The 70,166-nt window shown below is 41.7% G+C and overlaps 8 protein-coding genes across 12 annotated transcripts in view; 1 reads left to right on the top strand and 7 right to left on the bottom strand.

Annotated features, from left to right (window-relative positions):
- LOC308120681 (E3 ubiquitin-protein ligase TRIM21-like) overlaps positions 1 to 2,106 on the bottom strand; it is a 4,505-nt gene extending 2,399 nt beyond the window's left edge. Inside the window, exon 1 of the mRNA XM_080481440.1 lies at positions 1,994 to 2,106. The gene's annotated coding sequence lies outside the window, so the exon portion shown is untranslated. The remainder of the gene's footprint in view (positions 1 to 1,993) is intronic.
- An 8,434-nt stretch (positions 2,107 to 10,540) lies between these two features.
- LOC308120834 (E3 ubiquitin-protein ligase TRIM21-like) lies at positions 10,541 to 13,962 on the bottom strand. Its single transcript, XM_080481689.1, has 2 exons — positions 13,875 to 13,962; positions 10,541 to 12,814 (listed from the first exon to the last, which is right to left on the bottom strand). Exon 2 carries the CDS (start codon positions 12,803 to 12,805, stop codon positions 11,156 to 11,158), a length of 1,650 nt encoding a protein of 549 aa, XP_080337815.1. The 5' UTR covers positions 12,806 to 12,814; positions 13,875 to 13,962; the 3' UTR covers positions 10,541 to 11,155.
- Positions 13,963 to 15,776: 1,814 nt separating this feature from the next.
- LOC308120835 (E3 ubiquitin-protein ligase TRIM21-like) lies at positions 15,777 to 23,792 on the bottom strand. 2 transcript variants are annotated; one of them, XM_080481691.1, is made up of 4 exons: positions 22,576 to 23,792; positions 21,199 to 21,331; positions 19,203 to 19,220; positions 15,777 to 18,051 (listed from the first exon to the last, which is right to left on the bottom strand). In XM_080481691.1, exon 4 carries the CDS (start codon positions 18,040 to 18,042, stop codon positions 16,396 to 16,398), a length of 1,647 nt encoding a protein of 548 aa, XP_080337817.1. In that variant the 5' UTR covers positions 18,043 to 18,051; positions 19,203 to 19,220; positions 21,199 to 21,331; positions 22,576 to 23,792; the 3' UTR covers positions 15,777 to 16,395. The 2 variants fall into 2 exon arrangements, with proteins under 2 accessions (XP_080337817.1, XP_080337816.1); XM_080481690.1 differs by lacking the exons at positions 21,199 to 21,331; positions 22,576 to 23,792 and having other exon boundaries at positions 19,203 to 19,580.
- Positions 23,793 to 25,737: 1,945 nt separating this feature from the next.
- LOC308120766 (E3 ubiquitin-protein ligase TRIM21-like) lies at positions 25,738 to 36,704 on the bottom strand. Of its 3 annotated transcripts, none has more exons than XM_080481572.1 (2): positions 36,617 to 36,704; positions 25,738 to 28,025 (listed from the first exon to the last, which is right to left on the bottom strand). In XM_080481572.1, exon 2 carries the CDS (start codon positions 28,014 to 28,016, stop codon positions 26,367 to 26,369), a length of 1,650 nt encoding a protein of 549 aa, XP_080337698.1. In that variant the 5' UTR covers positions 28,017 to 28,025; positions 36,617 to 36,704; the 3' UTR covers positions 25,738 to 26,366. The 3 variants fall into 3 exon arrangements, with proteins under 3 accessions (XP_080337698.1, XP_080337699.1, XP_080337697.1); XM_080481573.1 differs by having other exon boundaries at positions 25,738 to 28,016; positions 36,617 to 36,681; XM_080481571.1 differs by lacking the exon at positions 36,617 to 36,704 and adding an exon at positions 30,307 to 30,422.
- On the bottom strand, positions 31,098 to 43,897 carry LOC308120767 (E3 ubiquitin-protein ligase TRIM21-like). The gene is made up of 3 exons (XM_080481574.1): positions 43,775 to 43,897; positions 33,403 to 35,589; positions 31,098 to 32,442 (listed from the first exon to the last, which is right to left on the bottom strand). The coding sequence occupies exon 2, from the start codon at positions 35,578 to 35,580 to the stop codon at positions 33,934 to 33,936; it is 1,647 nt and encodes a 548-aa protein (XP_080337700.1). The 5' UTR covers positions 35,581 to 35,589; positions 43,775 to 43,897; the 3' UTR covers positions 31,098 to 32,442; positions 33,403 to 33,933.
- Positions 40,478 to 47,907, bottom strand: LOC308120478 (E3 ubiquitin-protein ligase TRIM39-like; the record flags this gene model as incomplete). The annotated part of the gene is made up of 4 exons (XM_080481094.1): positions 40,478 to 40,696; positions 40,895 to 41,091; positions 41,770 to 41,883; positions 46,314 to 47,907. The coding sequence occupies 4 exons, from the start codon at positions 47,905 to 47,907 to the stop codon at positions 40,478 to 40,480; spliced, it is 2,124 nt and encodes a 707-aa protein (XP_080337220.1).
- Positions 47,908 to 53,708: 5,801 nt separating this feature from the next.
- On the bottom strand, positions 53,709 to 58,304 carry ttl (tubulin tyrosine ligase). Of its 2 annotated transcripts, XM_080481732.1 has the most exons (9): positions 57,963 to 58,304; positions 57,568 to 57,678; positions 57,401 to 57,479; positions 57,062 to 57,294; positions 56,618 to 56,753; positions 55,613 to 55,882; positions 54,854 to 54,997; positions 53,989 to 54,177; positions 53,709 to 53,872 (listed from the first exon to the last, which is right to left on the bottom strand). In XM_080481732.1, the coding sequence occupies exons 1-9, from the start codon at positions 57,997 to 57,999 to the stop codon at positions 53,827 to 53,829; spliced, it is 1,245 nt and encodes a 414-aa protein (XP_080337858.1). In that variant the 5' UTR covers positions 58,000 to 58,304; the 3' UTR covers positions 53,709 to 53,826. The 2 variants fall into 2 exon arrangements, with proteins under 2 accessions (XP_080337858.1, XP_080337859.1); XM_080481733.1 differs by lacking the exon at positions 57,963 to 58,304 and having other exon boundaries at positions 53,851 to 54,177; positions 57,568 to 57,847.
- A 553-nt stretch (positions 58,305 to 58,857) lies between these two features.
- On the top strand, positions 58,858 to 61,906 carry fignl1 (fidgetin-like 1). Its single transcript, XM_080482269.1, has 2 exons — positions 58,858 to 59,067; positions 59,491 to 61,906. Exon 2 carries the CDS (start codon positions 59,498 to 59,500, stop codon positions 61,415 to 61,417), a length of 1,920 nt encoding a protein of 639 aa, XP_080338395.1. The 5' UTR covers positions 58,858 to 59,067; positions 59,491 to 59,497; the 3' UTR covers positions 61,418 to 61,906.
- Positions 61,907 to 70,166: the final 8,260 nt, after the last annotated feature.

Genomic DNA, 70,166 nt, shown 5'->3' with positions numbered 1-70,166 from the left:
CCACATTTTTCAAAGACAATGCTGTTAATCCTACTTGGCAGTGGCTCTGTCTTGCTTGTGTGACTAATTCTACAAACTGAAGCGAAGGAAGTCATTTTGTAACTTCATACTCAGTCTGCTGACGGCCTAAACTGTTAGAAAGGAAACTTTAATGTTGTCGTGTGCCACACACACAGCAGCCAACTAAACCTCTGATCACACCAAGAACAAGACCTGCAAAAGCAGAATAACCAGTTGTGTCATTCTGTTGTCCCGTCTGCAGGTTTGGAACAGCGCCCCCTCATGGCATCTCGTCCACAACTAATTTCTTTTCAGCATTACTGATTTGAAGAATTGAATTTCAAAGTATATTTAACACATTTGGAAGGACTATTAAGTATATTCGACACAAAAATATGGTAGTGTATTAAGGTTGACAATATCATGTATTTTTAGGGTCTTTGACATGACAAACAGGATTTGTTGGAGTTTAATGATAATCTTGATTTATGAGTGTAATGGCCTTCTTCTGAAGTAAAAAGAAAAATGTTGGTGGTGATCCCGATCAATATAATCATTACAATTGAAAATTTTCATTTCGCAATATATTGTCTTATCTTGTATTTTTTTCAAATTATGAAGTGAAATCACAGGATCACCAAAGTGCATACATTAATGAAGGCAGTTGATCTGGATGTGGAATATGTGTCATTTCCCTGTGTCCATGTCTTCCCTTGGCGGAGGTCAGAAATCTCTGGTAGCTCTTGTTTTATATCGAAAACTTGTTTGATTTTACAACAATCATATTCAGGGTGACCTTTAACCTTGATGAAACCAACGATCATGTGACATTTTATGTTTACCAGGCTGTAGAAACCAGATAGAATAAACTTTGTGGAAAGAATTTCTTAAATTCAATCTAATTTCTTTAACTGACACAAAAATATGGGAGTGTATTAAGGTGGACAATATCAAGTATTTTTACGGTCTTTGACATGACAAACAGGATTTGTTGGAGTTTAATAATCAGCTTGATTTATGAGTGTAATGGCCTTCTTCCTAAGGCCAAAGAAAAATAGGATCAAAGTCCATCCATTTTCTCCCGCTTATCCGTTTCCGGGTCGCGGGGGTGACAGTCACCCAGACACTGTCACCCAGATCACATTGCACCACTTAAGAACCTTTGCTGCGGGTGGTGAGCCCACAGGAAGAGGATCAATGTTTTTTTGTTTAAAATTATTTGCCCATATTTCCACAAAATAACTCAGATATGGAAGCATGAGGGAGTCTTATAATAGGTTGAGTGAATTTTGATCTAATAGTGATCGGATTTCACACATGATGCCAATATTTTCAGCTAATTTTGTGAAGATCTTCATGAAAATAAGTGTACAGGTGCATTTTGATCAAAGGAAGAACCATTAAATGTTGGTGGTGATCCCGATCAACGTAATCGTTCCAATTGAAAATTTTCATTTCGCAATATATTGTCTTATCTTGTGTTTTTTTCAAATTATGAAAAAAAATCACAGGATCACCAAAGTGCATAAATCAATAAAGGCAGTTGATCTGGATGTGGAATATGTGTCATTTCCCTGTGTCCATGTCTTCCCTTGGCGGAGGTCAGAAATCTCTGGTTGCTCTTGTTTTATATCTAAAACTTGTTTGATTTTACAACAATCATATTCAGGGTGTCCTTTAACCTTGATGAATGCAACGATCACGTGACACTTAATGTCTACCAGGCTGTAGAAACCAGATAGAATAAACTTTGTTGAAAGAATTTCTCAAATTCAATCTAATTTCTTTAACTGATCATCAACGACATCATCATTGTTCATTTACTGTATTTTGTACATCTTTGTTAAATCGTATTCACAGCTTAAATATAAGTTTTTGTCACACTCCCTGACAAGGACTTGAAAAGTAGACATGTCTGTACAAAGAGGACATTTGTTCACCTTCTTCATGCAGTTTTCTGAGAGTCAGTATAAAATTGATCAGCTGTACTCACCAGTGTTGGAGTCGGTGTCTGTGAAAGTACAGATGAACTCAGGTAACATTTCTTCTCACAGAAACACGGAGACGCGTCTGAACTGCAGTTTGACTTTAACTTTCACTTTCACTGCCTCAGTGTTACGTGTGTCCTCTTCTTCGTCCACCACCACTTTTACTGAAAGTCTAACTACAGTAAAACTAAAGTATACAGTTGGACAATAGCATATTTGAATATCAAATATCAGAAACTGTTTGAGACTAAATGTTCTCAATTTCAGGATTGGCAAGGTGAAGTTTCATTTTGGTGTGTGGTGTCATTTAAAAGTACAATGTTTTCACCTATTAATGTTATCAAGTATTTTTTTATGATACCTAGAGGTGAGATTGCAAGTGTACTGTTCAAGTACTATTGAAATGAAGCCTCAAAATCAGCATTGGCCTTAAGATAACCCGAGGTGGTTGTGATACTTACAAAACAATGTTCAGAGTGAGTATTTGTTCTGAAGACGCTGCACTAAAAGCAACAAAATAACACTTCACACTCTTTAGAAGTCTTCACCTGAAGGTACTCGCCTCTCAAAGCCAAGAGTTGCCTGAGCTCGTTGGGAATCTTCTCGTACTCTTGCTCTCGGTCAGCTTCCTGGTAGCTCACATCTGACACAGTTTTGAGGTCTTTGTTATTCTTGAGATAAAGACATGCGTCTTCATACTGCCTTTTCAGGTCCATCATTTGGAACTGGAGACTCTTGATTTGCTGCGACTTCTGGTAATTTTACACCTTCAGTGTTAAGAAGTCTTCTTCTGGGGAGCGAGGTGGGGCTTAAAAGGAGTAGGACGCGAGTTTGGAGGCTCCTGCCGATTTCGTTAAAAAATTGTAATTCCTTTGCGCTTATTGGTCACATAATCATTTTTATTCTGCTTTGGCACACCTTTTGTTTGGAGGTTCAACTCTGAAGTGAGTAAAATGACTGGGAGGAACTCGAAAACCCGCAATACTACTCAGACGCAGCTGCGGCCTGCTCAGCTCACTCCGACCACGTCCTCGCGGGACCCGCTGGTTCCTGCGGAGGTCGCCCCAAGCTCGCCTGACACTGAGGCACTCAAGCTTGAGTTGCTGGCTTCGCTGAGGAAAGATATTGCCGATATATTTAAAAAAGAGCTTAAGGATGCTCTCGGGGATGTTTTATCTAACATTCAACTCGACCTGCAGGCGGTGAAGACACAGCTGGCGAAAGACAGGGCTGATACCGATGCTGCCATCTCCGAGATCAAGGGGACGGTCGGCGGGATGGAGCAGGCACTCACTGAATGCTCCGATGACATCACCGAGATGAAGTCCACTATAAAGTCCCTCACAGCCAATGTCGCCAAGCTGGAGAATAAATGTGAGGACTTGGAGTCCAGATCACGGCGTAACAACGTCAGGATTGTAGGAGTACCGGAGGGTCCCGACACCAGCACCACCACTGTTGTAGCCGCCTTACTGAAGGAAGCGTTCGGTCTGGATAAGGAGCCGCTATTGGATCGTACCCACCGGACCCTCCAGCCGAAACCCAAGCCTGGTGATCGTCCGCGGGCCATTGTGTGCATGTTCCATTATCATGGTGACTGTGTGGACATTTTGCGCCACGCCAGAGAACTTCAGCGGATTAAAGCTGGAGACCTGACCATCTCCGTCTTCCCTGACCACACCGCTAGGATAGCTCGGGCTCGAGCTGCATTTAACGAGGTCAAACGTCAACTCCGGGGCATTGACGGTGCTCGGTATGGTCTTTTTCATCCAGCGCGACTCCGCATCACTTACAATGGTGTTGAGAAGGATTTCGTCTCAGCGGAGGAAGCCAGTGACTATGTTAAAAAAATTATTCCTGGGTGAGTTCTGGTAGCTGAACTACATTATGGGCTCACTTGCCTTAATAGTTTGTTTGAGCAGCATTTAATCTGTTTTTTTTTCTACTGCACTCACTAAATTAGTGTCATTCTTATTTAGTTTTATTTAATATATATATATATATATATATATATATATATACTGTTGTTAAATAAGAAGGTTATACTATTTTGTATCATGTTTCATTTGATGCTATTTGCATTTTTCTGAACATGACATGGCCTGTTCTCATGACTTTAAATTATATTATTTATTTACCTTTTTATTTTGTTTTTTTTGCCTGTGTGTGTTTGGGTTCTTTGCTGCTTACATATATGTGATGTGGGGAAATATATTTAAGTTTATCTTTGTTGTTTTCTCATATTATTCTCATTTGAATCTTTCCATAATTTATTATTTATATTATTATAATACTTAATTATTGTGCGCATATTGTTATACAGTTTTGAAGTCGGTGGGAGTTTCCCACCTTTAGCCTTTTTCTCTTTGTATTTTTTTTGTTAGCTCAGCTCAGTCTCTGGGTCGTTCCATATTTTTGTGGACGACTCTTGGATGTTGCAGGAAACACTGCTGTCCCCTTGGTTCTGTGGTTATATGGGGACTTTGGGTGTGTTTGTGTTTAGGGGTATACTGTGGGGAGGGCACCCCACCTTGGCTCTTCATGATTATTTACATTTTTGTTTTCATTTATTTAAATGGTCAACGGCAACATAGATCACAGCACTGTTGGGTCAGGCACCTCTCTTAGATTTTTCAGCTGGAATATCAAGGGTATGGGCAATCCTGTTAAGAGATCGAAGGTTTTTACACATTTGAAACGTTTACACTCAGATTTTGTATTTTTACAAGAGACCCATCTTCGCATTAAAGATCACCGTCGGCTACATTGCCCATGGGTAGGCCAGGTTTTTCATTCCAACTTTAACTCAAAAGCGAGAGGAGTCGCCATTTTAATTAACAAAAGAGTTTAGTTTTCATCCACTGACGTTATCGCTGATAGGAATGGCAGATACCTTATAGTTGCTGGAACCCTAATGGGGAAAAAGGTTTTGTTGGTGAATGTTTATGCCCCAAACTTTGATGATGTGGAATTTGCAAATAGATTGTTGAGTAATATCCCATTTATGAATACCCATATGCTGATACTTGGAGGAGATTTCAATTGTGTGTTTGACCCGACCTTGGATCGGTCAAATCCTCGCAATCGGAATCAATCTGCTATGTCTAAAGTGTTTTCTGATTTTGTAAAACAGAATGGTCTTGTTGATCCTTGGAGATCTCGTAATCCCTCTGGTAGGAAATTTTCTTTTTTCTCTCAGGCTCATCATTCATATTCTAGGATTGATTATTTTTTTATTGACAGTAGGCTTAATTCAAGTGTTAAATCCTCTGATTATTTAGGTATTGTTATATCCGACCATTCACCTTTATTATTAGATATTCAAATGTCTACCCATAAACGCAGCCTTCCACATTGGAGATTTAATTCTCTTCTCTTGTCTGATAAAGAATTTTGCAGTCGCATTTCAAATTCTATTGATGAGTTTTTGTCTTTTAACCGAAATGAATCAACTTCATATTCGTTGTTATGGGAGACACTCAAATGTTACCTGAGAGGCCAAATTATTTCTTACTCTGCTGTTTTGAACAAAAGGATTAATACTAGACTTAATGAACTCACATCAGCAATTAGTAACCTGGATTTAAGGTATTCTCTGAACCCTTCTCCTGAACTATTTAAGCAGCGTTTTGATTTGCAAGCAGAATTTGATCGAATTTCAACCACAGAGGCTGAACGTTTGTTGTTACGCAGTCGTAGCTCGTACTATGAACATGGCGACAAAGCCAGTCGTTTACTAGCTCACCAGTTGCAGCGACAGGCAGCCTCCCGTTTGATTCCGAGTATTAAGGACTCACATGGTAATACCATCACAGATTCCATGGAAATCAATGCTACTTGTAAATCGTTTTACGCTTCATTATATAAATCTGAATTCCCTAAAGACAAAACTAAAATGAACAAATTTCTGGTGAATCTTTTAAATCCTGTCATTGATACTCATATCACTGAGCAACTGGACTCTCCACTCTCCCTTGAGGAAATATTAAAAGCAATCAAAGCCATACAGTCATCCAAAGCCCCAGGCCCCGACGGGTTTCCTATTGAATTCTATAAAAAATTTATTGATAAACTTGCTCCACTTCTATTATCTGTATTTAATGAATCCTTTGATATTGGTTCATTACCACCAACCATGACACAAGCTACCATTGCTCTTCTTTTAAAGACTAGTAAGGATCCAACCTCCTGTGGCTCTTACAGACCTTTATCGCTGCTCAATGTAGACGTTAAGGTGTTGGCTAAAGTCATTGCATTCCGTTTAGAGAATGTGCTTCCTCACATAATATCTGAGGAGCAGAATGGTTTTTTTAAGGGACGTCAGTTGTTTTTCAATACACGTACACTTTTCAACATAATTTACTCAAAACATTCATCTGAATTTCCTGAATTGGTGATCTCTTTGGATGCTGAAAAGGCGTTTGATAGGGTTGAGTGGGAGTACTTGTTTGCAGTCTTGAAGAAATTTGGATTTGGGGATATATTTATTTCCTGGATTCGTCTCCTTTATTCATCTCCCAAAGCCTGTGTTCATACCAACGATGTCTATTCAGATTATTTTACTCTTGAACGTGGAAGTCGCCAAGGATGTCCTTTGTCTCCTTTGCTATTTGCCATCGCTATCGAGCCACTCTCTATTTCATTAAGATCTTCCCCATTGTTTAAAGGAATCATCCGTAATGGAATTGAGCATAAATTATCACTGTATGCGGATGATTTATTATTATATGTAACTGATCCCACGCTTTCAATCCCTGCTGTTTTGGATATTCTGGAGAACTTCAGCACCTTCTCAGGTTATAGATTGAATTTAAGTAAAAGTGAGTGCTTTCCCATTAATTCTACTGCATGTCTTCTTCAACAGTCGGACTTACCTTTTCAACTCAATCCTTCAGGGTTTAAATATCTGGGTATAAATGTGACCCGTTCACTATCTAGCCTTTTCTCAGCTAATTTCACTCCCCTCATCTCAAAGATCACATCTGATATTCAGAGATGGGGAAACCTCCCCCTCTCATTAATCGGCAAGATTAATGTGGTGAAGATGAATATTTTGCCGAAATTGTTATTTTTGTTTCAGTCAATTCCTCTTTTTCTGCCAATACATTTTTTTAATTCACTGGATAAGATAGTTAGTTCTTTTATTTGGGGTGGGAAACCACCTAGGGTTCGTAGAACTTTACTGCAGAGATGTAGACTAAGTGGAGGACTGGCACTACCTAATTTTCTGGCCTATTATTGGGCTTCTCATATCTATAAACTTTGCCACTGGTTAAAATCTCCCGGTCTCTCCTGGTGTAATTTGGAACTATCTTCCTGTAGGGGTTCTTCTATTCCCGCTTTAATTTATTCCTCGCTTCCTATAAAACCCTCTCTATACACTGATAACCAAGTGGTTCTTAATACATTAAAGATGTGGTATCAATTTAGGCGGCATTTTAAATTTATAGCTACATCTTCCTCTGGTCCACTAAAAAACAATCACTTATTTCCTCCTTCGCTTTCAGATCCGACATTTACAGTGTGGCATGATAAGGGTATTACACAGTTAAAACATTTGTATGTTGATGGGATTTTTGATAGTTTTGTCAATCAATCATCTCGCTACTCCCTACCTAATATTCATCTGTTTCGCTATTTTCAAGCCCGCAATTTTGTTTCTAAATGTTTTTCTGATTTCCCCTCTTTACCTCCGGATCACCAGTGGGAAACCATGCTTTCATTTGTTCCTAATCAAAGAGGAATTATTTCAAAGTTGTACAGTATTATTTTGGATTTGAACAACCATTCTACTGACAAACTTAAAGGTACATGGGAAAAAGAGTTAGGAATACAAATACAGGAGGAATCCTGGCAACAGGCAATAGAGAGGATACATCTTCCACCTCTTGTGCTCGGCTTGGACTTATCCAATTTAAGGTGCTACACAGGGTGCATTTCTCCAAGTCTAAAATATCTGAAATGTATTCAGAAGTGGAAGACAAGTGTGATAAATGCCATGGCTCTCCTTGTCACCTCAGTCACATGTTTTTTCTTTGTCCTGACCTAAGGGCTTTCTGGGCAGGTTATTTTTCTATTTTGTCTGCTGTGCTTGGGTTAAATCTCCAACCTTGTCCGCTGATTGCGGTGTTTGGGATTCCTGACCCTTCACTTACACTTAATTCAATGCAAAAAGGCATAATAGCTTTTACATCTTTACTGGCAAGACGTTCCTTATTGTTGCACTGGAAATCTGCTAAGTATCCTTCCGTCTCCCAGTGGCTCAAGGATGTTATGTTTTTTTTAAAGCTTGAAAAAATAAAATATACGTTGGGTGGGAGTACGGGGAAATTTTTCCAAAAATGGCAACCATTTATCTCCTATTTCACAGACTTACAAGTATTGCCCAGCTGATACCCAAACTGTATGTGCCTGTTATAGCTTTCCGTTATTGTGTAAATAGGTAAAATATTCAATAGGATGTGTGTTGTTGAGCCAAGGTGGGGGGGTGGGTGGGGGTGTTCATTGGTTGCACAGAAATCTGTAATCTAATATCATTTATTTGTTTTACTGTTTATATGACTGTTCGTGTGCACTCATGTTGTTGAAAAAGCAAAAAAAATCATTGAATTGTATTTTGTGATTAAAAATTGGTATTTTTCAATTAAAAAAAAAAAAAAATGCGGTCGCATTTTTCTCCCTCTCCGCTCCCTTATCTTCCCTGCTTGCTGCTGCTCTCTGTCCCGTGCTGTCTCTCGTCAAATCTAATAAGAGCCTCTCTCTCATCTCTATCCGAACCCAAACCGAACCATGGATTTGATCAGCTGGTCTCTGAATGCAATCGACAAAATCTTCTTCACTGGAAAAGCGGGCATAGGAGAGCCCACATGTCCTGCCGGAACTCATTTTGCCGGGTACACTCTCGACACCTGGTCGACGTGGAGGTTAGTGTGCCTGTCGATTTTTTTCCGTGGAGGACGTGGATGACGTCTACATATTTGGATTTATGATATTAGGTATGCTGCTGATTGGAGCGAGCAGCTACCTAACCTATCGCAAAGTTGACAAAATGCTGGCAGCTGCATTGGGAAGGATGTCAGTGATCACTGAAGGACTGAACAGGGCTCTGAACACTCAGACTCATACGATAAACGAACTCAGAAGCAGGCAGGATGCCACTTCTGGACGTTTGCATGAAATGGATTCCAACTTGGAGAAGCTGGGCGCCCTGAGGGGACGCTAAAATAAAGAAATGGCCACAGATTTGGATTTAAACTCGCTGGAGACCAGAGACTGTACCCAGGGTGCTACAAAACAAGACACCCTGACCTCAAAACATCTCTAATCTTCATTGGACTCCCATGACAACCAGAGGTTGTTTACATTCTCTCCTAGGATAAAGACGCAACAAAGGCTCTGCCCCCCACCTTGCCCTTATCTTCACACCCTTTCCCCCCGAGGAACTATCTCTGACCAGAACTTATCCGAGGTCGTCTCACATCATCAGAGGCCGGACTGACTGGAAGGAGGAATAACTCAGAACTGTCCCCGCCTCCGCTGCCGCCCCCCCCCCCCCCCCCCCCCCCCCCCCCCCCCCAAGCAGTTGAGGGGTCTCTTCGCGGTCGCGCCGGAAACTGGCTGCGTAGCAAATGGGAGGCTCATGATCGACTGGGGGTAACCTCTCTCCTGCAAACACCCTCCCTCCCACCCACCCCACCCGGTGGAATCCTATGTGCTCTGTCTTGTGACATGTATTAAGTTGTAATATGCTGGATGCTAAATGTGCTGAGGTGTTTTTTCTCCTCCCTCTCCCAATGTTGTCTTCTTCTTTCCATCTGTGCTTGATGTAATTTCGTTGGACTGAAAAGTAGAATGACAATAAAATGAATCTTGAATCTTGAATCTTGAAGTCACTTTCCATCTGAAAGTCATTTTTCAAAAATTGATGAAAAAAAAGAACCAGCAGGTGGCGGTAATGCAACATTATGGAAGAGGAAGCAGAAGAAGAAGGAAGTTAGGCCGCACTCAAATTAACGGTAACATTTATCACACTATTGACACGGTTTTGACTCCATTTAACGTCAATATTATTCTGTAAAAGACAGACGCCTCGAGGAGAATCACATCTCAGGTTGTGTTGTTTGCTGCAACTTTGTAACTGGAACCCGGAAACGACTTGTGTCTGTTGACGATCATTGAAGTATTGTAGTTCCTCTCTGTGACCAGTAGATTTCAGGATAACATCAACCATCAGGAGAGTGTTGAAGAGGTGAAGCTCCTCTTCTGGTTCAGTCGCAGCAAGAAGACAAGAACAACAAGAAGAAGGAGAGCAGCTGAACTTTGTACAGTTATGAGCTGCAGTCCACACAAACCTCTGAGTGTGTGAGTGAGCTCCACTCTACTGTGTTCATCTGGAGTTTCTCAGCTACAAATACTGGTGAGTACAAATACTTTAGTGTGAGACACAAGTACAAGAAGTACACAGGTAAAAGAGATGTGATGTCTGAGCTCAAGATAAAAAGGACCGTGCTGTTTGTTACCAAAACTCATTTAGAAAGACAGAATCTGAGTTGGGGTTTTTTCCCACTTCATTTTATTAAAGTTTATGTGAGACACAAATATTGCATTAATATATAAACAATTACAGATAATATCAAGCGGTTAATACATTTCCAACATTCAGCACGTTGTACAGGCTCAATCATCCTAAATGACCATGATTAGGACGTAGTTTGCACAGTTTTCTCTGTTTGGATCCTCTGTTGTACTTCTTCCACCAGATTGTGTTACATTTGATTGTAAAATCTCAACATTAAATTTCCCCTTTAAGAAACCTTGAAGCTGGAGAGAAAAACTAACAATGTGACTCTGCAGCTTGAAGACACACAGACTGAAAGATTCCTGCTCATGAAGCTCTAGAAACACATGAAAAAGATCCTGATGGAGCTTCAACCATGAAGGTGCTCTGCCATGAATCAGACAGAGGAAACAGGTTTATACCGACTCTGACTGCTCAGTGTTTCCTCTTCTCATCATATCTTTACTTGTGTTGTACAAACTGTCAGAACCTTTCTGTAGATACAAACTGCTGCTCAATGAAATCATAGAATTGTTCAACATTAATCAGTTAATCCGTCACTTTCTCACCACTTTATTCATTGTTGGTGACGTTTAATGATAAAAACTGATCAGACAGTTTGATTGACGGGACAGATGATCAGAGGTGCAGAGTTTTTACCACCATCATTAAGATGTGGACAGAAGAATGGGAGGAGTTTGTCAGTGAAGCAGCAGCCAGTGAAGGAGTAGATCAGAGCTGCAGCATCTACATCATAGAACGAGACCAGACCCTCCTCATAATCCACAAACACCCCCACCTTCTCAGGAACAAACCTCAGAGAGAGACGCACTGGAGAGTTCTCATAAGCTGAGTACTCATTTCCATTTCTCAACCGTATTGTCCAGAAACCTTCATCAGGGCTCACTGTGAACTTTCCCTTCCTGTTGATGGACTCTTTGCTCACTCCTAAATTCCAGTCAGTCTTTCCTTTAACCTGAACCTCAAAGTAAAATGTACCTGAAGAGAAACTTTGTTTTCCTAAAACACACACACAAAAAGAAAATCTCTTTGGGTTGTCTGGAAGCTTCTTCCTCTCATCACCGTCACTCACTTGTTTCCCATCATCAGACAGGATGAGATTAGGATGTGCTGTATCAGGATCAAGAGTCACACCCACTGCAAACTGCTGCTTCCTCTTCAGCTCAGGATCAAACAGATTCTTCTTCATCTCTTTGCTGAGAGTCTCCTCCAGCTGAGCCACAGCTCTCACCACAGTCCCCTCATATGATGATGGACGGACGCTGACCTCCGTCCAGTCCTTGGTGGGTGGAGCAGCTTTCAGGGAGGAGAAGACTTGGAGGAGGTGGAGGTGGTCTTCAGAGTGTAAGAGCTGCTCCACCTCTAAACTCCTCTTCATCAGCTCACTGATCTCCTCTTCCAGATCTTTGATGAGACCTTCAGCCCGTTTCTCTCTGGCTTTCTCTTCCTCTTCCATCCTCTTCATCATCTGGTTCAGATCTCTCTCAACACACTGCATCAGAGCAGTGAACACCTCAACACCTTCTGCTTTCTCTCTGTCTGCAGCAGCTTTACTCTTCTTCAGACACTCTCTAATCTCATTGATCTTCACTCTTCTCTTCTGGATCATCTGCTGCATTTCAGCCTCAGTCTTCCTCAGCTCCGTCTTCTTTCCTTCACATTCTTCACTCAGAGGAACAAACTCGTGAGTCTTGTGCTCTAAAACAGCGCACATCATGCAGACACACGTCTGCTCGCTCTTACAGAACAGCTCCAGAGGTTTCTGGTGCTTCGGACACATCCTGCCTTCCAGGTTCTCCACAGGTTCCATCAGCTGATGTTTCTTCAGGCCTGACACTGTCAGATGAGGCTCCAGGTGAGTCTGACAGTAGGAGACCAGGCACACCAGGCAGGACTTGAGGGCCTTCCCTTTGGTTCCACTGCAGACGTCACAGGGAACTTCTCCTGGTTTGGCAGCTTGTTGCTCTGAGCTGCTGCTGCTGCTGGCTTTGTGTTCAGCTTCATGTCTGAACTGAGCAACAACCTCAGAGATGAACGTGTTGACCCTCAGCTGAGGTCTCTTGTAGAAAACCTCTTTACACAGAGGACAGTCACATATGACCTTGGAGTTCCAGTGCTCAGTGATGCACTGGTTGCAGAAGTTGTGTCCACATGGTGTGCTGACTGGATCAGTGAACACGTTCAGACAGATGGAGCAAAGAAACTGATCTTCAGAGCGCAGATTGCTGGCAGCAGACATCTTCACACACTGAGGACAAAAGACAGAGAGTAAAACACAGTTCAACACTTTATTAGAGCAGTGGCTCTGTCTTGCTTGTGTGACTAATTCTACAAACTGAAGCGAAGGAAGTCATTTTGTAACTTCATACTCAGTCTGCTGACGGCCTAAACTGTTAGAAAGGAAACTTTAATGTTGTCGTGTGCCACACACACAGCAGCCAACTAAACCTCTGATCACACCAAGAACAAGACCTGCAAAAGCAGAATAACCAGTTGTGTCATTCTGTTGTCCCGTCTGCAGGTTTGGAACAGCGCCCCCTCATGGCATCTCGTCCACAACTAATTTCTTTTCAGCATTACTGATTTGAAGAATTGAATTTCAAAGTATATTTCACACATTTGGAAGGACTATTAAGTATATTCGACACAAAAACATGGTAGTGTATTAAGGTTGACAATATCATGTATTTTTAGGGTCTTTGACATGACAAACAGGATTTGTTGGAGTTTAATGATCAGCTTGATTTATGAGTGTAATGGCCTTCTTCTGAAGTAAAAAGAAAAATGTTGGTGGTGATCCCGATCAATATAATCATTACAATTGAAAATCTTCATTTCGCAATATATTGTCTTATCTTGTGCTTTTTCAAATTATGAAATGAAATCACAGGATCACCAAAGTGCATAAATCAATAAAGGCAGTTGATCTGGATGTGGAATATGTGTCATTTTCCTGCGTCCATGTCTTCCCTTGGCGGAGGTCAGAAATCTCTGGTTGCTCTTGTTTTATATCTAAAACTTGTTTGATTTTACAACAATCATATTCAGGGTGTCCTTTAACCTTGATGAAAAAGAATTTCTTAAATTCAATCTAATTTCTTTAACTGATCATCAACGACATCATCATTGTTCATTTACTGTATTTTGTACATCTTTGTTAAATCGTATTCACAGCTTAAATATAAGTTTTTGTCACACTCCCTGACAAGGACTTGAAAAGTAGACATGTCTGTACAAAAGAGGACATTTGTTCACCTTCTTCATGCAGTTTTCTGAGAGTCAGTATAAAAGTGATCAGCTGTACTCACCAGTGTTGGAGTCGGTGTCTGTGAAAGTACAGATGAACTCAGGTTACATTTCTTCTCACAGAAACACGGAGACGCGTCTGAACTGCAGTTTGACTTTAACTTTCACTTTCACTGCCTCAGTGTTACGTGTGTCCTCCTCTTCCTCCACCACCACTTTTACTAAAAGTCTAACTACAGTAAAACTAAAGTATACAGTTGGACAATAGCATATTTGAATATCAAATATCAGATACTTTTTGAGACCAAATGTTCTCAATTTCAGGATTGGCAAGGTGAAGTTTCATTTTGGTGTGTGGTGTCATTTAAAAGTACAATGTTTTCACCTATTAATGTTATCAAGTATTTTTTTTATGATACCTAGAGGTGAGATTCCAAGTGTACTATTCAAGTACTATTGAAATGAAGCCTCAAAATCAGCATTGGCCTTAAGATAACCCGAGGTGGTTGTGATACTTACAAAACAATGTTCAGAGTGAGTATTTGTTCTGAAGACACTGCACTAAAAGCAACGAAATAACACTTCACACTCTTTGGAAGTCTTCACCTGAAGGTACTCGCCTCTCAAAGCCAAGAGTTGCCTGAGCTCGTTGGTAATCTTCTCGTACTCTTGCTCTCGGTCAGCTTCCTGGTTGCTCACATCTGACAGAGTTTTGAGGTCTTTGTTATTCTTGAGATAAAGACATGCGTCTTCATACTGCCTTTTCAGGTCCATCATTTGGAACTGGAGACTCTTGATTTGCTGCGACTTCTGGTAATTTTACACCTTCAGTGTTAAGAAGTCACTTTCCATCTGAAAGTCATTTTTCATTTTTTCTTTCAACTCCTGATCCTGTCACTGGAGGTCGGTTGTGACTTGCGTTAAGGCTCGGCTCCTTTCCTGCTCACGCTTGTATTTTTCCTCCGAGTCGTGTTGCGTGGAGAGTTTCAGCTGGAGGTCTAGAGCCTTCTCCTGCAGAGCCTCGTTATTTCACCTCAGGTCTTTGGTCTCTGCCTTTTTGGCTTTGCGGTCCTCCTCCAGTGCTTTGCAGTCTTTAAGTTGGCTGCTCATCACATTGAGTTGGTGCTGGAGAGCTTGGTCTTCTTCTTCTTCTTTTTGGTATTGTTCTTATTATTGACTGATTAATTCATTTATTCTTTATTTATTTCTTTATTTAACTGTTCAATGTTTATAATCATAATTTTTTATTATGTATTTATTTGTTCGTGTTTTGTTTTGTCTTGTTATGTTATGTTCTGTATGTGTTCACTTTGTGGTGCTGTATTATGAAATAATAAAAAATTGATTAAAAAAAGAACCAGCAGGTGGCGGTAATGCAACATTATGGACGAGGAAGCAGAAGAAGAAGAAAATTAGGCCGCACTCAAATTAACTGTAACATTTATTACACTATTGACACGGTTTTGACTCCATTTAATGTCAATATTATTCTGTAAAAGACAGACGCCTCGAGGAGAATCACATCTCAGGTTGTGTTGTTTGCTGCAACTTTGTAACTGGAACCCGGAAACGACTTGTGTCTGTTGACGATCATTGAAGTATTGTAGTTCCTCTCTGTGACCAGTAGATGTCAGGATAACATCAACCATCAGGAGAGTGTTGAAGAGGCGAAGCTCCTCTTCTGGTTCAGTCGCAGCAAGAAGACAAGAAGAAGAAGGAGAGCAGCTGAACTTTGTACAGTTATGAGCTGCAGTCCACACAAACCTCTGAGTGTGTGAGTGAGCTCCACTCTACTGTGTTCATCTGGAGTTTCTCAGCTACAAATACTGGTGAGTACAAATACTTTAGTGTGAGACACAAGTACAAGAAGTACACAGGTAAAAGTGATGTGATGTCTGAGCTCAAGATAAAAAGGACCGTGCTGTTTGTTACCAAAACTCATTTAGAAAGACAGAATCTGAGTTGGGGGTTTTTTTCCACTTCATTTTATTAAAGTTTATGTGAGACACAAATATTGCATTAATATATAAACAATTACAGATAATATCAAGCGGTTAATACATTTCCAACATTCAGCACGTTGTACAGGCTCAATCATCATAAATGACCATGATTAGGACGTAGTTTGCACAGTTTTCTCTGTTTGGATCCTCTGTTGTACTTCTTCCACCAGATTGTGTTACATTTGATTGTAAAATCTCAAGATTAAATTTCCCCTTTAAGAAACCTTGAAGCTGGAGAGAAAAACTAACAATGTGACTCTGCAGCTTGAAGACACACAGACTGAAAGATTCCTGCTCATGAAGCTCTAGAAACACATGAAAAAGATCCTGATGGAGCTTCAACCATGAAGGTGCTCTGCCATGAATCAGACAGAGGAAACAGGTTTATACCGACTCTGACTGCTCAGTGTTTCTTCTTCTCATCACATCTTTACTTGTGTTGTACAAACTGTCAGAACCTTTCTGTAGATACAAACTGCTGCTCAATGAAATCATAGAATTGTTCACCATCAATCACAGTTAATCCGTCACTTTCTCACCACTTTATTCATTGTTGGTGACGTTTAATGATAAAAACTGATCAGACAGTTTGATTGACGGGACAGATGATCAGAGGTGCAGAGTTTTTACCACCATCATTACGATGTGGACAGAAGAATGGGAGGAGTTTGTCAGTGAAGCAGCAGCCAGTGAAGGAGTAGATCAGAGCTGCAGCATCTACATCATAGAACGAGACCAGACCCTCCTCATAATCCACAAACACCCCCACCTTCTCAGGAACAAACCTCAGAGAGAGACGCACTGGAGGCCCTTTAGGAGCTGAGTACTCATTTCCATTTATCAACCATATTGTCCAGAAACCTTCATCAGGGCTCAGTGTGAACTCTCCCTTCCTGGTGATTGATTCTTTGCTCACTCCTAAATCCCAGTCAGTCTTTCCTTTAACCTGAACCTCAAAGTAAAATTTACCTGAAGAGAAACTTTGTTTTCCTAAAACAATAATATAACGAGAAAATCTTTCTGGGTTGTCTGGAAGCTTCTTCCTCACATCACCATGACTCACTTGTTTCCCATCATCAGACAAGATGAGTTTAGGATGTGCTGTATCAGGATCAAGAGTCACATCCACTGCAAACTGCTGCTTCCCCTTCAGCTCAGCCTCAAACAGATTCTTCATCTCTTTGCTGAGAGTCTCCTCCAGCTGAGCCACAGCTCTCACCACAGTCCCCTCATATGATGATGGACGGACGCTGACCTCCGTCCAGTCCTTGGTGGGTGGAGCAGCTTTCAGGGAGGAGAAGCCTTGGAGGAGGTGGAGGTGGTCTTCAAAGTGTAAGAGCTGCTCCACCTCTGAGCTCCTCTTCATCAGCTCACTGATCTCCTCTTCCAGATCTTTGATGAGACCTTCAGCCCGTTTCTCTCTGGCTTTCTCTTCCTCTTCCATCCTCTTCATCATCTGGTTCAGATCTCTCTCAACACACTGCATCAGAGCAGTGAACACCTCAACACCTTCTGCTTTCTCTCTGTCTGCAGCAGCTTTACTCTTCTTCAGACACTCTCTGATCTCATTGATCTTCACTCTTCTCTTCTGGATCATCTGCTGCATTTCAGCCTCAGTCTTCCTCAGCTCCGTCTTCTTTCCTTCACATTCTTCACTCAGAGGAACAAACTCGTGAGTCTTGTGCTCTAAAACAGTGCACATCATGCAGACACACGTCTGCTCGCTCTTACAGAACAGCTCCAGAGGTTTCTGGTGCTTCGGACACATCCTGTCTTCCAGGTTCTCCACAGGCTCCATCAGCTGATGTTTCTTCAGGCCTGACACTGTCAGATGAGGCTCCAGGTGAGTCTGACAGTAGGAGACCAGGCACACCAGGCAGGACTTGAGGGCCTTCACTTTGGTTCCACTGCAGACGTCACAGGGAACTTCTCCTGGTTTGGCAGCTTGTTGCTCTGAGCTGCTGCTGCTGCTGGCTTTGTGTTCATCTTCATGTCTGAACTGAGCAACAACCTCAGAGATGAACGTGTTGACCCTCAGCTGAGGTCTCTTGTAGAAAACCTCTTTACACAGAGGACAGTCACATATGACCTTGGAGTTCCAGTGCTCAGTGATGCACTGGTTGCAGAAGTTGTGTCCACATGGTGTGGTGACTGGATCAGTGAACACGTCCAGACAGATGGAGCAAAGAAACTGATCTTCAGAGCGCAGATTGCTGGCAGCAGACATCTTCACACACTGAGGACGAAAGACAGAGAGTAAAACATTATTGTTCAGTTTTACTATTTTAAATTATCGTACAGTTTTTACATTCTGAAGGTTTTCATTTTTATTCTGTTACTGCCCACATTTTAACTGAACTTTGTTTTTATTTCCACATTTTTCAAAGACAATGCTGTTAATCCTACTTGGCAGTGGCTCTGTCTTGCTTGTGTGACTAATTCTACAAACTGAAGCGAAGGAAGTCATTTTGTAACTTCATACTCAGTCTGCTGACGGCCTAAACTGTTACAAAGGAAACTTTAATGTTGTCGTGTGCCACACACACAACAGCCAACTAAACCTCTGATCACACCAAGAACAAGACCTGCAAAAGCAGAATAACCAGTTGTGTCATTCTGTTGTCCCGTCTGCAGGTTTGGAACAGCGCCCCATCATGGCATCTTGTCCACAACTAATTTCTTTTCAGCATTACTGATTTGAAGAATTGAATTTCAAAGTATATTTAACACATTTGGAAGGACTATTAAGTATATTTGACACAAAAACATGGGAGTGTATTAAGGTGGACAATATCATGTATTTTTAGGGTCTTTGACATGACAAACAGGATTTGTTGGAGTTTAATAATCAGCTTGATTTATGAGTGTAATGGCCTTCTTCTGAAGGCCAAAGAAAAATGTTGGTGGTGATCCCGATCAATATAATCATTACAATTGAAAATCTTCATTTCGCAATATATTGTCTTATCTTGTGCTTTTTCAAATTATGAAATAAAATCACGGGATCACCAAACTGCAATATGTGTCATTTCCCTGTGTCCATGTCTTCCCTTGGCGGAGGTCAGAAATCTCTGGTAACTCTTGTTTTATATCTAAAACTTGTTTGATTTTACAACAATCATATTCAGGATGTCCTTTAACCTTGATGAAAAATAATTTCGTAAATTTAATCTAATTTCTTTAACTGATCATCAACGACATCATCATTGTTCATTTACTGTATTTTGTACATCTTTGTTAAATCGTATTCACAGCTTAAATATAAGTTTTTGTCACACTCCCTGACAAGGACTTGAAAAGTGGACATGTCTGTACAAAGAGGACATTTATTCACCTTCTTCATGCAGTTTTCTGAGAGTCAGTATAAAAGTGATCCGCTGTACTCACCAGTGTTGGACTCGGTGTCTGTGAAAGTACAGATGAACTCAGGTTACATTTCTTCTCACAGAAACACGGAGACGCGTCTGAACTGCAGTTTGACTTTAACTTTCACTTTCAATGCCTCAGTGTTACGTGTGTCCTCCTCTTCCTCCACCACCACTTTTACTAAAAGTCTAACTACAGTAAAACTAAAGTATACAGTTGGACAATAGCATATTTGAATATCAGATACTTTTTGAGACCAAATGTTCTCAATTTCAGGATTGGCAAGGTGAAGTTTCATTTTGGTGTGTGGTGTCATTTAAAAGTACAATGTGTTAGCAGAGTCATTTTCTCATCGTGGCATAAGACACAGCACAGACACATATTTCCTCTTTTGTGATCACCCACACTGGGCACACACCCTATTTATTTACACATGTGTTGCATGTCAGCAATTAGATCAGCATTAGTCACATGATCGAGCAGCGTTGCCATTGACAGCTTGTAAACAAAAACTATAATACAACACATGTAGCATATAGCAAATCATAACAAAATGAGAGCATAGCTCAACACCCCCACTTGCTCACATTTGAAGAGTCCATTTAACTGTAACATAACTTGGTTTACATACCAAACATAAACATTTCAAATTTCAAAAGTTTTTGTTTCGTTGCAGGCTTGGTCAGTACATCAGCAACCATTTCATTTGTTGGACAATACAATAGGCATATTTGGTCATCATCCAACGTAGACCTTAAAAAGTGGTATTTAATATCCACATGTTTACATCGTTGCCTATGTACAGGGTTCTTTGTTAAGGCTATAGTGCCCTGATTGTCCTCATAAACAATACATTTGTATGTTTGGCCATCAAGACAGTTCAAAAACTGTTTCAAATACAAATACTCTTGTATGGTTGCAGCCAAAGCCATGTACTCAGCCTCACAGGTAGAAAGTGCGACTGTAGGCTGTCTTTTAGTTTTCCATGAGACTATTGGACCGTTCTTGTTTAGACTGATACAGTAACCCGTAGTGCTTTTTCGATCACCAATATCAGCTGCCCAATTAGCGTCACTGTAAGCATGGATGAGGTTCTCATCTTTGTATTTTCTGAAACATAGTTCCTTGTTTTGGGTACCTTTCAAATACCTTAAAACATGCTTTACAGTTGTCCATTGTTCAGTAGTTGGTTTGTTGAAATACTGAGACAGTTTGCTCACTACGAAGCTTAAGTCTGGCCTTGTACAGGTTGCCAGGTAGATTAAGCTACCAACTGCCTCTCTGTATTTCCTCACATCATCCAGTATTTCAGCATCATCACTGTAGTCAAGTTTTTGTTCACATGGGGTAGCTCTAGGCTTACAGTTTAACATGTCAAATCTCTCCAGTATTGTTTGTACATACCTGCATTGTGACATCTTAACACATTCAGCACTTTGGTCAAAGTCAATACCTAGAAAATGTGACAGTTTACCCAAGTCTTTCATCCTGAACTTGGAACTTAGCTTTTCTTTTACACATTTCATAACATCATCATCACTAGTGGCAATAATCAAATCATCAACCCATATGATGATGTGAACTTTCTCATTGCCAGTAATTTTGCTGTAGACACAATGATCAGCTGGATTTTGTACAAACTGTATTTCACACAGATAATCATGCAACATTTTGTTCCAGTTGCGCCCTGACTGTTTTAATCCATACAGGGATTTCTTCAGTTTACATAATAGTTTGTCTCCATTAGATCTCACTTCATAACCCTCAGGTTGTTCAATATAAATTTCACACTCAATTGGTGCATGTAAATATGCTGTTTTTACATCCATCTGGTGAACGACCAGATTGTCTTGTGCTGCTTTCTGTGCCAAGAGCCTGATGCTGACCATACTGGCTGTAGGAGAGAAAGTCTCGTCATAGTTAACACCCCTTTTCTGACTGAAACCTTTGGCAACATATCTCGCCTTGTATCTGTCTGTTCCGTCTTTGTTCTTCTTCATTGCGTAAACCCACTTACCCCCCACTACATCCTTGTCCTCTGGTAGAGTGGACAGGGTAAACGTTGAGTTGTCCTTCAAAGATTGAACTTCCTCGTCCATTGCTTCAGTCCAGTCTCTTGCGTTCATTGAGGTAACAGCTTCTTTATAAGTCTGTGGCACATTACACATAAGTCTGTAACAGTAGTCAATATTTATGTCCTCCTCAAACCCACAAGCATGGTCCCCGTAATAATCTGGCTTTTTCCTTTCTCTATCAGGGTAGCGTCTCTCTTTGGGTTTGTCTTCTTTAACTTCCACTGTTTCAGTATCACACTCCTCTGTTTTGCTTTCTGAGTGCTCTTCTTCTTGGTTTTCAGTTATTTGTGGGCTAACTGAAGGGGTTTTCACTTGTTCTCTTTTATTCTGAATCACGATATCATCATCTTCAGCATCCAGTACTTCCTGATTCAATCTAGATGCAAACTCCACAAGTCTATGTTTTTGTACTTTTCTGTTGCTGGGATAGTACACCAAATAGGCTGGACTATTCTTGTCGTATCCAACAAAAATGCCTTTCTCACATCTAGAGTCCAATTTCCCTTTATTCTGTTTGTAAGCATAACACACCAGTCCAAACTTCTGCATTCTGGAAATATTTGGCTGTCTGCCTGTTAACATGTAGTAGGGAGTCTGTTTAGTGCGGTTGCTAAAGCACCTATTCCTCACCACAGCAGCTGTCTGGACAGCATAGGTCCACAACATCTTTGGCAGCCCACTCTCTATGAGCATGCACCTGGCCATTTCAAACAGGGTTCTCCAGTTGCGTTCAGCAGTACCATTTTGGTGTGGAGAGTATGGGGCTGAGGTCTCATGCCTAATACCACTCCTGCGCATCAAAGCTTGGTACTCTCTGCTTGTGTACTCTGTACCATTGTCAGATCTCATGCATTTTATTTTACCATGAGGAGCCATGTCGGCTATAAACTTCTCAGTTGCTTGCACTGTATCACTTTTATTTTTCAAAAAATATACAAACACTGCACTAGAATAGCCATCTGTGAAGGATAGTGCATATTTATGACCATCTCTAGACACTGGGTCTATAGGACCAGCTAAGTCTGTGTGCACCATATTCAGAGGTGCTTTGGCCCTTGTATCTGGCCCTCTGTTCCTAGTTTGAACAAACTTCCCCTGAGTGCAAACTTCACAACATGGAACAGGTTTATTACTTTCATTCTTAATGTCCATCCCATCTACAACATGTCTTAGCTTTAACACATCTGCATAATTGCAATGACCTAAGATTTCATGCCAACTTTGCAAATCAAGACTTTTCTTACACTGGTCATTACAGTCAACATCTAAAGTGTGCAGATAGAAAAGCTTGTTGTGTACGTATATGGGGAATCTGGTACCGTCTTTATGAAGCAGGACACCGTTCTTCTCACTGAAGTTCACTGTGGCTCCACTGGTGGTAGCAGCTTTCACAGAGAAGATATCCTGGGGATATGTTGGGATGTATAGGGCTCCCCTGAGCGTTGTCCGGAAACTCTGCCCCTCGCTGTCGATAAGCCACACCTCCGCGTCACCTCTGCGCTTGGCGACTCCGTTGCACCTGGATCTGTCCGCGAGCTCCACGCAGTGCGTCCCGGCCTGGAAACTCCCGTTGAACGTCTTGAACTTTGCGATGTCTGTGATGATGTGTGACGTTGCGCCCGCGTCCACCATCAGTCCAGTTCTCTTGACATCTGGGACCCGCTTCTTCGCGTCGCTCACCCGGAATGCGTACTCCTTGCTCCCCGACTCCTCGGATGCCATCCGTGCGTTATCGCGCTGCTTTTTCCTTCTGCAGCTTACAGTATTGTGCGTGTTGCTTTTGCAGTGATTGCACCATTGTTTACGCGGACAGGCCCTGGCAATGTGGCCTTTGACACCGCACTTGTAACACAATGTCCATATTTTCACTGTTCTTTGCACCTTCGGGCGCGCGCTTTGTGCCAAACTGCGCTCTCGCCCTCATAACCGTATCCTCTGACACAGTTGCGCGCATGTTCTCTACATCTTCATAACTTCTGAGTTTCGTCTTGAATTCTGCAAAAGTCACTTTCTCATCGCTCTGAGACACATGTATTGCAAACGGCTTAAATGTCTCTGGTAGCCCTTTTAACGCCATGGCTATTAAAAGTCCGTCACTGAGCGTCTCACCTGCGTTTCTCGAAGCAGTAATCGCAGTCTCCGCTCTGATGATATATTCAGTGACACTCTCAATGGGCGACTTTTGCAGTGAAGTCAACTCGGTGTATAGGTTTATTACTCTGGGCTTCCCTTTGCCAGCGTAATATTCCCGGAGAAGCTTGAGTGCCTCGCGTCCGTTATCTGCCGCGTCGCGCTTTACCAGCGACAGGCTCTTGTCATCCAAAAACTGAATGAGCTCCGCATAGGCCTCGGCGTTCTTCTCCTCATCCTCCTCATCATCGGCAGCGGGTTCATTCAGGATAGTGTATTTTAACCCTTGTAGACAGAGGTGGCCCAAAAACTTTGTCTCCCATAGCTCGTCGTTCTTCTCGTCTCCGTCAAAAACGAGCCTGGCCCAGCGGCTAGTTGGCACCGCGCCTCTGTCCTTCCTACTCATTGTTAGATCACTCCAAACCGGCTCTCAGGTGCACGCAGTACACGTCGCGACTTTCACCCGGTACTTAATTCAACTGTGCGTCATGACTCTGGGCCCATAACCTGTTAGCAGAGTCATTTTCTCATCGTGGCATAAGACACAGCACAGACACGTATTTCCTCTTTTGTGATCACCCACACCGGGCACACACCCTATTTATTTACGCATGTGTTGCACGTCAGCAATTAGATCAGCATTAGTCACATGATCGAGCAGCGTTGCCATTGACAACTTGTAAACAAAAACTATAATACAACACATGTAGCATATAGCAAATCATAACAAAATGAGAGCATAGCTCAACACAATGTTTTCACCTATTATTGCTATCAAGTATTGTTTTATGATACCTAGAGGTGAGATTCCAAGTGTACTATTCAAGTACTATTGAAATGAAGCCTCAAAATCAGCATTGGCCTTATTATAACCCGAGGTGGTTGTGATACTTACAAAACAATGTTCAGAGTGAGTATTTGTTCTGAAGACACTGCACTAAAAGCAACGAAATAACACTTCACACTCTTTAGAAGTCTTCACCTGAAGGTACTCGCCTCTCAAAGCCAAGAGTTGCCTGAGCTCGTTGGTAATCTTCTCGTACTCTTGCTCTCGGTCAGCTTCCTGGTAGCTCACATCTGACACAGTTTTGAGGTCTTTGTTATTCTTGAGATAAAGACATGCGTCTTCATACTGCCTTTTCAGGTCCATCATTTGGAACTGGAGAATCTTGATTTGCTGCGACTTCTGGTAATTTTACACCTTCAGTGTTAAGAAGTCACTTTCCATCTGAAAGTCCTTTTTCAATTTTTCTTTCAACTCCTGATCCTGTCACTGGAGGTCGGTTGTGACTTGCGTTCAGGCTCGGCTCCTTTCCTGCTCACGCTTGTATTTTTCGTCCGAGTCGTGTTGCGTGGAGAGTTTCAGCTGGAGGTCTAGAGCCTTCTCCTGCAGAGCCTCGTTATTTCACCTCAGGTCTTTGGTCTCTGCCTTTTTGGCTTTGCGGTCCTCCTCCAGTGCTTTGCAGTCTTTAAGTTGGCTGCTCATCACATTGAGTTGGTGCTGGAGAGCTTGGTCTTCTTCTTCTTCTTTTTGGTATTGTTCTTATTATTGACTGATTAATTAATTTACTCTTTATTTATTTATTTATTTATTTATTTAACTGTTCAATGTTTATTATCATTACTTTTTATTATGTATTTATTTGTTAGTGTTTTGTTTTGTCTTGTTACGTTCTATATGTGTTCACTTTGTGGTGCTGTATTATGAAATAATAAAAAATTGATGAAAAAAAAGAACCAGCAGGTGGCGGTAATGCAACATTATGGAAGAGGAAGCAGAAGAAGAAGAAAATTAGGCCGCACTCAAATTAACGGTAACATTTATCACACTATTGACACGGTTTTGACTCCATTTAATGTCAATATTATTCTGTAAAAGACAGACGCCTCGAGGAGAATCACATCTCAGGTTGTGTTGTTTGCTGCAACTTTGTAACTGGAACCCAGAAACGACTTGTGTCTGTTGACGATCATTGAAGTATTGTAGTTCCTCTCTGTGACCAGTAGATTTCAGGATAACATCAACCATCAGGAGAGTGTTGAAGAGGTGAAGCTCCTCTTCTGGTTCAGTCGCAGCAAGAAGACAAGAACAACAAGAAGAAGGAGCGCAGCTGAACTTTGTACAGTTATGAGCTGCAGTCCACACAAACCTCTGAGTGTGTGAGTGAGCTCCACTCTACTGTGTTCATCTGGAGTTTCTCAGCTACAAATACTGGTGAGTACAAATACTTTAGTGTGAGACACAAGTACAAGAAGTACACAGGTAAAAGAGATGTGATGTCTGAGCTCAAGATAAAAAGGACCGTGCTGTTTGTTACCAAAACTCATTTAGAAAGACAGAATCTGAGTTTGGGGTTTTTTCCACTTCATTTTATTAAAGTTTATGTGAGACAGAAATATTGCATGGATATATAAACAATTACAGATAATATCAAGCGGTGAATACATTTCTAATATTGTTTCCAACATTCAGCACTTTTTACAGGCTCAATCATCCTAAATGACCATGATTAGGACGTAGTTTGCACAGTTTTCTCTGTTTGGTTCCTCTGTTGTACTTCTTCCACCAGATTGTGTTACATTTGATTGTAAAATCTCAAGATTAAATTTCCCCTTTAAGAAACCTTGAAGCTGGAGAGAAAAACTAACAATGTGACTCTGCAGCTTGAAGACACACAGACTGAAAGATTCCTGCTCATGAAGCTCTAGAAACACATGAAAAAGATCCTGATGGAGCTTCAACCATGAAGGTGTTCTGCCATGAATCAGACAGAGGAAACAGGTTTATACCGACTCTGACTGCTCAGTGTTTCCTCTTCTCATCACATCTTTACTTGTGTTGTACAAACTGTCAGAACCTTTCTGTAGATACAAACTGCTGCTCAATGAAATCATAGAATTGTTCACCATCAATCACAGTTAATCCGTCACTTTCTCACCACTTTATTCATTGTTGGTGACGTTTAATGATAAAAACTGATCAGACAGTTTGATTGACGGGACAGATGATCAGAGGTGCAGAGTTTTTACCACCATCATTGAAACAGGGACTGAAGTATGGGAGGAGTTTGTCAGTGAAGCAGCAGCCAGTGAAGGAGTAGATCAGAGCTGCAGTATCTACATCATAGAACGAGACCAGACCCTCCTCATAATCCACAAACACCCCCACCTTCTCAGGAACAAACCTCAGAGAGAGACGCACTGCAGGCCCTTTAAGAGCTGAGTACTCATTTCCATTTCTCAACCATATTGTCCAGAAACCTTCATCAGGGCTCAGTGTGATCTCTCCCTTCCTGGTGATTGATTCTTTGCTCACTCCTAAATTCCATTTAGTCTTTCCTTTAACCTGAACCTCAAAGTAAAATTTACCTGAAGAGAAACTTTGTTTTCCTAAAACACCCACAAAAAAAGAAAATCTCTTTGGGTTGTCTGGAAGCTTCTTCCTCTCATCACCATGACTCACTTGTTTCCCATCATCAGACAGGATGAGATTAGGATGTGCTGTATCAGGATCAAGAGTCACATCCACTGCAAACTGCTGCTTCCTCTTCAGCTCAGGATCAAATAGATTCTTCTTCATCTCTTTGCTGAGAGTCTCCTCCAGCTGAGCCACAGCTCTCACCACAGTCCCCTCATATGATGATGGACGGACGCTGACCTCCGTCCAGTCCTTGGTGGGTGGAGCAGCTTTCAGGGAGGAGAAGCCTTGGAGGAGGTGGAGGTGGTCTTCAGAGTGTAAGAGCTGCTCCACCTCTGAGCTCCTCTTCATCAGCTCACTGATCTCCTCTTCCAGATCTTTGATGAGACCTTCAGCCCGTTTCTCTCTGGCTTTCTCTTCCTCTTCCATCCTCTTCATCATCTGGTTCAGATCTCTCTCAACACACTGCATCAGAGCAGTGAACACCTCAACACCTTCTGCTTTCTCTCTGTCTGCAGCAGCTTTACTCTTCTTCAGACACTCTCTGATCTCATTGATCTTCACTCTTCTCTTCTGGATCATCTGCTGCATTTCAGCCTCAGTCTTCCTCAGCTCCGTCTTCTTTCCTTCACATTCTTCACTCAGAGGAACAAACTCGTGAGTCTTGTGCTCTAAAACAGTGCACATCATGCAGACACACGTCTGCTCGCTCTTACAGAACAGCTCCAGAGGTTTCTGGTGCTTCGGACACATCCTGTCTTCCAGGTTCTCCACAGGCTCCATCAGCTGATGTTTCTTCAGGCCTGACACTGTCAGATGAGGCTCCAGGTGAGTCTGACAGTAGGAGACCAGGCACACCAGGCAGGACTTGAGGGCCTTCCCTTTGGTTCCACTGCAGACGTCACAGGGAACTTCTCCTGGTTTGGCAGCTTGTTGCTCTGAGCTGCTGCTGCTGCTGGCTTTGTGTTCAGCTTCATGTCTGAACTGAGCAACAACCTCAGAGATGAACGTGTTGACCCTCAGCTGAGGTCTCTTGTAGAAAACCTCTTTACACAGAGGACAGTCACATATGACCTTGGAGTTCCAGTGCTCAGTGATGCACTGGTTGCAGAAGTTGTGTCCACATGGTGTGGTGACTGGATCAGTGAACACGTCCAGACAGATGGAGCAAAGAAACTGATCTTCAGAGCGCAGATTGCTGGCAGCAGACATCTTCACACACTGAGGACAAAAGACAGAGAGTAAAACATTATTGTTCAGTTTTACTATTTTAAATTATCGTACAGTTTTTACATTCTGAAGGTTTTCATTTTTATTCTGTTACTGCCGACATTTTAACTGAACTTTGTTTTTATTTCCACATTTTTCAAAGACAATGCTGTTAATCCTACTTGGCAGTGGCTCTGTCTTGCTTGTGTGACTAATTCTACAAACTGAAGCGAAGGAAGTCATTTTGTAACTTCATACTCAGTCTGCTGACGGCCTAAACTGTTAGAAAGGAAACTTTAATGTTGTCGTGTGCCACACACACAGCAGCCAACTAAACCTCTGATCACATCAAGAACAAGACCTGCAAAAGCAGAATAACCACTTGTGTCATTCTGTTGTCCCGTCTGCAGGTTTGGAACAGCGCCCCCTCATGGCATCTCGTCCACAACTAATTTCTTTTCAGCATTACTGATTTGAAGAATTGAATTTCAAAGTATATTTAACACATTTGGAAGGACTAAAGTAGATTTGTCACAAAAACATGGTAGTGTATTAAGGTGGACAATATCATGTATTTTTAGGGTCTTTGACATGACAAACAGGATTTGTTGGAGTTTAATAATCAGCTTGAACCTGAAATTAGACATAACAATATGTAAAAGTACATTGTACAGGATTAATTTTCTCAAACAAAAACCTCATCCATGGACGAGTTGTCCTACAATCGTAAAGATTAGGCAGATGAAACGTACCCTTGTTACATTTTGAGAACTTTCCTCTGCAATTTTGTTGAATGACTTTGTTTCTTTTTAGCTGTAGACAAACGTAGGTATCACACAATGTGGAGTGAGACTGTATTTGAAGCTGCAATTCATTGTTCACCCTGTTGATACTCCCAACATAAAATGGACTTTTGCACAACCTGGGTGGAAAATTTAGAACTTTAGTTCCTGTCAGATTAAACCTTCAATACCTTTATTACCTCCACTGAGGATTTTATAAAATCACCTGTTTATTTGTCTGTCTGTCTGTTAAGAAGATATTTCATAAACTAATGTGTTGATCTTCATGAGAATAGGAAGAACCATTAAATGTTGGTGGTGATCCCGATCAACATAATCGTTACAATTGAAAATGTTCATTTGCAATATAATGTTTTATCCTGTTTTTTTTCAAATTATGAAATAAAATCACAGGATCACCAAAGTGCATAAATCAATAAAGGCAGTTGATCTGGATGTGGAATATGTGTCATTTCCCTGTGACCATGTCTTCCCTTGGCGGAGGTCAGAAATCTCTGGTTGCTCTTGTTTTATATCTAAAACTTGTTTGATTTTACAACAATCATATTTGGGGTGACCTTTATCCTTGATGAATGCAACGACCACGCAACGACCACGTGACACTTAACGTCTACCATACGGAAGAGTTTTAGGGCCACTGAAGAAAAATAAAAATTCGGAGGCTAAAAAAACCCCAAAACCTTCGTGCGCTTCAGAAAAAGTCGAGATTTTTTTTTTTTCACGGTGGAAAAAAAAAGTCCGTCCATCCACTTGCCAGCGCGTGTCACTGCTTCCTCAAAATGCATATCAGGCGGTTTAATGAAGTGATGAAAAGATGCTTCAGGACAGAATCTCGCTCATAAACGCGGTGCAGTTATCATCAGTATCAGGACCAGAAGAGACAGAGCAGCCTGCTGCCTGGTTCCGTTGTGGAAGTTCGTCGAATACGAAGGACAAAGTCACGGATCCCGGGCTGCTTATTTAAATGTTCTTATTAATCCAGGAAATCCTGTGTAAAATCACACGTCCATAAGCAGTAAGCAACCCGATATAGTCAGAATTAAGTGATTTAATGTGAAGTCACATCTCCGGGCAAATGATGAGGGATGGATAGAGGTCTCTCCGTGAAAAAAAAAAAAATCTCGACTTTGATTTTCGACTTTTTCTGAACCCACAAAGGGTTTTTTTAGCCTCCGAATTTTTTTTTTCTTCAGTGGCCGTAAAACTCTTCCGTACTACCAGGCTGTAGAAACCAGATAGAATAAACCTTGTAGAAAGAGTTTCTTAAATTCAATCTAATTCCTTTAACTGATCATCAACGACATCATCATTGTTCATTTACTGTATTTTGTACATCTTTGTTAAATCGTATTCAAAGTTTAAATATGAGTTTTTGTCACACTTCCTGACAAGGACTTGAAAAGTGGACATGTCTGTACAAAGAGGACATTTGTTCACCTTCTTCATGCAGTTTTCTGAGAGTCAGTATAAAAGTGATCAGCTGTACTCACCAGTGTTGGACTCGGTGTCTGTGAAAGTACAGATGAACTCAGGTTATATTTCTTCTCACAGAAACACGGAGAAGCGTCTCAACTGCAGTTTGACTTTAACTTTCATTTTCACTGCCTCAGTGTTACGTGTGTCCTCCTCTTCCTCCACCACCACTTTTACTAAAAGTCTTACTACAGTAAAACTAAAGTATACAGTTGGACAATAGCATATTTGAATATCAGATACTTTTTTTCAGACCAAATGTTCTCAATTTCAGGATTGGCAAGGTGAAGTTTCATTTTGGTGTGTGGTGTCATTTAAAAGTACAATGTTTTCACCTATTAATGCTATCAAGTATTTTTTTTTATGCTACTTAGAGGTGAGATTGCAAGTGTACTATTCAAGTAGGAAAAGGGCAAAAAAAAAAAGTATTTGTATCAAGTAACTTCAGGTACAGGTAGTATTTATCCCCCATCTGAAAGTAGTCATCCAGAAAAATATCAGTCAGGGTGTTAATAAGCTTCTGCCTGCTCATGGGAAAAGAAAGCACAGAGAGAAATAACACATGCATGTGAGAGAAAAGTCATAATAATACCTTCAAATCATGGGAATAACCTGAAACTTGTATTTATATCCAGAAAAGGAAACGGTGTGATTATATCTCAGTATATCACCCACGAGATGCGTCACAGTGCAGGAAATCCAGCCGTCACTCATCTTGTGGGATGTTGTTTCACACACAGAAACACAGATAAACATGCAGCCATCAGGCAGTGCGACTGCAGAGAAGTAAGCACGGCAGAGACTCCATGACGGTAAACATTTTATTCTGATAATATTCCAGGTAAAGACAAACATACATGCAAGATCTGGGACAAACATCACCTATAACGAAAACCACAGCACACGTCCTTCTGAATCCAACATCTGCTTTTAGATGGAGTCGAGCAGTCGCTGAGACGGACGACAAAATATGAACACTGAAAGTACAGCAGGAACTTTATCTTTGGTAAAGATGAGGAAATAGAAAAGGCATGAAAAATAAAAACACAATCGGATGAGTCAAATATTCAAAATAAGTCAGAATGAGAGAAAATGACCTGGCTGGAATCCAACAACAGTCTCCTAACTAAGACATGAAGGTGCACCGAGATGCTGGAGGTCTGTTGTTTTTTATTTTTATTTACATCAATATGCAGTTCTCGCTAAGGCACCCTTCTCTGTCATTTACATTTTAACTGCTTCAATCTGAAAGTAATACTGATGTTTTTGTTACGGCGCTTTCACAATGAGTCAATACGAATTTCCCTCCCATGTTTTTTTCACCCCCCCCAAACATTCACACATTAGACCTGCAACCGAAGACTAATTTAACTCCATCCATCACGTCTATAAGAAGCCCGTGTCTGATCCACAACCTTCATCTTTCAGAGGCATCACGTTTCAAAAGGAGGAAGAGGAGCATGTTGGAGAAAAGTTCAATATTTAAAAAAATAACACTCTGTGTGAAGCAGTGAAACAACTCGACATATTATAGTGCTGTTTTTAATCAAGACAAATAAATGAGCAGAGTTCAATTATTTGGGTTTTTAACTCCTCAGATTCTCTGTTCAAATTGAAACTAAAAGTCCAGCCTGGTAAATAAGTGAGCAAACAGAACCACTTCCAGCGATCGGAGGGCGTCTGATGTGGGTAACGGTTGAAGAAGTGTCTGTGCTGCTCAGATCCATTCAGGAGGAACTGCAGATCATACAGGAATCTCCCTCCTGCCTTGTCACTTTAGGTCAAACTGAAGCGATTGCTACAGAGGCAGGTGGAGCTGCTTCTCCTCCACCTTCCACATAAAATTCATCCATCTCTGCCTGATCGTGTAGGAGAACTGGAATTAAGGCCACCAGCAGAACATTGTTTACATTGTTTACTTAGATCACGTCCTCATCTTGTTTCTGACCTGCACAGAAATTCAGACCCAGTTTGAACAATCGGTCTGTAAACTGGGTTTTTAATGAACATAAATCTGCTTCACACAGACTTTAAATGATAAAATATCCTCCTGGAGCTTGTGTTCCCACTGCAGCAGCCCACCGTATCTACAGTTTAAGTTCAATAGGACGGGTTCAATGCACAGAGAACATTTCACTAAGAGAATCAAAGTACTTAAAAGAAAAGAAGTGATTGATCAATTGGTTTTTTTTTGTATATTTTACAGATATCACATTGACGCGTGTGTTGTCATAAATATAATGAAATGTTCAAACATCTTATAAGTTATACATTTTCATGCGTTTTATCAATAAAATGTCACACATGACACTTAACCATCATATAGTTAATTACACTCTGGTGCAAGCTACTTGCATACAAATCTTCATTAAAAAAAGACATTTCCAAATAAATTACACATACAATCGACATTTAGCTATTTATTATAAGTAAAACCAATTAGGCAACATAATAAAAAACTACTTGAAAAACCCAGAGATTTAAGTATTGAAAGCCTTTCTCGAGATATAGAGTAAGTCAATAAGTAACTAGTAATCTCTAAGTTTTTCATCCACTTGAAATGACAGTGATCTTCATTAGAACTGTGAGTCAGGGAAAGAGAGTCATTCAAAAAAACTGAAGTATTGTAGTTTCTCTTTGTGACCAGCAGAGGTCAGTATAACATCAACCATCAGGAGAGTGTTGAAGAGGTGAAGCTCCTCTTCTGGTTCAGTCGCAGCAAAAAGACACAAACAAGAACAAGAAGAACCAGAAGAAGAAGAAGAAGAAGAAGATCAGTTGAACTTTGTACAGTTATGAGCTGCTGTCCACACAAACCTCTGACTGTGTGAGTGAGCTCCACTCTACTGTGTTTATCTGGAGTTTCTCAGCTACAAATACTGGTGAGGGCAAATACTTTAGTGTGATACACAAGTACAAGAAGTACACAGGTAAAAGTGATGTGATGTCTGAGCTCAAGATAAAAAGGACCGTGCTGTTTGTTACCAAAACTCATTTAGAAAGACAGAATCTGAGTTGGGATTTTTTTTCACTTCATTTTATTAAAGTTTATGTGAGACAGAAATATTGCATTAATATATAAACAATTACAGATAATATCAAGCAGTTAATACATTTCTAATATTGTTTCCAACAATCAGCACTTTTTACAGGCTCAATCATCATAAATGACCATGATTAGGACGTAGTTTGCACAGTTTTCTCTGTTTGGATCCTCTGTTGTACTTCTTCCACCAGATTGTGTTACATTTGATTGTAAAATCTCAAGCTTAAATTTCCCCTTTAAGAAACGTTGAAGCTGGAGAGAAAAACTAACAATGTGACTCTGCAGCTTGAAGACACGACTGAAAGATTCCTGCTCATGAAGCTCTAGAAACACATGAAAAAGATCCTGATGGAGCTTCAACCATGAAGGTGTTCTGCCATGAATCAGACAGAGGAAACAGGTTTATACCGACTCTGACTGCTCAGTGTTTCCTCTTCTCATCACATCTTTACTTGTGTTGTACAAACTGTCAGAACCTTTCTGTAGATACAAACTGCTGCTCAATGAAATTATAGAATTGTTCAACATCAATCACAGTTAATCTGTCACTTTCTCACCACTTTATTCATTGTTGGTGACGTTTAATGATAAAAACTGATCAGACAGTTTGATTGACGGGACAGATGATCAGAGGTGCAGAGTTTTTACCACCATCATTAAGACAGGGACAGAAGTATGGGAGGAGTTTGTCAGTGAAGCAGCAGCCAGTGAAGGAGTAGATCAGAGCTGCAGCATCTACATCATAGAACGAGACCAGACCCTCCTCATAATCCACAAACACCCCCACCTTCTCAGGAACAAACCTCAGAGAGAGACGCACTCGAGACCCTTTAAGAGCTGAGTACTCATTTCCATTTCTCAACCATATTGTCCAGAAACCTTTATCAGAGCTCAGTGTGAACTTTCCCTTCCTGGTGATGGACTCTTTGCTCACTCCTAAATCCCATTCAGTCTTTCCTTTAACCTGAACCTCAAAGTAAAATGTACCTGAAGAGAATCTTTGTTTTCCTAAAACACACACACAAAGAGAAAATCTTTCTGGGTTGTCTGGAAGATTCTTCTTCACATCACCAAGACTCACTTGTTTCCCATCATCAGACAAGATGAGTTTAGGATGTGCTGTATCAGGATCAAGAGTCACATCCACTGCAAACTGCTGCTTCCCCTTCAGCTCAGCCTCAAACAGATTCTTCATCTCTTTGCTGAGAGTCTCCTCCAGCTGAGCCACAGCTCTCACCACAGTCCCCTCATATGATGATGGACGGACGCTGACCTCCGTCCAGTCCTTGGTGGGTGGAGCAGCTTTCAGGGAGGAGAAGTCTTGGAGGAGGTGGAGGTGGTCTTCAGAGTGTAAGAGCTGCTCCACCTCTGAGCTCCTCTTCATCAGCTCACTGATCTCCTCTTCCAGATCTTTGATGAGACCTTCAGCCCGTTTCTCTCTGGCTTTCTCTTCCTTTTCCATCCTCTTCATCATCTGGTTCAGAACTCTCTCAACACACTGCATCAGAGCAGTGAACACCTCAACACCTTCTGCTTTCTCTCTGTCTGCAGCAGCTTTACTCTTCTTCAGACACTCTCTGATCTCATTGATCTTCACTCTTCTCTTCTGGATCATCTGCTGCATTTCAGCCTCAGTCTTCCTCAGCTCCGTCTTCTTTCCTTCATATTCTTCACTCAGAGGAACAAACTCATGAGTCTTGTGCTCTAAAACAGTGCACATCATGCAGACACACGTCTGCTCATTCTTACAGAACAGCTCCAGAGGTTTCTGGTGCTTCGGACACATCCTGCCTTCCAGGTTCTCCACAGGCTCCATCAGCTGATGTTTCTTCAGGACTGACACTGTCAGATGAGGCTCCAGGTGAGTCTGACAGTAGGAGACCAGGCACACCAGGCAGGACTTGAGGGCCTTCACTTTGGTTCCACTGCAGACGTCACAGGGAACTTCTCCTGGTTTGGCAGCTTGTTGCTCTGAGCTGCTGCTGCTGCTGGCTTTGTGTTCAGCTTCATGTCTGAACTGAGCAACAACCTCAGAGATGAACGTGTTGACCCTCAGCTGAGGTCTCTTGTAGAAAACCTCTTTACACAGAGGACAGTCACATATGACCTTGGAGTTCCAGTGCTCAGTGATGCACTGGTTGCAGAAGTTGTGTCCACATGGTGTGGTGACTGGATCAGTGAACACGTTCAGACAGATGGAACAAAGAAACTGATCTTCAGAGCGCAGATTGCTGGCAGCAGACATCTTCACACACTGAGGACAAAAGACAGAGAGTAAAACACAGTTCAACACTTTATTAGAGCAGTGGCTCTGTCTTGCTTGTGTGACTAATTCTACAAACTGAAGCGAAGGAAGTCATTTTGTAACTTCATACTCAGTCTGCTGACGGCCTAAACTGTTAGAAAGGAAACTTTAATGTTGTCGTGTGCCACACACACAGCAGCCAACTAAACCTCTGATCACACCAAGAACAAGACCTGCAAAAGCAGAATAACCAGTTGTGTCATTCTGTTGTCCCGTCTGCAGGTTTGGAACAGCGCCCCATCATGGCATCTTGTCCACAACTAATTTCTTTTCAGCATTACTGATTTGAAGAATTGAATTTCAAAGTATATTTAACACATTTGGAAGGACTATTAAGTATATTTGACACAAAAACATGGGAGTGTATTAAGGTGGACAATATCATGTATTTTTAGGGTCTTTGACATGACAAACAGGATTTGTTGGAGTTTAATAATCAGCTTGATTTATGAGTGTAATGGCCTTCTTCTGAAGTAAAAAGAAAAATGTTGGTGGTGATCCCGATCAATATAATCATTACAATTGAAAATCTTCATTTCGCAATATATTGTCTTATCTTGTGCTTTTTCAAATTATGAAATGAAATCACAGGATCACCAAACTGCAATATGTGTCATTTCCCTGTGTCCATGTCTTCCCTTGGCGGAGGTCAGAAATCTCTGGTTGCTCTTGTTTTATATCTAAAACTTGTTTGATTTTACAACAATCATATTCAGGATGTCCTTTAACCTTGATGAAAAATAATTTCTTAAATTTAATCTAATTTCTTTAACTGATCATCAACGACATCATCATTGTTCATTTACTGTATTTTGTACATCTTTGTTAAATCGTATTCACAGCTTAAATATGAGTTTTTGTCACACTCTCTGACAAGGACTTGAAAAGTGGACATGTCTGTACAAAAGAGGACATTTGTTCACCTTCTTCATGCAGTTTTCTGAGAGTCAGTATAAAAGTGATCAGCTGTACTCACCAGTGTTGGAGTCGGTGTCTGTGAAAGTACAGATGAACTCAGGTTACATTTCTTCTCACAGAAACACGGAGACGCGTCTGAACTGCAGTTTGACTTTAACTTTCACTTTCAATGCCTCAGTGTTACGTGTGTCCTCCTCTTCCTCCACCACCACTTTTACTAAAAGTCTAACTACAGTAAAACTAAAGTATACAGTTGGACAATAGCATATTTGAATATCAAATATCAGATACTGTTTGAGACTAAATGTTCTCAATTTCAGGATTGGCAAGGTGAAGTTTCATTTTGGTGTGTGGTGTCATTTAAAAGTACAATGTGTTAGCAGAGTCATTTTCTCATCGTGGCATAAGACACAGCACAGACACATATTTCCTCTTTTGTGATCACCCACACTGGGCACACACCCTATTTATTTACACATGTGTTGCATGTCAGCAATTAGATCAGCATTAGTCACATGATCGAGCAGCGTTGCCATTGACAACTTGTAAACAAAAACTATAATACAACACATGTAGCATATAGCAAATCATAACAAAATGAGAGCATAGCTCAACACCCCCACTTGCTCACATTTGAAGAGTCCATTTAACTGTAACATAACTTGGTTTACATACCAAACATAAACATTTCAAATTTCAAAGGTTTTTGTTTCGTTGCAGGCTTGGTCAGTACATCAGCAACCATTTCATTTGTTGGACAATCAATAGGCATATTTGGTCATCATCCAACGTAGACCTTAAAAAGTGGTATTTAATATCCACATGTTTACATCGTTGCCTATGTACAGGGTTCTTTGTTAAGGCTATAGTGCCCTGATTGTCCTCATAAACAATACATTTGTATGTTTGGCCATCAAGACAGTTCAAAAACTGTTTCAAATACAAATACTCTTGTATGGTTGCAGCCAAAGCCATGTACTCAGCCTCACAGGTAGAAAGTGCGACTGTAGGCTGTCTTTTAGTTTTCCATGAGACTATTGGACCGTTCTTGTTTAGACTGATACAGTAACCCGTAGTGCTTTTTCGATCACCAATATCAGCTGCCCAATTAGCGTCACTGTAAGCATGGATGAGGTTCTCATCTTTGTATTTTCTGAAACATAGTTCCTTGTTTTGGGTACCTTTCAAATACCTTAAAACATGCTTTACAGTTGTCCATTGTTCAGTAGTTGGTTTGTTGAAATACTGAGACAGTTTGCTCACTACGAAGCTTAAGTCTGGCCTTGTACAGGTTGCCAGGTAGATTAAGCTACCAACTGCCTCTCTGTATTTCCTCACATCATCCAGTATTTCAGCATCATCACTGTAGTCAAGTTTTTGTTCACATGGGGTAGCTCTAGGCTTACAGTTTAACATGTCAAATCTCTCCAGTATTGTTTGTACATACCTGCATTGTGACATCTTAACACATTCAGCACTTTGGTCAAAGTCAACACCTAGAAAATGTGACAGTTTACCCAAGTCTTTCATCCTGAACTTGGAACTTAGCTTTTCTTTTTCACATTTCATACCATCATCATCACTAGTGGCAATAATCAAATCATCAACCCATATGATGATGTGAACTTTCTCATTGCCAGTAATTTTGCTGTAGACACAATGATCAGCTGGATTTTGTACAAACTGTATTTCACACAGATAATCATGCAACATTTTGTTCCAGTTGCGCCCTGACTGTTTTAATCCATACAGGGATTTCTTCAGTTTACATACTAGTTTGTCTCCATTAGATCTCACTTCATAACCCTCAGGTTGTTCAATATAAATTTCACACTCAATTGGTGCATGTAAATATGCTGTTTTTACATCCATCTGGTGAACGACCAGATTGTCTTGTGCTGCTTTCTGTGCCAAGAGCCTGATGCTGACCATACTGGCTGTAGGAGAGAAAGTCTCGTCATAGTTAACACCCCTTTTCTGACTGAAACCTTTGGCAACATATCTCGCCTTGTATTTGTCTGTTCCGTCTTTGTTCTTCTTCATTGCGTAAACCCACTTACCCCCCACTACATCCTTGTCCTCTGGTAGAGTGGACAGGGTAAACGTTGAGTTGTCCTTCAAAGATTGAACTTCCTCGTCCATTGCTTCAGTCCAGTCTCTTGCGTTCATTGAGGTAACAGCTTCTTTATAAGTCTGTGGCACATTACACATAAGTCTGTAACAGTAGTCAATATTTATGTCCTCCTCAAACCCACAAGCATGGTCCCCGTAATAATCTGGCTTTTTCCTTTCTCTATCAGGGTAGCGTCTCTCTTTGGGTTTGTCTTCTTTAACTTCCACTGTTTCAGTATCACACTCCTCTGTTTTGCTTTCTGAGTGCTCTTCTTTTTGGTTTTCAGTTATTTGTGGGCTAACTGAAGGGGTTTTCACTTGTTCTCTTTTATTCTGAATCACGATATCATCATCTTCAGCATCCAGTACTTCCTGATTCAATCTAGATGCAAACTCCACAAGTCTATGTTTTTGTACTTTTCTGTTGCTGGGATAGTACACCAAATAGGCTGGACTATTCTTGTCGTATCCAACAAAAATGCCTTTCTCACATCTAGAGTCCAATTTCCCTTTATTCTGTTTGTAAGCATAACACACCAGTCCAAACTTCTGCATTCTGGAAATATTTGGCTGTCTGCCTGTTAACATGTAGTAGGGAGTCTGTTTAGTGCGGTTGCTAAAGCACCTATTCCTCACCACAGCAGCTGTCTGGACAGCATAGGTCCACAACATCTTTGGCAGCCCACTCTCTATGAGCATGCGCCTGGCCATTTCAAACAGGGTTCTCCAGTTGCGTTCAGCAGTACCATTTTGTTGTGGAGAGTATGGGGCTGAGGTCTCATGCCTAATACCACTCCTGCGCATCAAAGCTTGGTACTCTCTGCTTGTGTACTCTGTACCATTGTCAGATCTCATGCATTTTATTTTACCATGAGGAGCCATGTCGGCTATAAACTTCTCAGTTGCTTGCACTGTATCACTTTTATTTTTCAAAAAATATACAAACACTGCACTAGAATAGCCGTCTGTGAAGGATAGTGCATATTTATGACCATCTCTAGACACTGGGTCTATAGGACCAGCTAAGTCTGTGTGCACCATATTCAGAGGTGCTTTGGCCCTTGTATCTGGCCCTCTGTTCCTAGTTTGAACAAACTTCCCCTGAGTGCAAACTTCACAACATGGAACAGGTTTATTACTTTCATTCTTAATGTCCATCCCATCTACAACATGTCTTAGCTTTAACACATCTGCATAATTGCAATGACCTAAGATTTCATGCCAACTTTGCAAATCAAGACTTTTCTTACACTGGTCATTACAGTCAACATCTAAAGTGTGCAGATAGAAAAGCTTGTTGTGTACGTATATGGGGAATCTGGTACCGTCTTTATGAAGCAGGACACCGTTCTTCTCACTGAAGTTCACTGTGGCTCCACTGGTGGTAGCAGCTTTCACAGAGAAGATATCCTGGGGATATGTTGGGATGTATAGGGCTCCCCTGAGCGTTGTCCGGAAACTCTGCCCCTCGCTGTCGATAAGCCACACCTCCGCGTCACCTCTGCGCTTGGCGACTCCGTTGCACCTGGATCTGTCCGCGAGCTCCACGCAGTGCGTCCCGGCCTGGAAACTCCCGTTGAACGTCTTGAACTTTGCGATGTCTGTGATGATGTGTGACGTTGCGCCCGCGTCCACCATCAGTCCCGTTCTCTTGACATCTGGGACCCGCTTCTTCGCGTCGCTCACCCGGAATGCGTACTCCTTGCTCCCCGACTCCTCGGATGCCATCCGTGCGTTATCGCGCTGCTTTTTCCTTCTGCAGCTTACAGTATTGTGCGTGTTGCTTTTGCAGTGATTGCACCATTGTTTACGCGGACAGGCCCTGGCAATGTGGCCTTTGACACCGCACTTGTAACACAATGTCCATATTTTCACTGTTCTTTGCACCTTCGGGCGCGCGCTTTGTGCCAAACTGCGCTCTCGCCCTCATAACCGTATCCTCTGACACAGTTGCGCGCATGTTCTCTACATCTTCATAACTTCTGAGTTTCGTCTTGAATTCTGCAAAAGTCACTTTCTCATCGCTCTGAGACACATGTATTGCAAACGGCTTAAATGTCTCTGGTAGCCCTTTTAACGCCATGGCTATTAAAAGTCCGTCACTGAGCGTCTCACCTGCGTTTCTCAAAGCAGTAATCGCAGTCTCCGCTCTGATGATATATTCAGTGACACTCTCAATGGGCGACTTTTGCAGTGAAGTCAACTCGGTGTATAGGTTTATTACTCTGGGCTTCCCTTTGCCAGCGTAATATTCCCGGAGAAGCTTGAGTGCCTCGCGTCCGTTATCCGCCGCGTCGCGCATTACCAGCGACAGGCTCTTGTCATCCAAAAACTGAATGAGCTCCGCGTAGGCCTCGGCGTTCTTCTCCTCATCCTCCTCATCATCGGCAGCGGGTTCATTCAGGATAGTGTATTTTAACCCTTGTAGACAGAGGTGGCCCAAAAACGTTGTCTCCCATAGCTCGTAGTTCTTCTCGTCTCCGTCAAAAACGAGCCTGGCCCAGCGGCTAGTTGGCACCGCGCCTCTGTCCTTCCTACTCATTGTTAGATCACTCCAAACCGGCTCTCAGGTGTACGCAGTACACGTCGCGACTTTCACCCGGTACTTAATTGAACTGTGCGTTATGACTCTGGGCCCATAACCTGTTAGCAGAGTCATTTTCTCATCGTGGCATAAGACACAGCACAGACACGTATTTCCTCTTTTGTGATCACCCACACCGGGCACACACCCTATTTATTTACGCATGTGTTGCACGTCAGCAATTAGATCAGCATTAGTCACATGATCGAGCAGCGTTGCCATTGACAACTTGTAAACAAAAACTATAATACAACACATGTAGCATATAGCAAATCATAACAAAATGAGAGCATAGCTCAACACAATGTTTTCACCTATTAATGCTATCAAGTATTTTTTTATGATACCTAGAGGTGAGATTCCAAGTGTACTATTCAAGTACTATTGAAATGAAGCCTCAAAATCAGCATTGGCCTTATTATAACCCGAGGTGGTTGTGATACTTACAAAACAATGTTCAGAGTGAGTATTTGTTCTGAAGACACTGCACTAAAAGCAACGAAATAACACTTCACACTCTTTGGAAGTCTTCACCTGAAGGTACTCGCCTCTCAAAGCCAAGAGTTGCCTGAGCTCGTTGGTAATCTTCTCGTACTCTTGCTCTCGGTCAGCTTCCTGGTAGCTCACATCTGACACAGTTTTGAGGTCTTTGTTATTCTTGAGATAAAGACATGCGTCTTCATACTGCCTTTTCAGGTCCATCATTTGGAACTGGAGAATCTTGATTTGCTGCGACTTCTGGTAATTTTACACCTTCAGTGTTAAGAAGTCACTTTCCATCTGAAAGTCCTTTTTCAATTTTTCTTTCAACTCCTGATCCTGTCACTGGAGGTCAGTTGTGACTTGCGTTCAGGCTCGGCTCCTTTCCTGCTCACGCTTGTATTTTTCCTCCAAGTCGTGTTGCGTGGAGAGTTTCAGCTGGAGGTCTAGAGCCTTCTCCTGCAGAGCCTCGTTTTTTCACCTCAGGTCTTTGGTCTCTGCCTTTTTGGCTTTGCGGTCCTCCTCCAGTGCTTTGCAGTCTTTAAGTTGGCTGCTCATCACATTGAGTTGGTGCTGGAGAGCTTGGTCTTCTTCTTCTTCTTTTTGGTATTGTTCTTATTATTGACTGATTAATTCATTTATTCTTTCTTTCTTTCTTTCTTTCTTTCTTTAACTGTTCAATGTTTATAATCATAATTTTTTATTATGTATTTATTTGTTAGTGTTTTGTTTTGTCTTGTTATGTTATGTTCTGTAAGTGTTCACTTTGTGGTGCTGTATTATGAAATAATAAAAAATTGATGAAAAAAAAGAACCAGCAGGTGGCGGTAATGCAACATTATGGAAGAGGAAGCAGAAGAAGAAGGAAGTTAGGCCGCACTCAAATTAACGGTAACATTTATCACACTATTGACACGGTTTTGACTCCATTTAACGTCAATATTATTCTGTAAAAGACAGACGCCTCGAGGAGAATCACATCTCAGGTTGTGTTGTTTGCTGCAACTTTGTAACTGGAACCCGGAAACGACTTGTGTCTGTTGACGATCATTGAAGTATTGTAGTTCCTCTCTGTGACCAGTAGATTTCAGGATAACATCAACCATCAGGAGAGTGTTGAAGAGGTGAAGCTCCTCTTCTGGTTCAGTCGCAGCAAGAAGACAAGAAGAAGAAGAAGAAGAAGGAGAGCAGCTGAACTTTGTACAGTTATGAGCTGCAGTCCACACAAACCTCTGAGTGTGTGAGTGAGCTCCACTCTACTGTGTTCATCTGGAGTTTCTCAGCTACAAATACTGGTGAGTACAAATACTTTAGTGTGAGACACAAGTACAAGAAGTACACAGGTAAAAGTGATGTGATGTCTGAGCTCAAGATAAAAAGGACCGTGCTGTTTGTGACCAAAACTCATTTAGAAAGACAGAATCTGAGTTGGGTTTTTTTTTCCACTTCATTTTATTAAAGTTTATGTGAGACACAAATATTGCATTAATATATAAACAATTACAGATAATATCAAGCGGTTAATACATTTTCAACATTCAGCACGTTATACAGGCTCAATCATCATAAATGACCATGATTAGGACGTAGTTTGCACAGTTTTCTCTGTTTGGATCCTCTGTTGTACTTCTTCCACCAGATTGTGTTACATTTGATTGTAAAATCTCAAGATTAAATTTCCCCTTTAAGAAACCTTGAAGCTGGAGAGAAAAACTAACAATGTGACTCTGCAGCTTGAAGACACACAGACTGAAAGATTCCTGCTCATGAAGCTCTAGAAACACATGAAAAAGATCCTGATGGAGCTTCAACCATGAAGGTGTTCTAATTTCATTAACTGATCATCAACGACATCATCATTGTTCATTTACTGTATTTTGTACATCTTTGTTAAATCGTATTCACAGCTTAAATATAAGTTTTTGTCACACTCCCTGACAAGGACTTGAAAAGTGGACATGTCTGTACAAAGAGGACATTTGTTCACCTTCTTCATGCAGTTTTCTGAGAGTCAGTATAAAAGTGATCAGCTGTACTCACCAGTGTTGGAGTCGGTGTCTGTGAAAGTACAGATGAACTCAGGTTACATTTCTTCTCACAGAAACACGGAGACGCGTCTGAACTGCAGTTTGACTTTAACTTTCACTTTCACTGCCTCAGTGTTACGTGTGTCCTCCTCTTCCTCCACCACCACTTTTACTAAAAGTCTAACTACAGTAAAACTAAAGTATACAGTTGGACAATAGCATATTTGAATATCAGATACTTTTTGAGACCAAATGTTCTCAATTTCAGGATTGGCAAGGTGAAGTTTCATTTTGGTGTGTGGTGTCATTCAAAAGTACAATGTTTTCACCTATTAATGCTATCAAGTATTTTTTTTATGCTACTTAGAGGTGAGATTGCAAGTGTACTATTCAAGTAGGAAAAGGGCAAAAAAAAAAAAGTATTTGTATCAAGTAACTTCAGGTACAGGTAGTATTTATCCCCCATCTGAAAGTAGTCATCCAGAAAAATATCAGTCAGGGTGTTAATAAGCGTCTGCCTGCTCATGGGAAAAGAAAGCACAGAGAGAAATAACACATGCATGTGAGAGAAAAGTCATAATAATACCTTCAAATCATGGGAATAACCTGAAACTTGTATTTATATCCAGAAAAGGAAACGGTGTGATTATATCTCAGTATCTCACCCACGAGATGCGTCACAGTGCAGGAAATCCAGCCGTCATTCATCTTGTGGGATGTTGTTTCACACACAGAAACACAGATAAACATGCAGCCATCAGGCAGTGCGAGTGCAGAGAAGTAAGCACGGCCGAGACTCCATGACGGTAAACATTTTATTCTGATAATATTCCAGGTAAAGACAAACATACATGCAAGATCTGGGACAAACATCACCGATAACGAAAACCACAGCACACGTCCTTCTGAATCCAACATCTGCTTTTAGATGGAGTCGAGCAGTCGCTGAGACGGACGACAAAATATGAACACTGAAAGTACAGCAGGAACTTTATCTTTGGTAAAGATGAGGAAATAGAAAAGGCATGAAAAATAAAAACACAATCGGATGAGTCAAATATTCAAAATAAGTCAGAATGAGAGAAAATGACCTGGCTGGAATCCAACAACAGTCTCCTAACTAAGACATGAAGGTGCACCGAGATGCTGGAGGTCTGTTGTTTTTTATTTTTATTTACATCAATATGCAGTTCTCGCTAAGGCACCCTTCTCTGTCATTTACATTTTAACTGCTTCAATCTGAACGTAATACTGATGTTTTTGTTACGGCGCTTTCACAATAAGTCAATTGAATACGAATTTCCCTCCCATGTTTTTTTCACCCCCCCAAACATTCACACATTAGACCTGCAGCCGAAGACTAATTTAACTCCATCCATCACGTCTATAACAAGCCCGTGTCTGATCCAGAACCTTCATCTTTCAGAGGCATCACGTTTCAAAAGGAGGAAGAGGAGCACGTTGGAGAAAAGTTCAATATTTAAATAAAAAATAAAAATCTGTGTGAAGCAGTGAAACAACTCGACATATTATAGTGCTGTTTTTAATCAAGACAAATAAATGAGCAGAGTTCAATTATTTGGGTTTTTAACTCCTCAGATTCTCTGTTCAAATTGAAACTAAAAGTCCAGCCTGGTAAATAAGTGAGCAAACAGAACCACTTCCAGCGATCGGAGGGCGTCTGATGTGGGTAACGGTGGAAGAAGTGTCTGTGCTGCTCAGATCCATTCAGGAGGAACTGCAGATCATACAGGAATCTCCCTCCTGCCTCGTCACTTTAGGTCAAACTGAAGCGATTGCTACAGAGGCAGGTGGAGCTGCTTCTCCTCCACCTTCCACATAAAATTCATCCATCTCCATCTGATCGTGTAGGAGAACTGGAATTAAGGCCACCAGCAGAACATTGTTTACATTGTTTACTTAGATCACGTCCTCATCTTGTTTCTGACCTGCACAGACATTCAGACCCAGTTTGAACAATCGGTCTGTAAACTGGGTTTTTAATGAACATAAATCTGCTTCACACAGACTTTGAATGATAAAATATCCTCCTGGAGCTTGTGTTCCCACTGCAGCAGCCCACCGTATCTACAGTTTAAGTTCAATAGGACGGGTTCAATGCACAGAGGACATTTCACTAAGAGAAACTTAGTTAATACATTTCCAACATTCAGCACGTTGTACAGGCTCAATCATCATAAATGACCATGATTAGGACGTAGTTTGCACAGTTTTCTCTGTTTGGATCCTCTGTTGTACTTCTTCCACCAGATTGTGTTACATTTGATTGTAAAATCTCAAGATTAAATTTCCCCTTTAAGAAACCTTGAAGCTGGAGAGAAAAACTAACAATGTGACTCTGCAGCTTGAAGACACACAGACTGAAAGATTCCTGCTCATGAAGCTCTAGAAACACATGAAAAAGATCCTGATGGAGCTTCAACCATGAAGGTGTTCTGCCATGAATCAGACAGAGGAAACAGGTTTATTTTATTTTTTATTTTTTTTTATTTATTTATTTTTTTTTAACTTTTTTTTTCTTCGCCATCTACCACCATCATTAAGACAGGGACTGAAGTATGGGAGGAGTTTGTCAGTGAAGCAGCAGCCAGTGAAGGAGTAGATCAGAGCTGCAGCATCTACATCATAGAACGAGACCAGACCCTCCTCATAATCCACAAACACCCCCACCTTCTCAGGAACAAACCTCAGAGAGAGACGCACTGGAGAGTTCTCATAAGCTGAGTACTCATTTCCATGTCTCAACCGTATTGTCCAGAAACCTTCATCAGGCCTCACTGTGATCTCTCCCTTCCTGTTGATGGACTCTTTGCTCACTCCTAAATCCCATTTAGTCTTTCCTTTAACCTGAACCTCAAAGTAAAATTTACCTGAAGAGAAACTTTGTTTTCCTAAAACACACACACAAAGAGAAAATCTTTCTGGGTTGTCTGGAAGCTTCTTCCTCTCATCACCAAGACTCACTTGTTTCCCATCATCATACAAGATGAGTTTAGGATGTGCTGTATCAGGATCAAGAGTCACATCCACTGCAAACTGCTGCTTCCCCTTCAGCTCAGCCTCAAACAGATTCTTCATCTCTTTGCTGAGAGTCTCCTCCAGCTGAGCCACAGCTCTCACTACAGTCCCCTCATATGATGATGGACGGACGCTGACCTCCGTCCAGTCCTTGGTGGGTGGAGCAGCTTTCAGGGAGGAGAAGCCTTGGAGGAGGTGGAGGTGGTCTTCAGAGTGTAAGAGCTGCTCCACCTCTGAGCTCCTCTTCATCAGCTCACTGATCTCCTCTTCCAGATCTTTGATGAGACCTTCAGCCCGTTTCTCTCTGGCTTTCTCTTCCTCTTCCATCCTCTTCATCATCTGGTTCAGATCTCTCTCAACACACTGCATCAGAGCAGTGAACACCTCAACACCTTCTGCTTTCTCTCTGTCTGCAGCAGCTTTACTCTTCTTCAGACACTCTCTGATCTCATTGATCTTCACTCTTCTCTTCTGGATCATCTGCTGCATTTCAGCCTCAGTCTTCCTCAGCTCCGTCTTCTTTCCTTCACATTCTTCACTCAGAGGAACAAACTCGTGAGTCTTGTGCTCTAAAACAGTGCACATCATGCAGACACACGTCTGCTCGCTCTTACAGAACAGCTCCAGAGGTTTCTGGTGCTTCGGACACATCCTGTCTTCCAGGTTCTCCACAGGCTCCATCAGCTGATGTTTCTTCAGGACTGACACTGTCAGATGAGGCTCCAGGTGAGTCTGACAGTAGGAGACCAGGCACACCAGGCAGGACTTGAGGGCCTTCCCTTTGGTTCCACTGCAGACGTCACAGGGAACTTCTCCTGGTTTGGCAGCTTGTTGCTCTGAGCTGCTGCTGCTGGCTTTGTGTTCAGCTTCATGTCTGAACTGAGCAACAACCTCAGAGAACAAAGTGTTGACGTTGAGTTCAGGTCTTGTTCTGAACACTTTATTACACAGAGGACAGTCACATATGACCTTGGAGTTCCAGTGCTCAGTGATGCACTGGTTGCAGAAGTTGTGTCCACATGGTGTGCTGACTGGATCAGTGAACACGTCCAGACAGATGGAGCAAAGAAACTGATCTTCAGAGCGCAGATTGCTGGCAGCAGACATCTTCACCCACTGAGGACAAAAGACAGAGAGTAAAACATTATTGTTCAGTTTTACTATTTTAAATTATCGTACAGTTTTTACATTCTGAAGGTTTTCATTTTTATTCTGTTACTGCCCACATTTTAACTGAACTTTGTTTTTATTTCCACATTTTTCAAAGACAATGCTGTTAATCCTACTTGGCAGTGGCTCTGTCTTGCTTGTGTGACTAATTCTACAAACTGAAGCGAAGGAAGTCATTTTGTAACTTCATACTCAGTCTGCCGACGGCCTAAACTGTTAGAAAGGAAACTTTAATGTTGTCGTGTGCCACACACACAGCAGCCAACTAAACCTCTGATCACACCAAGAACAAGACCTGCAAAAGCAGAATAACCAGTTGTGTCATTCTGTTGTCCCGTCTGCAGGTTTGGAACAGCTCCCCCTCGTGGCATCTCGTCCACGACTAATTTCTTTTCAGCATTACTGATTTGAAGAATTGAATTTCAAAGTATATTTAACACATTTGGAAGGACTATTAAGTATATTTGACACAAAAACATGGGAGTGTATTAAGGTGGACAATATCATGTATTTTTAGGGTCTTTGACATGACAAACAGGATTTGTTGGAGTTTAATAATCAGCTTGAACCTGAAATTAGACATAACAATATGTAAAAGTACATTGTACAGGATTAATTTTCTCAAACAAAAACCTCATCCATGGACGAGTTGTCCTACAATCGTAAAGATTAGGCAGATGAAACGTACCCTTGTTACATTTTGAGAACTTTCCTCTGCAATTTTGTTGAATGACTTTGTTTCTTTTTAGCTGTAGACAAACGTAGGTATCACACAATGTGGAGTGAGACTGTATTTGAAGCTGCAATTCATTGTTCACCCTGTTGATACTCCCAACATAAAATGGACTTTTGCACAACCTGGGTGGAAAGTTTAGAACTTTAGTTCCTGTCAGATTAAACCTTCAATACCTTTATTACCTCCACTGAGGATTTTATAAAATCACCTGTTTATTTGTCTGTCTGTCTGTTAAGAAGATATTTCATAAACTAATGTGTTGATCTTCATGAGAATAGGAAGAACCATTAAATGTTGGTGGTGATCCCGATCAACATAATCGTTACAATTGAAAATGTTCATTTGCAATATAATGTTTTATCCTGTTTTTTTTCAAATTATGAAATAAAATCACAGGATCACCAAAGTGCATAAATCAATAAAGGCAGTTGATCTGGATGTGGAATATGTGTCATTTCCCTGTGTCCATGTCTTCCCTTGGCGGAGGTCAGAAATCTCTGGTTGCTCTTGTTTTATATCTAAAACTTGTTTGATTTTACAACAATCATATTTGGGGTGACCTTTATCCTTGATGAATGCAACGACCACGCAACGACCACGTGACACTTAATGTCTACCATACGGAAGAGTTTTAGGGCCACTGAAGAAAAATAAAAATTCGGAGGCTAAAAAAACCCCCAAAACCTTCGTGCGCTTCAGAAAAAGTCGAGATTTTTTTTTTTCACGGTGGAAAAAAAAAGTCCGTCCATCCACTTGCCAGCACGTGTCACTGCTTCCTCAAAATGCATATTAGGCGGTTTAATGAAGTGATGAAAAGATGCTTCAGGACAGAATCTCGCTCATAAACGCGGTGCAGTTATCATCAGTATCAGGACCAGAAGAGACAGAGCAGCCTGCTGCCTGGTTCCGTTGTGGAAGTTCGTCGAATACGAAGGACAAAGTCACGGATCCCGGGCTGCTTATTTAAATGTTCTTATTAATCCAGGAAATCCTGTGTAAAATCACACGTCCATAAGCAGTAAGCAACCTGATATAGTCAGAATTAAGTGATTTAATGTGAAGTCACATCTCCGGGCAAATGATGAGGGATGGATAGAGGTCTCTCCGTGAAAAAAAAAAATCTCGACTTTGATTTTCGACTTTTTCTGAAGCCACAAAGGGTTTTTTTAGCCTCCGAATTTTTTTTTTCTTCAGTGGCCCTAAAACTCTTCCGTACTACCAGGCTGTAGAAACCAGATAGAATAAACCTTGTAGAAAGAGTTTCTTAAATTCAATCTAATTCCTTTAACTGATCATCAACGACATCACCATTGTTCATTTACTGTATTTTGTACATCTTTGTTAAATCGTATTCAAAGTTTAAATATGAGTTTTTGTCACACTTCCTGACAAGGACTTGAAAAGTGGACATGTCTGTACAAAGAGGACATTTGTTCACCTTCTTCATGCAGTTTTCTGAGAGTCAGTATAAAAGTGATCAGCTGTACTCACCAGTGTTGGAGTCGGTGTCTGTGAAAGTACAGATGAACTCAGGTTATATTTCTTCTCACAGAAACACGGAGACGCGTCTGAACTGCAGTTTGACTTTAACTTTCATTTTCACTGCCTCAGTGTTACGTGTGTCCTCCTCTTCCTCCACCACCACTTTTACTAAAAGTCTTACTACAGTAAAACTAAAGTATACAGTTGGACAATAGCATATTTGAATATCAGATACGTTTTGAGACCAAATGTTCTGAATTTCAGGATTGGCAGGGTGAAGTTTCATTTTGGTGTGTGGTGTCATTCAAAAGTACAATGTTTTCACCTATTAATGCTATCAAGTATTTTTTTTATGCTACTTAGAGGTGAGATTGCAAGTGTACTATTCAAGTAGGAAAAGGGCAAAAAAAAAAAAAGTATTTGTATCAAGTAACTTCAGGTACAGGTAGTATTTATCCCCCATCTGAAAGTAGTCATCCAGAAAAATATCAGTCAGGGTGTTAATAAGCGTCTGCCTGCTCATGGGAAAAGAAAGCACAGAGAGAAATAACACATGCATGTGAGAGAAAAGTCATAATAATACCTTCAAATCATGGGAATAACCTGAAACTTGTATTTATATCCAGAAAAGGAAACGGTGTGATTATATCTCAGTATCTCACCCACGAGATGCGTCACAGTGCAGGAAATCCAGCCGTCACTCATCTTGTGGGATGTTGTTTCACACACAGAAACACAGATAAACATGCAGCCATCAGGCAGTGCGAGTGCAGAGAAGTAAGCACGGCAGAGACTCCATGACGGTAAACATTTTATTCTGATAATATTCCAGGTAAAGACAAACATACATGCAAGATCTGGGACAAACATCACCTATAACGAAAACCACAGCACACGTCCTTCTGAATCCAACATCTGCTTTTAGATGGAGTCGAGCAGTCGCTGAGACGGACGACAAAATATGAACACTGAAAGTACAGCAGGAACTTTATCTTTGGTAAAGATGAGGAAATAGAAAAGGCATGAAAAATAAAAACACAATCGGATGAGTCAAATATTCAAATTAAGTCAGAATGAGAGAAAATGACCTGGCTGGAATCCAACAACAGTCTCCTACCTAAGACATGAAGGTGCACCGAGATGCTGGAGGTCTGTTGTTTTTTATTTTTATTTACATCAATATGCAGTTCTCGCTAAGGCACCCTTCTCTGTCATTTACATTTTAACTGCTTCAATCTGAAAGTAATACTGATGTTTTTGTTACGGCGCTTTCACAATGAGTCAATACGAATTTCCCTCCCATGTTTTTTTCACCCCCCCCCCCCCAAACATTCACACATTAGACCTGCAGCCAAAGACTAATTTAACTCCATCCATCACGTCTATAAGAAGCCCGTGTCTGATCCACAACCTTCATCTTTCAGAGGCATCACGTTTCAAAAGGAGGAAGAGGAGCATGTTGGAGAAAAGTTCAATATTTAAAAAAATAACAATCTGTGTGAAGCAGTGAAACAACTCGACATATTATAGTGCTGTTTTTAATCAAGACAAATAAATGAGCAGAGTTCAGTTATTTGGGTTTTTAACTCCTCAGATTCTCTGTTCAAATTGAAACTAAAAGTCCAGCCTGGTAAATAAGTGAGCAAACAGAACCACTCCCAGCGATCGGAGGGCGTCTGATGTGGGTAACGGTGGAAGAAGTGTCTGTGCTGCTCAGATCCATTCAGGAGGAACTGCAGATCATACAGGAATCTCCCTCCTGCCTCGTCACTTTAGGTCAAACTGAAGCGATTGCTACAGAGGCAGGTGGAGCTGCTTCTCCTCCACCTTCCACATAAAATTCATCCATCTCCATCTGATCGTGTAGGAGAACTGGAATTAAGGCCACCAGCAGAACATTGTTTACATTGTTTACTCAGATCACGTCCTCATCTTGTTTCTGACCTGCACAGAAATTCAGACCCAGTTTGAACAATCGCTCTGTAAACTGGGTTTTTAATGAACATAAATCTGCTTCACACAGACTTTAAATGATAAAATATCCTCCTGGAGCTTGTGTTCCCACTGCAGCAGCCCACCGTATCTACAGTTTAAGTTCAATAGGACGGGTTCAATGCACAGAGGACATTTCACTAAGAGAATCAAAGTATTAAAAAAAAAAAGTGATTAAAAGGTTAAATGATCCTAAACTAGTTTGAGCATACGTAAAAAAAAAAAAAAAAAAAAACTAGAAAAATCACAGAACTCTACTTGAGAACAAAGCCAGAAAAGTGTTAAGGAATGAGAAACACAAGCAGTCTCCTCGATGTGCCGCTGAAGAACAACAATATTCACGAGGCGTCCTGGACAGGTCCATCTCTAAAGTCTTATCTAGCCACAAAGAGACAGAAATCAAAGAAAAGTAAAATATCTAAAAACCCCATGAAACAAAAAGTGATCTAAAATGAAATCGTGGAGTGATTAAAGTAATACTGAGACTTCTTATTGGACAAACCAGTAGGAAGCCTTTTTTATAATACATGTTGATTGTATTATTACAATCGCAAAACTCAACGCAAGAAAAGGAGGGGGGAAAAAAGCAGAAAGAGTTTTATAAAAACTACAAAAGGTAAACTTTTTTTATTACAATAGGAGCAGAAGCGCCATCTTGCGTCTGGTAAGAAGAGACGACCAATTTGTCTTTTCATTCATCTGAATCAGAATAGTTGAACCGAGGTGAGAAATTATTTAAAAGGATTCAATTAGGTATTGAAAAGATTAAAACTCTGCTTCGACTGTGTGAGAGCAAAGAAACTGTGTGAAACGTTCAGCTCATTGGGAGTTCGACAGCCTGTTGCGCTGAGTCGGTTTTATTTCTCATGGGGCCGCTAAACGTCTCTCCTAATGACACACTGTACAGTCTACTCTAACTTCCATTCCAACTGTAGGAAAACATCATCAACACGACACTTTACAAGGACAGTGGAGCTTCTGGTCGGTCATTGAGGAAACACGGATGTTGATGCACAGCGGGTGCTGCGGGGGCTCCGATGCTACATGCCTTCACATAAACATGCTCACTGCAAACTACAAAACACAATCCGACATATTCTGTAACGACTTTGTTTCAAAAGCTGCTGACTTGACTTCACTGAGCGTCTCCGGGAGCCAAACCTGGGATCAGACCACCTCAATGTGAACCACAGGTCCAGTAAACACAATCAGAACGGACTCTCATCAGACACAGAGGATCGGTGTCATACCAGGGGCTCTGACCTCTATGACCTCTTGGTTATTGTCAGCACTAATGGCTTCAGCTAAACCATTAAAAAAAAAAAAAAGGGCTGGAAGTTATGAAAAGTGCCTGATGAGAAAAGAGGTCAGAATAACACCCAAAATGTTTTTGTTTTTTTTCCTCTTCTTGTGGACCAATCTTGCGTTGATTCAATTGAGCAACAGTGCAAAGGCTTTATAGAACAAGTAGAAGTCACATCCACAGAGCAAGCTAATTGGCAGTCTTTTTTCTTCTTCTTTTTTTTTTAAGGGAGTCTGGGTGGAAATGTAAGGCACGGCAGTCTAAGTTGGAGCGTCTCTTGGTTGCTCGGTTTGGTGGTGGGACTGGGATGGAAGTGGGCGTTTCTCCTCGTTCACAACACACGTCAACAGTCAGAACAAGCGTCGGGCGGGGGAGCACTGAAAACATTTCTGCACACAAAGAAAGTGTCGGTCTGCGGCGGGATTCGACTCTTATCACTTGGACTGTGTGGACGCACGCTTGCAGCACAGAAGACGGGGGCAGGGAAAACGATGCGTGTGCTTACAGTCGGGTGAAAGGACCCACGTGGAGAGGTGCTCGCAGTTTGGGGGAGGAGCAGGAGTTGGTGGTGAACATGGATGACGGAGAGGAGGAGTACGGCGACGAAGACGCAGACGACGAGTCGCTGCTGAGTGCGAAGACACTGGAAATGGCAACGTCCACGATACCTTGACATAGTTCTCCATAAAGCTTCCTGGAGGAGGAGGAAAAATAGGAGGAGGATGAAGAGGAGAAGGCACATGGAGCCAAATGTACAGTAAATTAGTCAGTCCATCCAACTTTACTAGAAGACATATGTTGATGTTCTGCTGTAACTCATTGCAAAGTTATTCTACCAGAAAAATCTTTAAAATATTCGTCCCATAAAATGTATCACTTCTGCACAGAGAATAAACCAAAACACGAAAACAAAACTGTCAGCTCTGATTTCCAACCCGCAGTTTCCCCAAATCGATCACAACAAAGTGAATATGTTTACAAACAAACTGGAATTTGTAGCCATCCAACTTTGTTTAAGTTTTGCTAACTGATGTCATCTTTGGAAATCTGCTGCGGCAGCGGCAGCGAAAATATCCACATTTGATCGATTCACTGTGTGTTTTGTACACACAGCAGAATGGAAGATAAAACTCACTTTGACTTTATAATCAATTAGCACTATTTGGCACTGCATGAAAAATACTGCTGTAGCATCTAGTTTGTCCTCATTTTCAACGAGTCCTCATTTCTGGAAGCCGATCGAAAACATCCCTCGTGCTTTTGTAATTAAAAGACAATCAATTGATAATGACTGAGAACTGGTGGCAAACAAACACCCGAGGTTAAACTGCACAGAGGTAACTGACAGGCAGAACATGAACAGTACTGACTGTGCACAGGCTGGAGCTCCGTTGATCTCAATGAGCCACACTTTGAAGCTCTCGTCCACCATGAAGTCGAAGCCAAACAGCTGGAAGCTCTGGTAGGACAGGTGCTTGGTGCTGATTGCAGGTTCGATGCATGTCAGACAGCTCCTGCGAAACAGCAAAACTCATCTGATCACATGACCGCTCACAACACACACAGTGAGAATCTGTGTCAGTTGTTACTGGTATACGAAGGCTCGGGCCACACTGGAAAACCCGGGGCCTGTTTACACGCCGGCGATTTGAAGTGAAAACGCTTAACTTCCGTGGCACTTTGGGCTGAAAACACAACTTTTTGAAAACGCTACGACTCGGTTGCCGCGTAAACGGGTTAAAACGAGACTTTCTGGAAACACTTGAGACGTCGAGAGAAGACGGCTGAAACGCTGCTACTGCACATGCTCACCACTGTCATGAATAATTCTTCTGCACATGCTCAGGAGTTGGACAAGAACAACATTGTTTGCCTACAGAACCAACAGCACCAACTCACGGTCCAACATACTAACTACATTGTTTTCAGTGTTTCTGGCATTTCTGTGTAAATGTACATCATTTTCAGAAAAAACTTCCCTCGAACGAAAAAAACAAAAAAATATATGCTTTTTTTCCATTTGAAACGTTGTTGTGTAAACGGGGCCGAATACAAGAAAGGAAAGAGAAAATGCTTCAATGTGGAAAAGTTCAGCAAGGCTTTACAACTGTAAAGCAGGAAGAACCTACTTTATGATCTGCTTGATCTGAGGTAATATGGTGGACTCCAGGGTGATGTTGTGGGTGTTGAGCAGGTACAGCCTGAACTCATCGAAGAACATCTCGTTCCCCTCCTCATAGCGCCCGTAGTTCTGTGAGTGCTCCTTCTGGATGCAGTGGTTGGTCAGGTGGCTTGTCATGTCCTGCAGGTCAGAGCTGTTGTATGGCTCCGAGGATGTGCGCAGCACCCCCTCCCGGTATAAGTAGATGTTATACTGGTGGTCCACCAGGACCCAGCTCCTAGCAGCAGCACCAGATAGAAAGGGAAGTCATTTATGACCTATGTCAACTAACCAACCAACAGAAATGCAGTATGAAATGCCGTACTGATCAGTTAAACCCCATTAGATGCTTTGCAGCTACAATGGGAAAATACATTAAAAAAATAATAATTATGTGGGATGTAAACAAAAATGATTTGGGGGGAATTTCCCTCCAACCCTGTTCATGTTTTGCTAGTTTCTTTTTCTTGAATGGAATGCTGCACAGTTATGTTTCACTCTCACGCCAACTCATCGTAGCCAGCGATTCAGCTTGTTTTCATTGTGCAATCCGCACACAACAAACTTAACTTGCACCAGACTTTCTCAAAGAAAGAAGATTAAAGCCACAAGAATCTGTTGATAATTTTTCCAGTTGCAAATTGAGATCTCACAAGATCCGTCTACGAACGGGATCTTGTGACACAATGCCTCAGGAGTTTCAGTGACCGCAACAAACCCGGGGATGTGCGGTGAAATTTAAATGCGGGAAATACGTGTTTGTACGAGCGTAATGACAAATTTCCTCTAGAAAAGTATTGACAACATATTAGAGACGTACGTCAACAACTAATTCAGGGTCCTAAATAGTCATTTTTCCTGTGTGGATTCTGGTAAAGGAACTTTAAGGTTGTTAAAATGACACAGTGAGTAGCGACCATTAGACACACAGCAGAACAATCTCCGAGAATTTGTCGGCGCAACAGTCACTTGCCTGATGTCAAACTTGCGATGTCCTGGCTCCAGGAGCAGCGGCTTCTCCAGGTACTTCTGAATAACGTGCACCTGTCCCTGATTGTCAATGTACTCCAGCAGCTGATTTGCATCATGGGATATCAAAATACCAGCGCCTGTCACATTAAAAGGAGATATGTCACACAGTTGATGACACTGTAAAGAAACTGCACAGGCAATAAATCAATTTTCGCAGAGGAGAGGGGGGGGGGGTGCTCGAAGCAAAAGCTCTCAATATAACTTGGTGAGAAAATGTGATATCTGATGATCCGAGCAGATAAGCATACGACAAACAAACATCCCCAAAACTTTTTGATCATTTAACTTTAACATCACCTTCATCTCATTGTCTAAAAGCATCCACTTTGCATAAAAATAAATGTGGTTGCAGGTGCTAATGAATATAACAGAGGCCAACTACTACCTTTAGCACCAGCGGATGACTTGGCTATCCACACTGTCCCCTCGCCACTTTCTTTTTTAGCATGATAGGAAGCCAAGAAAACTTCCCGCTCGTCTGTTTTTGGATTGCTCTTCAGATGACTGATGCCATTAGAAGCTGGAGCAACAGGAGTGTTGAGATTGGTTGGGTAGATAATGTAGGACTCTGGAAACCAGCTACAGGAGTCAGACAGCTCCGGACGTGTCTTTATAAGCCTGATGGATTATAAAGGAAAGGAATTGGTCAATTAATGCACTTTACCCCTGAATAATTTACTCACTGCACTAGTGGTCAAAAGGAAAAAAAAACGTGTATACATACTTGACCAAGGAGGCCTTCCTACAAAGCTTGTCTGCCCCTCTGTAGTAGTTGACCAGCTGCACCAGTCCAGGTTCATGACCTGTGAAGTCAGATTACAACAATATGAGTTCATGGTTCCACAACGATGCTGCCTCATCCTGAGTGTTTGGACACCAAACATTATTTACCAAGGCGTCCAAAGGGCAATCTGTTCCGTTCACCCAGCATCAAGTTGAACCTGGGATTGTCTCTCTTCAGCCTCCTCCATTGTCCCGTCGACAGCAGGATTTTGGAAACTTCTGCGTACACGGTGCTGTTGTCATCACGGGACACGAAAGTGTACATGGTGCCGCGACGACAGCGAAATCAAACGTGAGAATGAAACGAGGGTGTTAAGCCGAGTTCCTCAGGTGTCCGGGTTAGCTGTGCCCGGCTGTCACTGCGGCACACGCACTGCTCAGGGTTATCTGCTCCGCCCGGGCCATGACGATGAGTCAGACATATCCAGCGCACCTTCCCACTTCTATCCAACCGGAGCCCACTAAAGTGCAAACCCAGCGGCCTCACGCCGAAACGCACTCACCAACAACACGCAGACACGACCAGGAGAGCGGTTTCATGGTGCTTTTAGTCGTCACAGCATCTTCTCCCCCCCCCTCCAGACAAGGGTGTGACTGCCGGTTTGTGCCGGCGCTGCGGGGGTTGGTCCCGTCTGGACTCACTTACATCCCGTTTTCGGTCGAGCTAGCGTTCCAGCTAACGGTCCGCGACCAACACGAGTAGCTGCAGACCGAACTCAAAGCAAAGGCAGCGGGGATAAAACACAAGGAGCAGCGACTAACCGGACATTCAGTAATGCGCAGTCACAAAACGGGTCTATTTCACCACCGACAGCGTGTGCTTTATTCCCACAGGCTTCACGGCCGCTGTCAACCACCGGTCACGGCATAAATACAAAGCGCTTTTAGGCAATGGTTGTGGGTAATGTAGTTTGGATCCGCAATGAGATCTTAATTAGTTTGCAATGAATCATGTTTGCATAGGTTAAAAACCACACCGTGCGGATTTGAATTAATTTCATTTCTGAGTACATTCACTTTGAGGATAATTTAACTTGAAATACGTCACTGGGCGAAGTCAAGGGGCGTTGATACTACATTTCCCAGAATGCAGCAGGTGGATGCGACCCATTTAATAATTCCGACGTCTGGCGCATTTTGACCACAAGATGGCAACGCAGACCTCATTACGAGTTCACAATGCTTAGGATAAAAAGCATTTCAGTTCACGAGAGTTGTCCTAAGTCTGTGCTGCGTCCTGCACTCAAAATAAAGCAACACCATTTAATACTTTCCACATGAGACTTAATATTGTACAAATGGATTTTGATGGAGTTTGTTTCTGGGCGGAGACGGTGGAGAAATGAAACACCCCCACATACAATAAGTGAGCCCAGCTCATACAGTTTGAAAAAGTTTATAGTTTTTTTTTTTTATCATTACGACGCTTTCATTTTGTATTGGCTATATAGCAATTTAAGTAGATTAAACGTCGTGTTTCGGTGTCCTGATTCGGTGACATTCCTGCTGACAGCTCTGACGTCAGTGTCGCGCGAGCAAGTTGGAACGAGACAGGAAAGAGGAAGAAGAAAAGGAAACCAGTGGCGGGAACAGACTCGAACATAAACAGTAAGATAAAAGTGTAGATTTCCAATAAACCTGCATACTACGGGGTGTTTGTGGTATCACATCACATGTCAGAACAGGGTAGGACGATATCACGTGTCGACCGTAGGCTTTTCCTGGGTGCTGTGTATTGTTGTGTTAAGTTAAAGGAAAATAACTTATTTTTTTAATAAGCTGTAAATAAAGGTGGGGAACAATGTATTGGTAAACTTGTTTTGATGGACAACACCTACCTGAAGTGTATAAATGAGCCCGCACTGCTTCGATTATGTATTTAATTGAATATAATCCAGCAATAAATGAGTGTCTTCACGTTTATGTATGTATTGGACTGAGATGGAACTTTTTGTGTTCATACGAGTCTTTCAATGGGATCATATAATTTTAATAATGCTTGTCCCTTCTCCTTTCATCCGGCTGGAACAGGCCAGGCATGAATGGTGCACACCTGGACGAATGGCAGAGGAGGTCCTTTGACATTTCATCTGGCAGCTTTACACCTGAACAGACGGCCGATGCCTACCGAGCCCACATCCTCTCCATTCAGTATGCATGGGCAAGTTCCCAGCTCTCTCAGGCCGGCGCGACCAGCCTGCTCAGGACGTACTCGGAGCGCTACGCCTCAGTGCTGGACTCGGATGACCCTCGCACGGGGCTCAACAACTATGCAGAGAGCGTGCTCCATCTGGCCCGCAGTCAGAGGAACTACAGCGACAAATGGGAGTCGGGCCTCACTGCGGACAACGTGCTGGAGCTGCCCAGTGTGCAGAAGATGATTCAGGCAAGAACAGGGGGAGAAGGCTTCCTGGTGGCTCCAGCAGATGTTAACATACCTGTGGGACAAGAGGGCCGAGGCAGCTCCGATTCGGCCCCCTCTACCGGAGTCAGGTCAGAAGCTGCGTTGTTTGAAACTGCAGTAGTGCCACAGTCTAAATCAGAGCTTAACAGCACTGCCAGCAATCCTGCCTCTGTATCTGCTGAGAGCACAAGAGGCTGTGATGTGTTCTCTGGACCTCCAGCTCGACCTCAGTCTTTGTTCAGCCATCCTCCAACTCCTCCCCAGGTGAGCACTAGCAGTGCTTGGGGTTTGCAAAGCCATCAGTCCTCCTTATTGCCTACCTCAAACCCATCCAAACGAAAGAACTTTTATAACCCAGACGGAGGGGAGGTCAGCGGGGGATCGCACGGAGGGCAGGGAAGCGCTGCCCCGCGACCTGGAGGCAACTTTAAATCTGCTCGAGAGCAGTTTGTTATTGACCAGCAGAAAAAGCATTCCCATCAGCCTCAGAGAGCGCAGACCTCTGGGATGGGAGCAATTGTGAAAAAATCCCTTGGTGCTAACAGACCTCGAGGTGCATTCACAAAGTTTGTGTCGCCCATCGCACGGCAAGATGGGGAGGAAAGCAGCGTGAGCCGGAACCCCAGTGAGGAGCCTCAAATCTTGGATGAGCGTCTGAAGAACTTTGAGCCGAAGATAATCGAGTTGATCATGAGTGAGATTATGGATCACGGACCTCCTGTCGCCTGGGATGACATAGCCGGCCTGGAGTTTGCCAAGAACACCATAAAGGAGATTGTGGTTTGGCCAATGCTGCGACCTGACATCTTTACTGGCCTTCGTGGGCCACCCAAAGGCATCCTGCTGTTCGGACCCCCAGGGACTGGAAAGACTCTCATTGGGAAATGTATTGCCTGCCAGTCAGGGGCCACCTTCTTTAGCATCAGCGCTTCATCGCTCACATCCAAGTGGGTGGGTGAAGGAGAAAAAATGGTGCGTGCACTGTTTGCCATCGCACGCTGCCACCAGCCTGCTGTCATTTTCATCGATGAGATTGATTCTTTGTTGTCCCAGCGGACCGACGGCGAGCACGACTCGTCCCGCAGGATAAAGACGGAGTTCTTGGTACAGCTGGACGGAGCCACCACCGCGGCAGAGGACCGCATCCTCGTGGTGGGTGCCACCAACCGGCCGCAGGAAATCGACGAGGCCGCCCGCAGGCGCCTGGCCAAGCGGCTCTACATCCCTCTGCCCGCGGCAGCCGCCCGTCGCCAAATCGTCGCCAATCTCATGGCTCGAGAGAAGAACCAGCTGAAGGAGTCGGAGCTGGAGGGTGTGGTCACGGCCACGGAGGGCTTCTCCGGAGCCGACATGACTCAGCTGTGTCGGGAGGCGGCGCTGGGGCCGATACGCAGCATCCAGCTCTGCGACATCGCCACCATCACAGCGGATCAGGTGCGGCCGATTCTCCACTGCGATTTCCAAGAGGCCCTGAAGACCGTCCGGCCCAGCGTGTCGGCTAAAGACCTGGAGCTTTATGAAGAGTGGAATAAGACTTTTGGATGTGGACGTTAACGCCTTCTTCTCATGCTGCTCGTCTCCCACTTCCGTTGAAGTTCTGAACGTAAACACAAGTTATTAAGAGTCTGCGCATCATTTTTTGAAATGCTGCCTTCTACTTGTTCTAATTACCCTCCTTCACCGGTCGCGCTCAGAGATTTCGCTCTCAGCACAGTTTACTTGTTCATCAGTCTCGGCAGGCTGCATTACGCATCCAAATGATTTTGGGCCGTTTGAAAGAGTCGGCCTGTTTTGTTCTGATACTGATTCTTCTGTTGCTCTGTGGTTTGGTGAAATTATTAAGCACTGCATTGTGTTCCAGATGAAGGACTGATCTCTCTTTAAATTCTCTTGTAGCCATTCCTATTCTTCCTGAAATACTCTGAGAGGAGATCTTTTTAATATTTAGTATTGTTTAGTATTGCTTACACAGCATAGCGAGTTGTTTCAGGTTGAGGCATGTTCACACTTGTATTTTTGTCAATAAAATTATATTGAACTCTTAAGATTTGCGCTTTTATTTTACAATTACAGTAAAGCATCTGAAATATATAATTATTACAAAAGAGAATAATGAAAGTGCTTTAAAGAAATAGACCTTGTGTCCAGTTTTCCTCAAAGGTTGTGATTTAGTTTGCTACCCTTTTAATGTGACTTTGTTTTGGTGCTATTGCAGGTCCGGAGGAACATAAATCCGCTTTCTTTTCATCCAACGTACATTCGCTGCAATAAGCAAACTGCAATAACAATTAAAGATCTTTGCATTTTAATTTTGAGTAATCGGATTCACACAGGGAATTCACTTCTATCAGAAGAGTCACTGAGGCATTATTGAGGCTCTCAAACTAGATGAATTGCAATGAGCTGTCAGTTTCAGTGCCATTAGTTTGAAGGACTTGTATTATTGAAAATGTGGAAGTTTCCACAAATACTGAAGTGGTAAGATTGAGATGACTATATAGGGCCGCTATACACGGTAGACATACTCTAGTAGATCGTTTACTATATGGTGTGAAAACTGGAGGCTCACGCTTGTTGCGGCAGACATTCACTACACGGGACAGATTGACTGCAGAGTTAATTTATTAAAAGTCCTTCATTAGTCCTCAGGCAGGACATTTCTTCACCAAATGGACCGTCTTCAGCAGCCACACAGTGTGGTGCTCTGGGGAGGTGATGGGAGGCCGGGGGTGTAGCTCAGGAGGAGGTGATGGAGGCCGGGGCTGGAGCTCAGGGAGTCACGGTGCAGGTTGTTTTGACTATCGGAGAACCGGAGTACCGGAGAGAACATGAGAACTCCACACAGAAAGGCTCCTGCAGGGATTTTTACCGAGACCTTTTTTATTTTTTTAACTGGCACCTTCTGGTTGTGAGGCGAGAGGATGTGGACTCTGTGGATTCAGGACGTGGTGAGTGGAACATGTTTTAAAGTATCGTATTATTTTATCGTTTATCATCTCCCACTGAAGACCGCTTCTTCCTCCATGTTTTCTCCTGGTTGAAGGAGGTCAGCGTCGCAGAGTGTGTGACGTAATGCAACGCGACTTGACGTCGTGCTGGGAAATGAATCGTTAAGAAGAATCGAACACGTTTGTATGGAATTGATCAATTGGAACCAGTTCTAAGTCAGAAACGATTTTCGATCCTATCCCTATACAAAGTCTAACACTATCTGAGGATCACACTTTCATCTCATCATGAGACAAACATCGGTGAGGCCTTCCTATGTGGAGATTGCATGTTCTCCCTGTGCTCCCTGTGCATAGGGATAACATGCATGTGAAGCTACTTGATGCACCTAAATTCCATGAAGTTGTGATGCGAGTGCATGTCTGTCTACCTGCTCCAGTGACAGTATAAAAGTGTTTAAAAGTGTTTCCAGTATCTCTAGTTATTGTGGCATTACCATTAGCGCCCTCCCTCCCTCCCTCCCTCCCTCCCAGTCTTATTCACAGGGGGCAATATTATCACCTTTATTTGGCTTATCGTATCTGGGGAAGTTGGGCACCACAGAGAGTTTCCTAGTCTCATGTAAGAAAGTTTAAAGTTCACTCTGCCTCCCTCCCCTTTAACTGATTAAGAAACAAGTGGACTCAACATTAAAATCTCTTACAGAAATACATCCCCTCCCCTTTATGAAACGATAGGCCATGGTGGTAGAATGTCTTCTTCCATGGAGTTTCTGAGTTTCTCTATGCTGCCAAGTGTCCGCTGTTGGTCAGAGGAGATTTGTACGGCGCTGTTTGAATGCCTCACACACACCCTGAAACAGACCATTATAGATTGTGCACACATGAAGTGAAGTTCTCGTGAAAATTTAATGAACAAATCTCTGAAAATCTGGAAGACCATGAAAAACCGCTGTCATTTATTTTTCATCTTTTTGTCAAGTCCCTGATAAATATTTCAGGCTCGTGTGGTTGGCCACTGTATTGAAACTTTGTTGGATTAGCCAGCAGTAGAGCACACAAGCCTCCCCACCCTTCGCTCCCGGGGGGTCGTCGCCGAACACGGCTGACTCCCCACAGCTGGACCGGGACAGATGCACAGGATTCCTCTGGTGCTGACGGGATCCATGCAGCCCACTGAGTACGGACGGCAAACTGTGCCATATGCTGTCAGCTTGTGGCTCGGTCTGGTGTGACCGTGTCACAGTGGTCACATCAGGGACGGTGTGGTGACAAACACACTCGTTACACCACGCCAATACTCAAGACAGACAAGTAAAGTGATTTTAAGGCTGTATTTTTTTTACGCATGTCATTCAACTTTTGAACAATCACATCCAATGATGAAATATAAAAGGACATGAAGTAAATCTACATACTGTAAATGGACATGTGTGCATGCGGTGCCTTTATATTCTTTAATCACTTATTCATCAGTGGCAGCTGGTGTTGGAGAATGAGTACGATGCATGAAAATGGTGAAAAATCAAATAAAGCTAGGTGGGGGACAGGACAAAGTCCCTGGTAAGCAGTGGTAAAGCCAAAACATCTGGACAGCTGTGGGTGAGGAGGGACATTAAGGGAGTGAATTACACGTGAATAAAAGGAGTACATTTCCAGACGTAAAATAAATTTCTCTCCCAAATAAAACAACAGAATTATAAAAGAGGAGTGAAAATGTAAGAGTTTCCTTTCTGTCTGTATTTTGCATGTTCTTGCTGTGGATACTTCGCTCGACTTTTGATCGTAAACACGTGCCTCTTTTTTCGACCTGTGTTGGAAGTGCAACATGTCTAGAGTGGATCGGGGTTGGACAAAGCAGGGATAGAAGACACTGAGCCACACAGATATTCCGAAAACAACGATCCAGTCCAGGTCAGCCACACGGATTCTTCACCAAACCTTTACTCATAAGAACATTTATTTAAATGACCGCTCTGCTATGAACTTTTGCTTCAACATGTGTATCTGACAGTGCTCATGGTGACATTACTCAGATATCGGCACACACTGGCGTGACCTGTCGCAGCTGTAAAATGCAGTGCAGGATGAAGTAAAACTCCTGAAGCCTGACTTTCTACAACAACAAGCTGTTTTGCATCTTAACTGACAATACTACTTTCAGCACTAAGTCCTTTAACTTTCTATATTTCTACTTTCTACTCAGTCACTTTTAACAACAACTACAACTGAAACTGAACATTTGCCTCTACACTACATGTCTTTGTTCTCAACTGTTCACTGTACGAAGTCCTTGAGAATTGGGCTGCAGTGCATATCGTGAAGTATAACCAACACAACTGTGAAGTGAATGTAGTCAGTAAAAAGGGATATATTGTAGGAAAAATAACACTTCTCATGCTGAGAATCAGGGGTAGATACTGGGACCATCTTCTCTCAGGTGGCATTCAAGTTTCTGTGTCTTAAAGAAAAAAGAGTATTACGTATGACCAGCTTTTTTCATCCACATTACAACTGGGATGGACGAAGGCCCCATTTACACAATGATTCAAATGAAAACTCATAGTTTTTACTTTTTCGTTTCAGAAACTTTTCACGTTTACACAGCAACATTATGAAAATGATGTCCATTTACACGGAAACTATGTAGTTTTCATCTTGGGCCAGTAGTCTGGAATATTTGTGCCACAATCCTGTGTTTTGGGGTTTAAACTGGATTATGACACATTTTCGGTGAGTCCTTTATTTTATTTAAATCATTAATACAAAAATACTTGCTGAAAATGTGTGGTAATGTAGTGTAAACCTCAAAACTCCATTTTGATTTAAATATAGATTTTAACAACAATGTACAGTGGAAAATCACCAAACAAAAAAAACCTAATTTCTTTAGCACAAAATAGATTTTTGTTTGCTCAGATTTATTTGGTGCCCATTATTTCACAGGATTTTGTCACAAAATCACACACTAGTGGGTGCTGTTGTTCATTTTAATAATGAAGCCACACACACATGTGCAGAGAACAATATGTTATATTAACGATGGCGACACGGACATTTCTATGAACAGACAATGGAGTTGGGCTTCTGTTCTGGGTGATTCTCGACTATAAAACTATTGAGTACCAGGAGAATATGGACTGAGAGTCATGACAACATTGTTGTTATTGTCCATCTACTTGTGGATGTGCAACTATTTATATCTGCTGTGGTGTGCATGTGCAAAAGCAGCATTATCTGCATCTACACAGAGTTTGGAGCATTTTCAAAAATGTCAACCTTGGGAGCCGTTTTCAAAAAGTTGCGTTTTCAGCACGCGTCATGCAAATGCCAGCCGACAGTTTTGTGTTTTCACTTGAAACCGTTGGCATGGAAACGGGACCCTTAGTCTGCTTATTTAAGGAGTTTCTCAGTCAGCTGGCTTGAAAGGGGAAGTGAGATTTGGGATTCTGGCAGGGCCACATTTGTTTGGCCAAATTATCCCTCTCATGCAAATGCCCTCCCTCCCCACAGTTGGGTCCCAGTCAAGCGTAGGGGGGTGAAGAGTGGTGGTGGTGGGGAACTCAGCGCTGGCCACAGCTGCTTCCCGTTTCTGCTAAATCACACAGCAGCCATCTGGACAAGGCTGTTCTCCGCACGCCGCCGCCACCGCTGCTGCTGCTGCTGCTGCTGCCGAGCTCCTCCACGAGCCTCTCCAGAGTCAGACAGGCCCGACCCTCAGAGCCCCGGCCCCCACCTTCTGCTCCGGTGGCTCATCCCCTCTGTCCCAGCTCTCTCTGCTGTGGCTCCTCAGGAGGCCACGCATGTGTGTGTGTGTGTGTGTGTGTGTGTGTGTGTGTGTGTGTGTGTGTGTGTGTGTGTGTGTGTGTGTGTGTGTGTGTGTGTGTGTGTGTGTGTGTCCCACTTGCACTACCGGCTCTCACTTTAACACAAGTCAAGTCAGACACATGCCTGAGTGGTATGTTGGTCTACACGTTATTCAGAGCATGGCTTTAAAGTTTAGGGTGTTTTTTTCCCCCTTTATGACCAAAAGAGCCATTTTTGTGATTTCCTGCCAAATTAAATTCACCTGGAGCCATAAAACACATTTAACCTTTCAAATGAGGCCAACACAGCTTCTAAAGTTTCATATACACGGTAGTTTTGAAACACCTACAGAAAGTGTCAATTACAATTTAAGATGGTAAACATGTAATTTTCATCTTTTTCAGTTTCATCTTTCAGCATTTTTCACACAATTTTTACATTTTAGAATATAATAGAATAGAACAGAATAGAATAGAAATACTTTACTAATCCCAGAGGGAAATTACATTAAGTAATACTCCACTTAAAATAAATAGAAAAAAAGTTGAGTATCAAATAAGACAAAGACAAAAAGGAGATAGCTGGTTTTAAATGTGAATATGTTCAAGGCTTTACAATGACTAATATAAGCACATATGAAATCAACTAAACCACAGCCAACACCATTTAAAGGGAGGAGTAATAGAGTAGTATTGCCACAGGAAGGGGGGACATTTTAGGCATTTTAACCATTTGATCTCTTTTCTAGTTTAGCTTGTTTAATTCTATTTGTATAATCTTTTTTTTTTCATTTGTCATTTGACAAACTCCCCCCCATTTTAGTGATTATAGCATTTATTTAAAGCCTTTTTCATCCAACAGATACAATTACTTTTGAAAATGACTGGTGGGTTAATCAAAGAATAATAAGATAAAATGTTTGTTTGGGTGTAATTTTGTGAAAGCTTCAGGGAGTCACTACAAAGGGTCCAAAGAGCCACATGTTAAACACCCCGGCCACTGGTGGCGCCAGAGAGCTTTAGACGGGCTCAGCAGCAAAAAAACATCTGGGGATCAGGGCAGGGTTCGGCCTTCTCCCCCCATGATAGTTTTTCATTATAAAAACAAGTAGGTCTAATAATAATTGTATTCGTAGTTATGAAAAAAAGGCTTCAATACAACGTGGAGCCTTTCTGAAAGTTGCAGATTCTATACAAACACACGTGTTATATCAGTTTAAAAAAGAATCAACAATATAATGTCAAAAGATTCAGAGTTCCATTAACCTAGTAAATATTACTCTGCATGAGAGAGGTGCTTCACAGGGGAACCGGGGTACTACTTTGGATCAGTCACTGTGCTCCATGATAATGGAATTAAACAAACAGTGAAAATATTTGAGTAAATTAGCTGCATTTTGCACAAGGTTATTGCAAAACAACTATAGAAGTGATGAGTGTGGTCTGAGTGGAGAATAGTTTCCCCTTCCCATTAATGTTGTCAGTCATTCACTCCACCTCAGCCTTTTTTTGACAGGTGGGGCTGAGGAGCAGCTTGAAGGACATACAATATAAAGTTAATTATTTCACGAGGTTTGAAAAAGTAACAGGAAAACAAATCTGAGAAACTTTCCACCAACGATGAATTTCCAGAGCCTGACCCCAATTTACTTCTGACTTCGAATGTGAACATTATTTTGAAGTTGAAATAATACAGAAAATTATTAGTAAGTTATTGCAACAATATTCTTTTGGCAGTTGTAGAAAGGTTTGTATTCTTAAATATTTGTACTGACTTTTCACGAAACTTCAATAATTATATGAATATCTAAAAAAGATCCAATCTGTTTTCCAGGTCTTCAAAAGGTCTGATCTAAACATGAAATGAGACTATGGCATAGCTTTGCACTGCACAAACGAACTCTCGTAAGAATACAACGTGTCTTTTAAATAGAAATAATAGATGTTGTTAACGGGTGTAAGAATAAATTGTCTACAGATTGTTTTGATATAGACATGACACTAGTTAAACAACTTATATATGGTATCGTGAAACCATTAACTTACATATGCAACTTATCGTTTCAAACAGGAACATTTCCAAATAAAATGAAAATTGCAAAAGTTATACCAATACATAAAAATGGGAACAAACACATCTTCACTAACTACAGACCTGTCTCTCTGCTCCCCCAGTTTTCTAAAATCTTAGAGAAACTTTATAACAGTAGAATGGACAATTTCATAGATAAGCATGAACTAATTAATGAAGGTCAGTATGGGTTTCGAGCAGCAAGGTCAACTTCAATGGCCATCATCGATGCAATAGAAGAGATTACCAATAGCTTAGAGGGAAAGAAACATGCAGCTGGAGTATTTATTGACTTGAAAAAAGCATTTGATACACTTAATCATTCTATATTATTAAAGAAATTAGACAGATATGGCATAAGGGGAGTGGCTTTGAGTTGGATTCAAAGCTATTTAACTGGGAGACAACAGTATGTGAAGATGGGGGAGTTTACATCAGGATATTTGGACATTGGTTGTGGGGTCCCACAGGGATCTGTCTTAGGCCCAAAGTTGTTCAATTTATACATTAATGACATTTTTAATGTGTCAAAATTATTAAAATTAGTTATTTTCGCAGACGACACAAACATTTTCTATTCTAATGACAATTATAGTAATTTAGTAACTAATCTAAACTGTGAACTAAGGAAATTAAAAACATGGATGGACATTAACAAATTGTCCCTCAACTTAAACAAAACAAAAGTAATGTTTTTCGGTAATTATAATGGATAACCAGACCCAGTAATTATAGACGGTGTAGTTTTAGATACAGTATCAGAAATTAAATTCTTAGGAGTCACCATTGACAGTAAATTAAGCTGGAAACCACACATAAGTCACATACAAGGTAAAGTCTCCAAAAGCATCTCAATCATTAATAAAGCCAAGTTTTTCTTAAATTACAATGCATTATTTCTATTATATGGTTCGTTAGTTTTGCCATATCTAAATTATTGTATAGAAGTTTGGGGCAATAACTATAAAAGTTCATTACACCCCCTTGTTATACTCCAAAAATGGGCTGTAAGAATTATACACAAAGTAGGATATTGTGATCACACTAATATATTATTTTTGCAGTCTAAAATGTTAAAATTGCATGATTTAGTTGAATTCTCTACTGCCCAACTTCTGTTTAAAGCTAATAAAAATGTGCTACCTGCAAGAATACAAATGCTTTTTGCACGCACAGAGGGGGGATATAACCTGAGGGGGTGTGATAACTTTAAGGTTCAAGCAGTGTCTTCCACTAGGAAAAGTATGTGTGTGTCTGTATGTGGAGTTAAACTCTGGAACAAATTGGGAGTAGAGCACAAACAATGTCCAAATATTCATCAATTCAAATCAAGATATAAAAAAATAGTATGGTCAAAATACCAGAAGGAGGAAATGGGCACTTGATTACTAATGGATGTTACAAAGTGATGTATACTTTAATACTTTAATGGTCAGATCTAGCTAATGATGAAGTCTATTGTTGTTATTACTATTATA

The sequence above is a fragment of the Lipophrys pholis genome, assembly GCF_963383615.2.
Source record: "Lipophrys pholis genome assembly, chromosome: 15".
Taxonomy (NCBI): domain Eukaryota; kingdom Metazoa; phylum Chordata; class Actinopteri; order Blenniiformes; family Blenniidae; genus Lipophrys; species Lipophrys pholis.
The sequence above is the reverse complement of the archived record's forward strand: the minus strand, read 5'-3'. Positions and strand labels throughout refer to the sequence as shown.

What these genes read in the sequence shown, in the direction of transcription:
- LOC308120834 (XM_080481689.1), bottom strand. Translation starts at nt 12,805, where the DNA reads ATGTCTGCTGCCAGCAATCTGCGCTCTGAAGATCAGTTTCTTTGCTCC.
- LOC308120835 (XM_080481691.1), bottom strand. Translation starts at nt 18,042, where the DNA reads ATGTCTGCTGCCAGCAATCTGCGCTCTGAAGATCAGTTTCTTTGCTCC.
- LOC308120766 (XM_080481572.1), bottom strand. Translation starts at nt 28,016, where the DNA reads ATGTCTGCTGCCAGCAATCTGCGCTCTGAAGATCAGTTTCTTTGCTCC.
- LOC308120767 (XM_080481574.1), bottom strand. Translation starts at nt 35,580, where the DNA reads ATGTCTGCTGCCAGCAATCTGCGCTCTGAAGATCAGTTTCTTTGTTCC.
- ttl (XM_080481732.1), bottom strand. Translation starts at nt 57,999, where the DNA reads ATGAAACCGCTCTCCTGGTCGTGTCTGCGTGTTGTTG. An exon ending in ATTGCCCTTTGGACGCCTTG is followed by an intron (nt 57,480 to 57,567) that starts GTAAATAATGTT and finishes CTGACTTCACAG; the next exon opens with GTCATGAACCTGGACTGGTG. An exon ending in GTCATCCGCTGGTGCTAAAG is followed by an intron (nt 56,754 to 57,061) that starts GTAGTAGTTGGC and finishes TTAATGTGACAG; the next exon opens with GCGCTGGTATTTTGATATCC.
- fignl1 (XM_080482269.1), top strand. Translation starts at nt 59,498, where the DNA reads ATGAATGGTGCACACCTGGACGAATGGCAGAGGAGGTCCTTTGACATT.